The 53084-nt window shown below is 60.7% G+C and overlaps 3 protein-coding genes across 4 annotated transcripts; 2 read left to right on the top strand and 1 right to left on the bottom strand.

Annotated features, from left to right (window-relative positions):
* Positions 1-749: 749 nt before the first annotated feature.
* Positions 750-4036, bottom strand: NEUROD2 (neuronal differentiation 2). The gene is made up of 2 exons (XM_036407798.2): positions 3704-4036; positions 750-2655 (listed from the first exon to the last, which is right to left on the bottom strand). Exon 2 carries the CDS (start codon positions 2648-2650, stop codon positions 1502-1504), a length of 1149 nt encoding a protein of 382 aa, XP_036263691.1. The 5' UTR covers positions 2651-2655; positions 3704-4036; the 3' UTR covers positions 750-1501.
* PPP1R1B (protein phosphatase 1 regulatory inhibitor subunit 1B) lies at positions 3032-32471 on the top strand. Of its 2 annotated transcripts, XM_045570808.1 has the most exons (8): positions 3032-3067; positions 23782-23875; positions 25753-25813; positions 26115-26137; positions 26554-26629; positions 29904-30104; positions 31449-31568; positions 31656-32471. In XM_045570808.1, exons 2-8 carry the CDS (start codon positions 23795-23797, stop codon positions 31703-31705), a joined length of 612 nt encoding a protein of 203 aa, XP_045426764.1. In that variant the 5' UTR covers positions 3032-3067; positions 23782-23794; the 3' UTR covers positions 31706-32471. The 2 variants fall into 2 exon arrangements, with proteins under 2 accessions (XP_045426764.1, XP_036263769.1); XM_036407876.2 differs by lacking the exon at positions 3032-3067 and having other exon boundaries at positions 23657-23875.
* Positions 32472-33233: 762 nt separating this feature from the next.
* On the top strand, positions 33234-51919 carry STARD3 (StAR related lipid transfer domain containing 3). The gene is made up of 15 exons (XM_036407864.1): positions 33234-33363; positions 42637-42907; positions 45808-45885; positions 46272-46349; positions 46467-46520; positions 47118-47235; positions 47430-47528; positions 47747-47802; positions 48203-48295; positions 48926-48988; positions 49147-49242; positions 49531-49610; positions 49711-49815; positions 50734-50827; positions 51240-51919. The coding sequence occupies exons 2-15, from the start codon at positions 42686-42688 to the stop codon at positions 51342-51344; spliced, it is 1341 nt and encodes a 446-aa protein (XP_036263757.1). The 5' UTR covers positions 33234-33363; positions 42637-42685; the 3' UTR covers positions 51345-51919.
* Positions 51920-53084: the final 1165 nt, after the last annotated feature.

Genomic DNA, 53084 nt, shown 5'->3' with positions numbered 1-53084 from the left:
GTGTTGGGATGCCTGATCTCCTGCCTCCGGTGGGGAGAGGGTCTTCTTTTGCCCCTTTTTTTTGGGGGGGGAAGAGCTTCCAGAAGGAGCCCTCAGCCCTCTCCCTGCCCACCTGCCAGCCTGAGCCCAGAGGACAGACAACTCGGACAGAAACCCCTTCTCCGGCCACCGGAATCAATCGCTGGGCGCTGGCGCCTCCGGGGGCACAGTCGGGCGGGGCGGGGCTGCCCCCAGATCCTGGCCTCCAGTCTCCCCACCACAGGAAGGGGTGCAGGTGCCCGAGGGGAGGGGAGCCACGGGGCTCTCCTCCCCCTGCCCCCGGACGCCAGCGCCCGGCCCGAGTGTGCGTGAGGTGTGGTGTGCGTGTGTAGTCTCTCATGCAAACCCTCCCTCCCCAAACCGACCCCCCAACAGTTTGCCATTCCATTCAAATTTGGAAACAGGTTTTGTTTAAAAAAAACAACCAAAAAAAAAAAACAAAAACAACCCAGCATGACGCACAACGGGTTCGGGGCGGGGGGAGGGCAGTGGCACTGGGGCCCCAAATCTCCGAGTCTCTGATTGTAAGAACCTGGGGAGGGAGCTGGCGCCGCCGGCCCCACCTCACCAAAGTGCACAGATCCGCGCTGGGGGCGCCACCCGCGGCCGGGAGGGGCCTCCCAGGGCCGGGCCGGGCCGCTAGGCTCCGTCAGAGCCTCCTTGCATAGATATTTGTGTCTTTTTATTATTATTGGTAGTAGTATTTTTTAGCCTTTTATTGCTTCTAGAAGTTCTTACTGCGTTTTCTCTCCGATCCGGACTTGGCATTCGGCCTCCGTCGCCTCTTAGCCTTTTTTTTTTTTTTTTTTTTTTTTTTTGTAGGTTTGTTTGTTTTTGTTTAAAAAAGGGGAAAGGGGGACATGGATTCTAGATACAAATTGTCTTGGCTTCTCTCTTTCCTCTCGATCCACATTCCCTCCCGCCAAAATGAACATCACGAAACGCTGAGACTAAGGATTGGGGTGAAGGCGACCCAGGTCCAGGCTGGGGCCGCCTGGCTTCTGGCCTCGTTAGGAAAAGAGGGGGCGCCCGGCTCCGCTCTGCCTCGGCAGCTCCGTGCCCGTTTGAAAAGTAACAACAACGATGAGAGGGGGGAACTATCCCACAGCTCAGCTGCCCCCCTTCTAACCCCGGGGATCTGCAGGGAAAGGGGAGAGGGTAACCTAAGGATAAGGGGGGTGTCTCCAGGTCAGTGCCCTAAGGGAACCCCTGGGGAGGAACTCCCTGGGCGAGAGGAGGAGGGGGGAGCCCCTTGGGGAGAGAGAAGGCGAGTCCCCTGGGGAAAGCGAGGCCCCGGGAGGGCCCCCCGCTGCCCAGAGGACAGTGCCGCCCCAGAACCGGGGGACCCGCGGCCCGCACCCCGCGCCGCCTGGCGCCCTGGGGGCGCCCCCGCGCTCAAGGGGCTGGGGACGGGGCGCGGGCCAAGGCCAAAGAAAAAAAAGGAAGGGGCGGCCCCGAGGTCTCAGTTATGGAAAAACGCGTTGAGCTCCTCGTACATGGGGCCCCGGTCGTGGTGCAGGTGCATATCGTAGGACAGGAGATTCTCCGAGTGGACGCCCCCGCGCACGGCGGACGCACCGAAGACCAGCCCGTGGCCCGCGGGCCGCGAGCCGGGCAGCGCGGAGTAGTGCATAGAGTAGTGGTAGCTCTTCTCGTGGTCGGGCGACGAGTCCTGCTTGAGCGAGAAGTTGCCGTTGAGGCAGAGCGGCGGGCTGAGCGGGCCCTCGTATTCGGAGCTGGTGTAGTCCGGGCTGGCGCCGCCGCCGCCGCCCGCCGCCGCGTACAGCGTCTCGTAGGCGGCGGCGCAGTAGCCGTGGGTCCGCAGGGCGTGCGCCGCGCCGCCGCCCAGGCCGCCCGCCGCCTGGCACTGCGCGCCCGCCAGGCGCGAGCAGGGGTACGGGTAGGGGTGCATGGCGAACGGGCCCCCGGAGCCGTGGAAGCGGCCCGCGCCGTCCGCGCCCTGCTCCGTGAGGAAGTTGCGCGAGTTGAGCTGCAGGCAGCCGGCCACCAGGTTGGTGGTGGGCTGCGACAGGCCCTTGCACAGCGTCTGCACGTAGGACACCAGGTCGGGGCGCTTGCCCGAGCGCAGGATCTCCGAGAGCGCCCAGATGTAGTTCTTGGCCAGGCGCAGCGTCTCGATCTTGGACAGCTTCTGCGTCTTGGAGTAGCAGGGCACCACCTTGCGCAGGTTGTCCAGCGCCGCGTTCAGGTCGTGCATGCGGTTCCGCTCGCGCGCGTTCGCCTTCTGCCGCCGCAGCTTGGAGCGCTCCAGGCGCGCCTTGGTCATCTTGCGCTTCTTGGGCCCGCGCTTCTTGGGCCGCTCGCCCTCGGCCTCCTCCAGCCCTTCCTCCTCCTCCTCGTCCTCCTCCTCCTCGCCCGCCAGCTCGCCTTCCTCCTTCACCTCGGCCAGCGCGGCGTCCGGCGCCTCCTCGGCCCGCAGAGGCCCCGGCTTGGCGGCCCGCGCGGGCCCCGGAGCGCCCGGCCCCGGCGGCGGCGGCGGCGGCGCGTCGCCCTTGTCGCTCCTCGGCTCGTCGTCGTCGCCGTCGCCCCAGCTGGCGAACTTGGGCACGTCCGAGAGCAGGCCGGGCTCGCTGAACAGGCGGGTCAGCATGGTGCCTGGGGGCGCCCGCGGGCGGAGGGAGACAGAGCGCAGAGTGAGGGGCGCGCCCGGGTCAGAGCCCTCCCCGCCCCACTGCCCCCCAGTCCCGGGCGGGCTCCCCGCCAGGGCCCCGGACGCCCCCTCCTCCGCCCGCCCCGCCCGGAGCCGCCCAGCCCGGCCCGCCGGCCGCCCGATCCCGGCCCAGGCCCGGCTGCCCGCGCTGGGCCCCGGCTGCCCCCCGCGCCCCGGTCTTCTCGGGGGCCGGGCGGGGGCCGGGCCGGGGCTCCGGGGAAGGGCGATCTCGCCGGGGAGGCGGCGCTCCGGCCCCAGAGCCTCCCGGCTGCCGGCGGGGAGGAGGGCTGGGCGGCCGCCGGCGGGGACCGCTGCCCGCTCAGGCCCCGGCGCCCCGGCCCCGCCGGCCCCCCCCACCCCTCGGCCCCCCAATTCCATTTGCAACTTGGCCGCGCGCCGCCCCCAGCCGGGCCCCCACCCCCGCAGCCCGGCTCCCGGGGCGGAGCGCCGGCTCCTCAGGCCGCGCGGCCCGGGCTCCGGCGGCTCCCGCGGCTCTGGGCGGCTCGGACCCGGCACCGGGCGCGGGGAGGGGACCCGGAGGCCCGCCCGCCATCTCCCCTGCGGCCGGGGACCCCCTGCCCCCCGCCAGACGGCCTCCCTCCCACATCGCTCTCCTGATCTCGTTGTGTTTTCGGGGTTGATGGGGGAAAATCCAAATCTATCCCTCTCTCTCTCTCTCTCTCTCTCTCTCTCTCTCTCTCTCTCTCTCTCTCTAACGGGGAAGGTCGCAGGTTCCTCCGGGAGGACCGACCCCGGGTGGTCCCGTCTCAGCCTCCGCGGCCGCCGGGCGATCTGCGCCCTCCCCGGCCCCTCGCCGGGCCGCCCCCTCCCAAGCCCCCAGCGGCAGCCCTGGGGGCGCGGGACCCCGGGCGCCTCCGCCGCCCACCCCGCGAGAGGCCGTCCCCAGGAGGGGGGGTCGGGGGACCCTCCGGTGGCCGGAGCCGCCCCCCCTCCGCCGGCGGGTCGGACCCGGCTCTCTCTCGGACAACTTACCTCGGAGAGGAGTCCGGGGGAGAGGGGAGGGGAGGGGAGGGGGCCAGAGAGAGAGGGGGAGCCGGGATCCTCTCGCCTATTTCATTGTTCCCCCATCTTCAGGGAGCGGGGCAGCGGCTCCTCCAGGCGGCGGGCACCGGCGTCTTCAGAGCGCCATGCGAACCGCGGAGCGAGTGTGGCATCTCTACCAGGCGGGGTACCAGCCTCTATGCCAGGCCATATGGGCTTGGCACGTCACGGGCAGCAGCTATCACATGAGAGACGGTGATTGGCATGCGTCTGCATTGGGGGAGAGCCGGCTCCCCCGGGACCCGCCGCCATCTGTCACTCTCTACTCCAAAAAAAAAAAAAAAAAAAAAATTAAATAAATAAAGGAAATAAATAAATATCTCTGCTGCCCTCCCCTCTCCGCCCAAAGCAGGGGAAGCAGGGATTGAGAGGGAGGGGGAGGAATTGCCCCCCCATAGAGCCCCCACATGGGAACAATGGGGTGGCAGGACTGGAAATGGGAGGGGGGGTGGCCCCGAATTCCATGCTTCCTCTGGGGTCCTGCTCTGCCCATCTTTCCCCTCGCAGGCCCCCAAAGGTGGGTCAGGGACCAGACCCTCAAGTCCTGAGAAGGGACTTCTGTGCTTGCCACCCCCAGGAGAGTCCCCTTGGCTACGAGGGGACAGCTGGGGCCCCTCCCAGGGTGGCTGTGGGGGGCGTCCCTGGCCCAAGCCCCATAGGTAGGTGTTGGCACCATGCCATCCCTCATCCCTGTCTGCCCCTCCCCCACCCACCCTCACGCGCACACAACATATGTGGCTGAACGAAATTCAAACCCAGGGAAAGACAGAGAAAAGGGAAGACTCGCCTGGATGTCTGAGCCGCTGCATGGGCGTGTGTGTGTCTGTGGGGACGTGTGTGTGTATCTGTGGAGTCAGCTGATGGGAGAGGCTTCCTCGCGTGTCTGGGGCATGTTATGTTGGGGTGGAGTAGCAAGGAATCCAGGGATGAGCCTCTGCACCCGCCATCTGGGGGTGGGGGAGAGGGTCTCAGTCTGGATTCCTAACCCAGAAACCCCTCACTCCTCCCCGACACCATCCCCTCCCCCTGCTAGACAGGCGGCCATCCCACCAGCATCTTCCTCTCCTGGCCTCTGACCCCCGTATGGGGGGGGCGGGGGCTGGCCTGGGAATGGCCTAAAGTTCTCGGAGGAGACTCAAGCCTTCTCTCCCTGCAAAAAGTAAAAATAAATACAAAATACTGAAAGCACGGAAGCCAAGTGCAGCAGTTCCGAGTGACCAAGGGCAGGTGGGTCAGACAGGTGTCTTGATAAGAAAGGGAGGACATTGCTGTGTTATATTACAGCTCACCTTTCACCCTACCCTCTCACTGGCTCTCACCGGGCCAGACACAGATGCAAATGGCATGGGTTGAGGGAGGTAACTTCACACACACACACACACACACACACACTCACACACACACCTGTTCCTCACTCTGGTGGGGAAAATGTGTACACACCCTACTCAGGTAGATACCTGTGTGTGAGCGGGCCATCAGAGCCAGGCGTAGCGAGCCCCCTGCCCACACTCTGATTCAGGCATCTGTGTGTCAGCCCCACATTTCCCGTCCTTCTCCCCGCCCTCCAGATTACACATGCCCAGACGATTTGATTTCAATTCTACCTTAACCACACACACACACACACACACACACACGCACGCACACACACGCACACACACACGCACACGCACACACACACACTTTGATGGTGACCGTGTGCCAGGCTCTGTGTGGGGCAAAGGGGGGACTTCACCCTCAGTCCGGACAGACTTTGTTTCCTCCCTCTAGGAGCCTTGGAGGGCTCTTGGGCTGTAAGGACCCCGAGCCGGTGCTTGGTAGAGGAGCTTGGCTCTAAAAGGAGGCACATCCATTGGGGAAGGAGGCCTTGGAGAAGGAAAAGGAGAAGGAGGAGGAGGAGGAGGGGCTGGTGCCATCGGAGGAGGCTCTCCTAGGCTCTGGATGGGAACCATAAGGAGCCTCAGAAAAACAGGGCTGGCGTGGCTTGGTGGTTGAGCATCGACCTATGAACCAGGAGGTCACAATACAGTTCAATTCCCATCAGGGCACATGTCCGGGTTGTGGGCTTAATCCCCACTGTGCCGGCATATAGGAGGCAGCCAATCGATGATCATCTCCCATCATTGATGTTCCTTTTTTTTTAATGTATTTTTTAAAATTTATGTCAGAGAGGAAGGGAGAGGAAGAGAGATAGAAACATGTTCCTGCACGCCCCCAACTGGGAACCAAGCCCACAGCGGCAGGTGCCCTTGACCAGAATGGAAAGTGGGACCCTTCAGTCTGCAGGCCAACACTCTCTCCACTGAGCCAAACCAGCTAGGGCCTATCACTGATGTTTCCATATTTCTCTCCCTCTCCCTTCCTTTCTGAAATCAATACAAAATAAATATTTTTTAAATCCCAATTGAATAATAATAATAATAATAATAATAATAATAATAATAATAAACAAGTCCCAACTCCTTTCAGCGGCCCATGGAGGGGAGCTGACCTGCCTAGGAACACCCAGGCGGAGAGCAGAAGCGGGGGCTGGACTCCCAGCCCTACTCCTTCTACATCCCACAGTCCTCAGCGGTCTCCCCGGGAGAAGCTGATGGTGAGCTTGCTCCGCCCATGGGTGTGGGTCTGGGACGTAGAACCCTGCCTATAGCAGCCGGGCTGGGGCATTCTGGCCACTGCGGAGAGGGAAGGAGGATGGGCCTGAGGAGGGGCGGAGCTTTACTGCCCCAAGGGGCGGAGTCTCCAATCCGGACACGGGGCCCTACTCCAGCCCCCACAGTTGTATGGCATTCTGGTGGCCTGACATGCTTTGGGCTCTGGTTCCTGGCCAAGCCCTCTTTCCCCAGCTTTCCAGAAGGCTGAGTGCCTGGAGCAAGTCCCGTCACATCTCGCAGCCTCCATTTCCCCGTCTATAAAATGGGTAATTGTGCTGCACCTCCTAGGGCGGTGGTGGGCATTAAACGGGATGATGTATGTAATGAGGTCAGCACAGGGCCAGCGACAGTGAGGCTTCAGAAATGCCAGCGCTCCTTTTTATTGAAGCGCCTTGTAAACGGTAAACGCTTTACAATATTAGTTTCGTGCACACACACACACACACACACACACACCCCACACACATGTGGGATGCTTTATAGGGTGCTTTTAGAATGGCTCTGTAGGAACTGGGTTTCTGTTGGGTTCATGGGTGAATGAACAGGTGAGTAAGTGAATCTCCATAGAACTTGCAGGTGGCAAGTATCATTCTTGGGGTAGAAAGATACCCAGTGACCCCTTCTTTGGACATTGAGGTCGGGTCTAGTCTCCCACGCCCCACCCCGCTCCAGGCAGGGGCAAAGGGCAGGACGTTGCTTGGGGTAGGGGAGCCCCAGCAGCTGCTCCTGTCCGCTGTCACCTGCGGACGGGCTGGGCCCCGGAGAAGAGGGGGGAATGTAGGGAGGGGGGCGCAGGAGCACAGACCTTCCTCCCTCCCGCCTGCTGCCTGCCCTGTCTTTTCTTCCTTCAGAAAAATGGAACAAGTTTTTCTCACTCAACACATTTCAACTTTATTTAGAAGAGACAATAAAAACCCGGGAAAGTGGAGCAGAGGGACGTGTGGGATGCGCAGACAGGCTGGAGGCACAACACACGGCACGTGCCCGGCGCCCGGTGCCGGCCCTCTGCGCCCTCCGCCCGGACGGGCCGGGGACACAGGGACTGGGACACGGGCCGGCGGTGGAGGAGGAGGAGGAGGAGGAGGAGCGGGCACAGGATGCCATCTGCTCCTCCCTGGCACCGGGAGGGAGTGGAGAGGCCTGGGCCTCCCGGCCTCTGAGGGGAAAGGCCTGGGGCCACAGCCAGGCCTGGAGACCCACCTCCGCTGCCCACCCTCCTCCCCGGGGGGGGGGGCGCTGGGAGCCAGGTCTGAGGTCCCCATGGGGTCACAGCCCATCCCAGGGTAGGCCACAGTCTGGGCACCTAAAATGGCGCCTGAGGGGGGGCGGCGGCCATTTTGTGCAGCCGGGGCCTGGGGGCGGGGCATGAGGAGGGGCGGGACCAGGGGCGGGGCCTGTTGATGGGGCAGGGGCGGGGCCTGTTGATGGGGCAGGGGCGGGACCAGGGGCGGGGCCTGTTGATGGGGCAGGGGCAGGGGCAGGGGCGGGACCAGGGGATCTGGGCTGGGGCGGAGCCTGGGGGCAGGACCGGGGGCGGGGCCTGGGCGGGGTTGAGGGGCGGGGCAGAGCCTGGGGGAGGGGGGGTCAGGGGGTAGGGGTCAGGGGGTTGGGGCAGTCTCGGGCTTGGCGGGCTGGAAGGGGGTGGTTGCAGGGGGGTAGGGCGGGAGGGGCCGGTGGGGGCAGGAGGGCTCTGTGCGGGGGCGGGCCGGGCGGGCGGAGGCGGGCATTCCTCCGCAGTCCGGGGGAATCTCGCTCGGGCCCGGGCTGCTGTTCTGTGAACCGCTCATTGCCCTCCGGCTCCACCAAAATAAACAGCCGCCACCTCTGCAAGGCTCCGCCGCCTCCCTGAGAGGACGGGCGGGGCGGCGCGGGAGGAGCCCCCCCCAGCGGGGCAGGTGGAGGAGAAGCCGGCCCTCGCCGGGCCGAGTCCACAGCCTCTCCGGGGCCTCCCGCGGGGCGGGCCAGGGGCTGGGGGGGGCGGCCTGCTCTCCCACCCCCCCGCCGGTGTGGGGGGCAGGCGGGGTCTGGAGACCCTCGGCTGCGCTCCTGGCAATGGCTGTGCTGGGGGGAGGGGGCCGGCTGGCACTGCCCAGACGGTGCCGGTGCCTGCTCCATCGTTGGGGATGCTGGAAGCCTCCACCTGAAGGGCAGGAGCGCCTGCCCCCTCCCCATCCCCGGCCCCACCTCGAGTCCTCATGGACGTCGGGGGAGGGGGACCTGCCGCTCCTCCCGGCTCCGGTGGGCACTGCCCCGCTGCCCCCTCCCCCGCCGCCGCAGTGCCGGAGCGGCGGGCATGCCAGATGGCGGGGCTGCGAACGCGGCGACGTTGCCGGGAGGTGAGGGCTGGCACGAGCGATGTGCGGCTGCGTGCCTGGTGGTGCCACCGGGGAGGGGGAGGGGAGGGCCAGCGAGGTGCAGCCCCCTCCTCCCGCCGACCTCCGGGCCTTACCTCCGGGCCTGACCCCCAGCAGGACCTCCTGGACTTCCCGGCCCTTCCTTTGCTTCTCTCCCTGGTCTAGGCCCCACCCAAAGGTGGGCCAGGTGTGGTGTGGAGATTCCTGGTCAAACTCCTGCTGCACCTTTTTTTTTTTTTTTTTTTAATATATATTTTATTGATTTTTCACAGAGAGGAAGGTAGAGGAATAGGGAGTTAGAAACATCCATCAGCTGCCTCTTGCACACCCCCTACTGGGGATGTGCCGGCAACCAAGGTACAAGCCCTTGACCGGAATCGAACCTGGGACCTTTCAGTCCGCAGGCCAATGCTCTATCCACTGAGCCAAACGGTTTCGGCTCCTGCTGCACCCTTGACGTTCTTCCCCCCCAACCCAGGACAAAGGGAGCGGGAGTAAACCTCCTGGTCCTTCAGCAGAGCTAGCCCCCTTGGGAGTATTCCCTTGCTCCCAAAGTGGAGTGGCCTTTGCCTCATAACCTCTGACTCTGGCTTCTGAGACCCGTTTTTCTGATAGAGGTTCCTTTCCTGGTGGGTGCTGGTCCCTGAGTCTCCCTTTTGTCAATCGGTTCCTGGATGGACACCACCTCCTGGGAGCCTTCCCGGACTGCCCCGGGCAGGGCAGCCCCAGCACTGCCACCCTTGTGAAGGATCACTTACCCATCTGCCTCCCTGACTTCCCCAGGGTGTGGATATCTCTCAATAGTCCAGTGTTGCACAGGCCGGATGAGTTGGTGCTTGTGTTATTGCCTGGCTGGTTGAGGGTTTGGGGTACTCTGGAGAACCTCCTTCAGCAGTTCAGCCCAGAGCCCCCTCGCCTCCTGCCTTTTGCACAAATTTCAGTTTGGGGAGGTGGACTTGGATGGGGGTGGGGGTCACAGATTCCTCCCAGTGGCCATCAGAGGAAGGGCTTGGGGCATGAAGGCTGAGGTCACACAGGCACCATGGTGTCTCCTCACAGGTGCTTCCTGCCCAGCTGGAGACCCGGGGGCGAGACAGGGGCCGCCTCTGCTGACCCCTGTTTGGGTCCATGCCTCTCAGCAGACAGGCGCCCCTCTCCTTCCTGCCCCGCCCCCCTTCCCCCTGCATGGGGCGAAAGAACCCCCTGAGGGGTAGGGCGGTGAGGTCCAGGTCCAAGACTGAGTCTCACTCCAGCTGCTGTTCTTTGCTGATGCTACTCCCCAAAGCTACCTCCGTATCCCAGAACCCCTCTGTCGATGGGCCTGGCGCCCCTCCTCTGGAAGGCACCTTTAAGGCTCCCAGAACCCCTAGAATCAAGCCGTGCGCCGTAGGGACACCCCTGACCTGGCTGCTGTCCGACTCTCCCTGGACAGTTACCCCAGTCTTTTTTTCTCTACTTTTCTTTTTAAATATATTTTATTGATTTTTTTACAGAGAGGAAGGGAGAGGGACAGAGAGCTAGAAACATTGACTAGCTGCCCCCTGTACACCCCCTCCAGGGATGTGCCCGCAACCGATGTACATGCCCCTGACCGGAATCGAACCTGGGACCCTTCAGTCCGCAGACTGATGCTCTGTCCACTGAGCCAAACTGGTTTCGGCAGTTACCCCAGTCTTGACCTCTGCCCCTCAGCTGCTCTACCTGCATCCACGTCCACAGCCTCATGCCTGTGAGCCTTTATCAGGTTGTCCCCTCCGCCTGAGCCATGCCCTCCCCACCCTTTCCCACCTTGTAAGCTGAAACGTCACCTCCTCTAGGAAGTCTCTCTGGATTAGATGCCCCTCCCTTGCACACCTCATAGGTCATGACCTTTGCACACCTCATAGGTCATGACCTTTGCACACCTCATAGGTCATGACCTTTGCACACCTCATAGGTCATGACCTTTGCACACCTCATAGGTCATGACCTTTGCACACCTCATAGGTCATGACCTTTGCACACCTCATAGGTCATGACATCTGACCCACCCTGACAGCCTCTTCCTGGAAGGCAGGAACGAGGCCCAGAGCCCGGCACATAGAGTGTCTTCAACAAGCGGCCGTGGTACCGAGGCCTCTGCCACTGTCTGAGGAGGTGCCAGTTCTCCCCAGAAAGGGAAGGCTGCAGCCAGGGCAGGACACCCACCTGCCCACAGGAGCCCCTCCTCCGCCATCAGCCTCCCGGCAATCCCAGCGCTGACTGACGTGGAAGTCGGGCTTCCGGTCTGTAAAATGGGCCACTGTGTTAAAGGAGCCAACAGGTGTGAAGATGCTGCCTCAGCCCAGGCCCCATCCAGACATGGCTGATCCCGCCCAATGTTCCCGATTGACTTTATGTCTTAACATTTGTGCCTGGGGTTCTGTTCATTGCCACCTCTTTGTTCTGCCTTTCTTGTCCGTTTTGCAAGTGAGCAGTCGGGGTGTGCTGCCCCTGTCCCCACCCGGAGTCCACACCAGAAGGCAGTCACACCAAGGGGTAGTGCAAGGTGTCCCAACAGTTCTGGGCTTAGCAGGGGGCCACCGTGGTCTAACCGAGTGGCCCTATGCTTCCTCACCTGTGAAATGGGAGCAGTGACCGCTGCCCGCCTGCTCCTCTCCCCCAGCACTGACAGGGGGACCGGAAGGACAGCCAGGCCCAGCCGGCGTGGGTCAGGGGTTGAGCATCAACCTAGGAACCAGAAGATCACAGGTGGATTCCCAGTCAGGACACCTGCCGGTTGTGGGCTCCACCCCCAGTGGGGGTCACGCAGGAAGTGATCCATCAGGACAGGGGGTCACAGTTTAAGCAGAGACCTCCCGGCTCAGCCCCTGGGAGAACGGAGCCCAGGACAGTGTGAATGAGACTCAGCCACTGCCTCCCTGCTTCCCCACCCTGAGGGGCCGAGGTGGGTATGGGAGGGGAGGGAACAGTCTAGGGGTGGGAGCATCAGGGACCAGCACCCCATTTTAGAGAAACCGGAGCTCAGAGGGGAGCGGCCTGCCTGGGGTCCCCCAATAACTGAGCTGGGACTGGAAATTAGGACCCCGAGTCCTACTCCGGGGTCTTGCTGGCCCGGGGCTGCAGAGCCCTCTGTCACAGTGTGGTCTGTGACCCATAGTGACTGGTGAGCACCATCTGTGCCGGCCCTGGCTTCACAGACACCCCCACTCCAGTCTCATCACAGCCTTGACGGTGGGGTTGCTATTTCCTCCACCTAAACACAAGGCATTGAGGCTCCGAGGGGCTGAGGTTATGGCTAAGGCCAACATCACACAGCTAGTACGTGGCAGAGCCTGCTCTGAACCAAGCTCTGGCTCTGAATCTACATGCTCTTATTCATTATGACAAACTGTGCTCCTTTCTCCAAAACCCCATGATCTCCGCCCTGTGGGACCAGCACACTCGGAAAAAGAGAGGGAAGGAGTGCCCCTGGAAGGACTGATGCATAAGGCCTGGCCTCTGTCTGTGGAAGCCCCCAAGGCACAGGAGCCAGCGCCCCTTGGTCTCTGCAGTTGGGTTGATGGCTGGGTGGGGGATCCCTGCCTACAGGGAGGGGCAGTCACAGTAAACATGAGGTTCCTCTGCTCTGCATCTCCCTTCCCTCAGCGTCTCCAGGGGTCTGCCTCTGCACTGCAGGCCCAGCGAGGCGCTTCCTCCACCAGGAAGTCCTCCCGGGTGTCTGCTAAGAAAATGCCACTTTCTCCTCGGGCCCTTGGCACCACGTGGAGCACCTGGGGCTGGATAGGCCAGCTGGAACCCCTGCTCCACCACGTGATCACTGGCCTGTTCTGTTCTGTCTGTAGAATGGGTACAAGGAGCCCCGACTCACAGAACCTGTGCGAGGATTCCAAGCGAGCAGTTGTCCTACGAGGGTGCACCTGGCACCAAGCGGGACCTGCCCCTCTCTCCTTCTCCTCCAGCTTTCTCCCTGTTTTCTCCTCCCCCTCCACCCACCCCCTCCACCACCCCCCTCCCCCGCCGCGTGCCTGGCACTGAGCCCAGCGCAGCCTGACTTCCCGCCGCCGGGCTCCCTCCGCCCGCGCCCCGCGCCCCGCGCCCCGGGGCCGCGCCGCCTCCCGGCCGCCGCCTCGCGCCCGGAGCCCGGAGCCCGGCGTGGGCCCAAGGTCGCCTCTGGGAAACGGGTGCAGCAGGCGGCTCCGAGGTGGGGCCGGGGCCGCGGCGGCGGCGGCGGGAAGAGAACGCTGCCCCTTTAAGGTGCCACCGCCGCGTGGCAGGGAGACAGCTTGTGCCAGCCCCATCCCGCGCGCCGCTCGCAACAAGAAACACAATGCATAGCAATCAGGCCCGCCTGGAGCCGTGCCACGCGCGGGGCGGGCGGGCGGGCGGGGCGGGGGCCCGGGGGGCGCCGGGGTCGCGACCCCCGACCGGCACCTCGGGGCGGCGGTCCGGCTGGGCCGGGCGCTCCCCGCGGGCGGCCCCGCGCCCGGGCCCGGCGCCCCCCGCGCCCCCGCCCGCCCCGCCCCGCCCCGCGCTCCCTACAAAGTTCATTCCCACTAACTCTTTTCCAGGCCACTTCCCCCTCGCATCTGACAATCCGGGGCCCCTCATCCTCCCAGTAATCACTCCACTGCACTAATTGCACATGCAAATATGCAAATGCGTATTAATTAATTACTATACTAATTAGTTCTGTGGTATTTGCGAGTAATAAATCATTGGATGGGAGCGAGGAAGCTGGAGACCTGGCCCATTTTCATTCTGCATAAAATTTTAATGGTCTCTCTGGCTGATCCGGGACGGCGGCGCGCAGAGCGGCTCTTAAAGGGCCAGCGGCGGCGGGCAGGGGCGGGGGCGGGAGCGCGGGGAGACTCCGGGGTCGGCGCCCTGGGCGGGTTTGGGATGCTGCCCCAGACCTGGCAGGGGTCTGCTTTTATCCCGCCCCTGTGTCCTTCTGAGGCTTCCAAGGAGAGAATCCGGTGGGGAGGAGGAGGCTGAGCTCGGCTTCTTTAAGAAAGGAAAGAGGGCAAGGAGCCGTGAGAGGCCAAAGCCAAGGCCTTGGGGCAGGGGGGAGGGGGAGGGAAACAGAAGTGAGGTCTCCACCTGCTGGATGGCAGAGGCTACCGAGGCACCGGACAGGCCCAGCTCCGCTCTCACCCCTGTCTGTCCGGAGGGGAAGGAAGTTACTAGGCTGTCCTGGATGCCCCAGTCCTTTCTTGTCTCTGGTGGTGGCCTCCCAGGCTCGGGGTGCCTCCAGCTTTCCCTTTCCACATGATCAGACTGCCGCCCCGCCCCCATGGGCACCAGCTGGCACCCTGGCAGAGCAGTCCTGGGCTTGAGTGGGCCCCCGGGACCCGCGTTATTTCCAGGAGGTAGTCAGGACCTGGGCAGAGGGAGGAGGCTGGCTGCTGTGCAGGGCCATTGACTCACAGAGGCAGGGGCGTGCCTCCTGATGGTGCCCAAAGCAGAGCTAAGGGGATGCCAAAGGAGGGCGCACTGAGCAAGTGGAGGCTGCAGACCTGCCCTGAGCCCAGATCCCCAACCCCAGGGTCTCCAGTCTGGGTCTGCTCACCCCTGCCACCCTCTGCCATCAACAAGCCCCTGGGTGGAGCAGAGCCCAGGAGCAGCAGTGCTGGGGGGGGGGGGGGGGCGGGGAGGGGGCAGATGATAGTAACAGCAACTAACAATGCTATGGATTCAGGCAAACACCTACTTAGCTGGGGAACTCTTCCAGAGCGCTAGGTGTCTCCCCATTGTGGGTTCTGGTATAGTCCCCATTTTAGGGACGAAGACATGGGAGCACAAAAAGGTAAGAGCCAAGGTCACTCAGCTGGGAGTCGTGGAGTGGGCTTTGACCCCAGACAGTCCAGCTCTGGCACTTTTCCACCACCCTCTGCCACCTGCCTTTCCGCCACCGTGTCCTCAGCACCTGCTGAGAGCCGGGCCTGATGCTAAGGACTTCACAGTTCATGGGCAGTGTCAAGTTCAACCCGTACGACACCCAGGAGGTAGCTTCTGGGATTCTCCCCATTATAAAGCTGGGGAGCCCAAGGCCCAGAACTGCTCTGGGCACAGGGAGGGTACGGCCGGCAGGCTCTCTGATGCCTCCCCATCACCATGGGGGTGGGGCAGGAAAGGTTAGCCCCTACGGACTAGAGAACAAGAGAAGAAATGGAAGGATTTCATTAGACAGACTGTGGGAGGAACTTACTGATTATTTTTTTTTAATGTGTTTATTGATTTTTGAGAGAGAGGAAAGGAGAGGGATAGAGAGATAGAAAAATGGAAAAGAGAGAAACATCATTGACTGTCTGCCTCCTAACCGCCCTCCACAGGGGATCAAGCCCACAACCCTGAGCATGTGCCTTGACCAGGAATCGAACCGGCGGCCTCTTGGGATGATGCTCAACCGCTGAGCTATACCGACTGGGCAGAACTTAATTCTTAAGAGGCAGGGGCTCCTGGAGTTGGAGTGTGTGTAAGCTTTCCCTTCTTTCCCCAGAAGCAGGCTGGGGGAGGGCGTGGCTACCAGAGGAGGGAGGGGTGGGGTGAAGGGATGGGGGAGGTGGTGGAAGAGAGGCCCAGAATGAGAAAACCCAGTCAGAACCATACAACGCAGGAATCCTAGTTGGTTTTCTTCTTAATTTTGTCCCCAATACTACTACCTACCCCCTGAAAATCTCCTGCACACCCCCACCCCACGATTTACTACCTGGGGGACCCAGGAGATCCAGCAGGGGGCAGGAAGATAATATTGTCACTTTGTAAGCACTTCCTGTGTGCCAGGCACTGTATATGCACACACTTGTTTAATTCTCATAATTCTGTAATTATCCCTATTTTATCAACGGAGACAATCGAAGGAAAGAGAGGTTAAGTTACTTGCCCAAAGTCATGAAGCTAGTAAGTGGGAGGCCGGGATTTGAACGCCTGACCTGGTGTGCTTTACCATCCTACTTCCCCTTTTCTATGGATCTCCTTGTGCCTACAGGGGCATGGCAAAGTTGACCCCTTGCCCTGAGGAGTCAGGGATCACAATACCAGCAGGACTTTTCCACCTGAGTGCCTTTGGAATTTGCAGATGGAAAGAGAAGGAACATGGCTGTGGCCCTGGCAGGTGTGGCTCAGTGGGTTGGGCGGCGTCCTGTGCACTGAAGAGTTGTCAGTTCGATTTGTGGTCAAGGCACAGGCTCAGGGGGCATAAAGGAGGTAGCAGATCGATGTTTCTCTCTCTCTCTCTAGCCCTTCTTCTCTAAAAAATCAATAAAATAATAAATAAATAAAAAGAACATGCCTGTCCCGCCAGGTGGGTCTTTGTGGTGCCTTCTGTACGAGGGAGGTGGGCACAGTGACTGTTCTGGAGGCCTGCATCCCTCCTCTCATTATCCTGGGGATGGGTGTGTGGGCATCTCCCCAGCCCACCCTTGGGAGAACAGCAGAGTCGGGGGGTTGTTAGCATGTGTCAGGGGGACCACCCTGACATGGGGATTGAGATTCCAGCACTCTGTGGGATGAGCCCCGAGTCCCCTTACCTCCTCTAGGGATTCTAGACACCCTCATCTCCCCAGAACTAAAGCGACCTTAGACACCTACCTCTGGGCCTGGGAGACTAGGTATGTGTGTGTGTGTGGGGGGGGGAAGACGGGGGGGTGGGGGTGGGATGGGGGGGACTGTAGGGCCTGGGTAGGGACGGCCTTTAGGCTGCAGCCCACTAGGTAAGAAAACCCATCCTCACCTCTCCACTCCACCGAAACCCAAAGAAGCTGGGTTCCTCAGGGTTTCCCCCAAGCCCACCCACTTCCCTGGAAAATGGGGGCAAGCTGGGGACTTGGGGGGAGGAGGCAGGAGGGGAGGCTGGCGGCTCCGAGCTTCTCCATGCAGCCCTCAGGGCCGGTGCCTGGGCAGGAGGAGGGGGCAGAGCAGCTGCTGGCGATTTATTAAGCAGTCACGGAAAAATTGGTTTATAAATTAACAGCTGTTTTAACTTTAGGGCCCCTTCTTCAGGGAATGGAAGCAGCCGACTGGACCGGGATTGGAGTGTGTGTGAGGCTGGTGGAGGGGGTGGGAGGCGGCGGGCTCTGGCAGCTGGCATTCTTCAGGGGCAGCCTCAGCTGGCACCTCTGGGGGCACCAGGCAGTGGCCAGAGCAGGGAGTCTCCAGGTGCCCGTGGCTGAGGCTGCCCGGGCTGTGGGCTGCTGGCTTGTTCGTTCTTCTCAGCAACACCCCACCTGGGGGCGCCAGAAAGCAGAGAAACCGCTGTCCTCGTATCTGCCACCAGAGGGCAGCCTAGGCACATTGATTTCTGCTTCCCACCACCCCGCTTCCGCCGTCCCCAGATGAGTCCAAAGGAGGCTGGGCAAGAGAGAAACCCCCTCCAACGCTGAGCAAGGGAGAAGGTGGGGCGGTACATGCAGGCAATCTTCCACTTCCCCACCCTGAATGTATTAAAGGCAGCAGTGAAGAGGGAGAGCTCTGGGTCAGACTGTCTGTGTTTGAACCCAGGCTGTGGGTCTAGGCAAAAGATTCTGAGCCTCACCCTAACCGGTTTGGCTCAGTGGATAGGGCGTCAGCCTGCAGACTCAAGGGTCCCAGGGTCGGTTCCAGTCAAGGGCATGTACCTTGGTTGCGGGCACATCCCCAGCAGGAGGTGAGCAGGAGGCAGCTGATGGATGTTTCTCTCTCACTGATGTTTCTAACTCTATCCCTCTCCCTTCCTCTCTGTAAAAAATCAATAAAATATATTTTTAAAAGAAGATTCTTGGCCTCATTTGCCTCATCTGTAAAATGGAATGATACTAATAAAGTAATCTTATCTAATAAAGAGGGAATATGCAAATTGACCATTACCCTGTAACAAGATGGCTGCACCCACAGTGGAGGCAGGGATTCCATAACACAACATGGCTGTGCCCACAGCAGAGCGGGGATCCCGTAACACAGAGGACTGTGCCCACGGTGGAGGCCAAGTTCCCGTAATGAGCCTTAGCGAGCAATCAACAGGGACCTGAGGCTGAGCTCCCAACCTGGTGGGGCTTGACAGGGTTGGGGCTGGTCTGTTCTGGATCTAGCCCAATGGGGATGGGGCCACTGGGTCTGGGTCTCGCTTGATTTTGAGGTGCATATGGGTGGGCAGGAACTTGACTCTGGTTCCCATGGTGTGCCCCGGACCTGGACAGAAGGAAGATTTTCATATACATTTTACTAATTTTCTTTCATCTCAGACACTTCTATTATAGAGAAAAGCCAAATAGCAATATTAAAATATTTCCTCTAGCCGAAACCGGTTTGGCTCAATGGATGGAGTGTCAGCCTGTAGACTGAAAGGTCCCAGGTTCGATTCCAGTCAAGAGCATGTACCTTGGTTGCGGGCACATCCCCAGAAGGGAGTGTGCAAGAGGCAGCTGATGGATGATTCTTTCTCATTGATGTTTCTAACTCTCTATCCCTCTCTCTTCCTCTCTGTAAAAAATCAATAAAATATATTTTAAAAATAAATAAATAAAACATTTCCTCTAATTAATTCCCCTTTAATGCCCACAAATTTCATGCACCGGGCCACCACCAGTGTGTATATAAAGGGCCTAGCCCAGTGCCCAGCAGAGAGTAAGTGCCTCTGTATATGCATTGTAGTCAATGTCTTTTACTTACGTATTCATCCATTCATTCATTTCCCAATCCATCCCCTCCACAGCATGCAGTGCCTACTGTATTCTGGGCACTATGGCAGGCAGATGATGGTGCAAAGACAGATGGTGGGAAGGATATGTCTCAAAATAGTGTGCTAAGACTAATGCTACACCCGGTGAGGGGAGGGGCGGTTGATTTGCATGGGGCAAAAGAGAATGTTTTTGGGTGATGAAAATGCTCTATATCTGAATTGTGATCGTGGTTATATGCTATAAATTTTCCAAAAACTCATAGAAATGTATATTTAAGATTGGTACATTTTATTGTATATAAATTCTAACTCAATAAAGTTGTGTGTGTGTGTGTCTGTGTGTGTGTGTGTGTTTAAAGCACCCAATGGGAATTTATTGAATGAGCAAAAGGATGAATGAATGAGTGTGTGAGTGGAAGTCTCGGATGACTGCCTGCCTGTCCTGGAGCCACCACTGTCCCTGCTGAAAGGGTACCCTGTCCACTCCTCCCCACCATCCCCCCATTGCCCACCACCACCACCAGGGTCAGGGAAAGACGCCCCAGTGCGCCCAGCTAGTGCTCCCCAGCTTCTCTAAGTTTGCTTCCAGGGCTTCCTGGGGCATCCCTTCCAGCTGCCTCATGCCAACCCAGCCAGCTGTGTTCAACTCAGTCGTGCCAAGGTCATGGGTGTGATGCCTAACTACGGTCTCAAAGTGCCAGCAGGTCAGCCCAAACTCTAGCCGGCTCTGCCACCTGCTGGCTATTCTCAGACTGCATCCTTAGAGCTGGAACTTTCTTGATGACCTACCTGGAGCCCTGTACTGGGCTGGGGCGAGTGTGTGTGTGTGTGTGTGTGTTCATGCAATTGATTCAGCTCTGATTCCTAGTGACCCTATGAATGAATGATGTTCACAATGTCCTGTTCTTTTTTTTTTTCTTTTTTAAATATATTTTATTGACTTTTTACAGAGAGCTAGAATCGTTGATGAGAGAGAATCATCCACCAGCTGCCTCCTGTACAACCTCTACTGGGGATGTGCCCGCAACCAAGGTACATGCCCTTGACTGGAATCGAACTTGGGACCCTTCAGTCCGCAGGCCAACGCTCTATCCACTGAGCCAAACCGGTTTCGGCTGTCCTGTTCTTTTTTAAAAATATATTTTATTGATTTTTTTTTTACAGAGAGGAAGGGAGAGGGATAGAGAATTAGAAACATTGATGAGAGAGAAACATCAATCATCTGCCCCCTGCATACCCACTACTGGGGATGTGCCTGCAACCAAGGTACATGCCCTTGACCAGAATCAAACCTGGGACCCTTCAGTCTGCAGGCCGATGCTCTATCCACTGAGCCAAACCGGTTAGGGCCAGCTCCCCAGTTTATATTCAGTCCATGAGACTGTGTCTTGCTTGGGGGAAGGAATAGAATGTTCCTGATTGTCCATTCTCCCCATAGAGAAACAGGGCAAAGGGCTCCTGCCACCCTCCCTCATTCACCTTCCAGAGACAGTTAATGCAGCCCCTCTCCTGTGCCAGGCACTGGTGGCCAGCACCAGGCAGTGATGTGAAGAGAAACTGTGCGCTCATCATAGTGTGCTCAGGCCCTGGCCGAAGGGGCTGGGTTGTTTGGGCGTCGTCCTGTGCACCAAAAGGTTGCTGGTTCGATTCCCAGTAGGTTCCGGATAGGGGGTTGTGGTTCCATGTTTCTCTCTTTTCGTCTCCCTTCCTCTCTCTCTAAAACATCAATTTAAAAATCTTTTTTAAAATAGTGTGCTTTGCCCTAACCGGTTTGGCTCAGTGGATAGAGCATCAGCCTGTGGACTGAAGGGTCCCAGGTTAGATTCTGATCAAGGGTATGTACCTTGGTTGCAGGCACATCCCAGGAGGGGGCGTACAGGAAGCAGCTGATTGATGTTTCTCTCTCATCGATGTTTCTAACTATCTCCCTTTCTCTCTGTAAAAAAAAAAATCAATAAAACATATTTTAAAAAAATAGTGAGCATACACCTATTGTACATCAATAGTCAGCCTGTGATAAGACTCTTTTGTCAGTTCGAGTAGGAAGATCCAAAGTTCAACTAGTTAAGTCAAACAAGGCCTTGAATTTGTTCCTTGGGCCTAATCGACTGTGCTTCTAACTCAAGAATAATACCCAAAGAGTGCATATTCTTTTTACATCTCATTTGCATATGATTAATTCTAAGTCAAAGAGAATGCAGGTCACCCTGGCCCCTTGGTTCTCAGCCCCTCGGATGCGCCTGACACAGGCTCCCCTCCCTTCCCCTCCCCGCCCCTCCCCACTCTCCCTGCCGCTCCCCAAGCCTCCCCCAGCTCCCAGAAGTCCTGTTCCCTTCCTCTGTCGCCCACGCAGCCCCCACCACCTGACCGCCCACCTGAAAAACTTTCCCCAAGTTCTCGAGAAGTCGCGTAGGATCCAGGAGAGAGAAAAAAATCAAAGTAATAAAACCTCATTTAATTCCTGGCGGAGGGCAGAGCTGTGAGCTGCAATTATCTTAATGCTGAGCTATTTTTGTTCTCTCTCCATCTCTGTCTCCTGCCTCTCTGTCGTGATGCTTTCTCTTCCTCCCTTTGTCTCTCCATCTCTCACATGGGTTTTCTCTCTCTTTTCACCTTTTTTCTACTTCCCCCTTCCTCTCTCTCTCTCTCTCTCTCTCTCTCTCTCTCTCTCTCTCTCTCTCTCTCCCTCTCCCTCTCTCCCCTCCTATCTCTGTCATCCTTCCTTCCCTTCCTCCTCCTCCCTGTCTGTCTGTCCCTGTGCTTGTACCTGTCAGCTAGGCCTGCCGACCCCTCTTAACCCCAGGGTTTAGCAGCCAGAGCCGTGGGTGCCAGAAAGGCTGGGGAAGAGGGTGCAGACCCTCCCCTCCATCCCAAACGCTCCATCTCCCAGGCCGGGCTGCGAGGGAAGTCTCCCTTCCCAGCTGCCCAGCCTGGGTCAGGGGTCCGGGGCCTTTCCTGCTGCTGGCCTCCCAGGCTCTGAGGCCATTGGCAGAGCCTCCACAAACAAGTCCTCCCGGCTCACATGAGCCGCAGCCGTGTGGTCCCCAATCTCAGCTCTCATGGGCTCCAAGGTGCAACTAGTGGTGACCCCCCCTTGTCCCTGACCTCTCATCGCCTGCCCAGCTGCCCTCTGACCCCTTTATCCCACCTCAGGCTCCTCCCACCCGCCAGCACTGGAGGCCACCAGCCCCTCACCCTCCCCGGCCGGCCCAGCGGCCACTCGGATTACTGCCTGGCCTGACCGGTCATGTTCCTCTGACTTTCAGAACCTCCTTATTTACCCTCGCAAGGTGCTGCCAAACTGGCCTTTGCCACTCCCCGCCACACCCCATCTGGAAGGGGGTTTGGGCCAGGCCAGGGGCTGCCAGAGATGCCCACACCCCTGGGCCAGCAGCCTGGCATCCGGCTGTTTCCCAACAAGCATATAAGTCAACAAACACAGCCGGACCCGAGCCAGGCCCGGGGTTGAGGGGTGTGGAGCTGAGCAGCCAGAGCTTTCGGGTCAGAGAGCAAAAGCTCTGTCCTCCTGCCACTCTCACCCCCAGAGCGAACACTGACTCTGGGGCACAACATGCCCCTGACCCCAATGCCAGGCCTCCTCAGGCCTCCTGTCCCCGGCTCAGCCTCTGCCGGGACCGGCAGCCAGGGCTACAGTGGAAAAGTTGCTGGAGGTGCGGGGAGGGCTGCTGACTGATGCGGACCTGCATGCGGCCAGGGAGAACGTGGCCAACACAAACAGAACCCAGGCAGATGCGCACCAGGTACGCTTCTACACACGCACCCGGTGGGCCCAGAGAGAGGCATTCGGACCCTCACCCACAGGCCTGCAGAGCGAAACATGGCTCCTGCAGACGCCCAGGGCCTGGACAGATCCACAGGGACAGTGCACCTGCAGGGCCAGGGGCCTCCTCTTTGCCCCTCTAACACACACAGAGAGAGAGAGAGAGAGAGAGAGAGAGAGAGAGAGAGAGAGAGAGAGAGAGAGAGAGAGGGAGAGAGCGCGAGGGAAGGGCTCACACCTCAGAAATGAGCACACCCCTCTCCCCTCCGCTGTGTTCTGGAACGCACAGAACTCACACGTGATAGCACGTGTGTACAGCCCAGGCAGCCCCCCAACACCCCCAGCTCTGTGCCCCTGGGCTGGTTCTGCCTCCCTCCCATTCGGTCTGGGGAGAAAAGGCAGGAGACACGTGAAGACACCGCCTCGTACAGGATCACACCCCATCCCTCCCCTGCCCCGGCTGGAGCTGCGGATCCAGCGCCCCCCTGTGAGCTGGCACACCCATGCTCATCACCTTGACAGCCTCTGACAGCCTCCCCCTCACCCACACCCTCCCTCACACACTCACAGCCCACCCACTCCCTGCCACTCACACTGCATCCGTGACACTCTGACACACTTACAGACTAGCATGCACCCCCCACCACACACACACACACACACACACACACACACACTCCCCGGCTATAGGCACTCACACTCTCACTCCCTGCAGGATGACTGACACGTGTCCTCCCACGCACCCCCCCACACACACTCCCTCTCTTTCCAGGACACCCCCATTCCCAGCGTGACATGCTGGGGGCACTCTCCCCGCAAAACTCCAAGTGCCCAGGCCACGTAGGGGTTAAAGCCAGAGTCCCCGCTGAACCTCTGCCCCCCCCCCCCCCCCCCAGTTCCCCCCTCAGCCTCCCACTTCATCCTCCCCGCTGGACTCCATCAATAATGCAGCTTCAAGTTCTGGGGAGACGGCAGGGGGCCCCCAGCCTGCTCCCCGGCCTGGTCACACCCCTCTACCCCCCCCACCACCCACCCCCCACCCCTCCCCGGCCCGGGGAGAACTCGCTTCTGGGCGCTCATTGGCCGCGGCCCCCTGAGCCCGCCCCCAGCCCCGGCGCCAGTGCCAGGTGAGCGCCGGGCGGACCGCGGGGCGGGGGGCGGGGAGGGGAGGGGAGAGGCGGGGAGGGAGGCCGGGGCGGGGAGACTCCGGAGGGAGAGGGAGGTAGAGGCAGCGCGGGGCGGCAGAGGCTCACCGGCGGCTCCGGGAGCGAGGGGAGGAGGAGCGCGGGGCGCGGGGAGCGGCACCGGGGCCGGGGCGCGCGGATCCCGGGCCGGAGAGCGGGCGGGCGGCGGCGACCCTCCTCCCGGTGCCCTCGCCGGGGTTTGGCCAGAGCGCACACTCCTCCTCCTCCTCCTCCTCCTCCTCCTCCTCCTCCTCCTCCTCCTCCTCCTCCTCCTCCTCCTCCTCCTCCTCCTCCTCCTCTTCCTTCTCCTCCTCTCCCCCTCGCACCCCCCGCACCGCCCGGAGCAGCGGCCGCCGAGCGGGAGCGCCGCCGGGACCGGAGTCCGCACCCCTGCCGCCGCCCCCCTGCCGCCATGGACCCCAAGGACCGCAAGAAGATCCAGTTCTCCGTGCCCGCGCCGCCCGGCCAGCTGGACCCCCGCCAGGTGGAGATGGTAAGGGGCGCCCCCACCCGGCAGCACCCCCCCACATACACCCGCACCCGCACCCGGCTCCCCTGCGCCCCGCGCCGCGGGGTCCGCTGGGCTGGGGCCGGGGGTGCGGAGAGCCCCGCGCCGTCTCCGCCCGGCGGGGCTGAAGTTCACTGAGACACGTGCAACTTTCCGGGGGCCCCATCCCCACCCCGCGCCCCAGAACTCCGGGAGAGGCGGCCCGGGCCGCCCCGGGAGGGGACTGTCCCCCGGACCCTGCACAGGGTCCTCCCAACCAGCCACCGCCCGCCCCCCGGGCCCGGCCGGTCAGAGTGACCAACCTGGCCTCCTGTCCCCGGACCTAGAGCGGAGCCCCCGGCCCCGCTGTCCCATCCTGTCTGCTTTGGGGGGGGGGTCCCCCGAGCCTCCTGCTGTCAGGCCCCGGACGGAGCCACCACATGGGCGGGGTGACCCCTCATCCCAGGAGCCTGACCTGTCCACAGGGACTGCTGGGGCTGGGAGGGCCTCCCTGGAGGCTGGAGGCCTCGGAAGGTGGGGAGGGGGCAGGAGGGAGAGGACGCCCCCCCCCCCCCCCCCCCCCGCAGCCTGGCCCATTCACTTGTTGCTCAGTCGCACTGGGCCCTAACGGGGCAGGGAGCCGGGCCACGCCGTTTTGGGGGAGACAGGGGCCATGGCTCCCGCGGGGCCCAGGCCCGCAGCTCTGGGTGTGCAGGGCAGAGCGGGAGCTTGGCAGGGGAGGTGGCAGCCACAGCTTCATTCACCTGGTTCTCTGTGGCTCTCCCTGGAGCTCGGAGGGACCTAATTAACTGACAGTTGGTCTGATTGCCACGCTTGGCGGGGGCAGTGCCCGGGCGGGCTCTGTGCCCCCTCCACCCCACGCCCTCACTATTTATTCTGCGTGGCTCAGGTACTGAGGAGGCGACTCTTCATTTTGTTTTCTGTTTTGTTTGTGTGTGTGGTTTTTGTTGCTGTTGTTTATGATGTCGACAATCTCACTGGATTTCTTCTTTTCTTTTTAACTTTTGAAAAAAAGTATATTTGATTTCAGAGAGGAGGAGAGAGAGAAACGTCAATGATGGGAGAGAACCCTGGGGATCGAGCCCACAGCCCCGGCCATGTGCTCTAGCCAGAATGGGACCCGAGACCCTTCAGTCTGCAGGCCGACGCTCTATCCACTGAGCCAGACAGGCTAGGGCTGTGGTTGTTTATGACGGACCAAGAGTTCCACAGCCTGAGAGAGATTGCCAGAGGGGCCCAGACAGAGGCCCCCAGAAATACCCACCCGCAGGCCCCTGTGGTCTGCAGCTCAGGCCCGCACTGAGCCTCGGTGCCCGCAGTGCCCGGCTCAGCCTCCCTCTGCAGCTGGATCCAGTTTCTCGGGAGCCCTTGAGCTGACCTTAGGTGGGCAGGGCCACGTGGTGCCATGGCCCATGGCGCACCACCGCCAGCTTCGGTTCCCCAGGCCCGAAGTCTTAAAAAAAAAAAAAGGGGGAGAGGAAGGGCCTTATAGGGCAGGTAGAAAGGGAGATGCCCACTGTGGAGTAGCCATGGAGTGGGATGGGCAAGGCAGAGAGTCAGGGACAGGTTTTTCTCTCATTCTTCCTCTGCCTCGATGTGTGCTGTGTGGCCTTGGGCACGCTGCTAAACCTCTCTGAGCCTTGGGTTTTCACCTGAGTGGAATGTGAGGGTTGGGTGAGCTATGGAGCTCCTGTCAGCTCTGACAGGCTTTGATGCAAAGGTTCCCGGGGGACTCCGAAGCACAGTTTGTTCCCGGCTGACTGAGGGGGGTGGGGGGGAGAAGGACGGGGAGTGCAGGGGGAGGCCTGCAGGTGTCGGCCCCGTCCTCCCTCCTCCCCCCACCTCTTTCTTCACCTCCTCAGATCCGGCGCCGGAGACCCACCCCTGCCATGCTGTTCCGGCTCTCTGAGCACTCCTCACCAGGTGGGCCCCCTCCCGCCCTCCCCGGCCGGCCCCACCCCAACTCTGGTGCCGTCTCGGGGCCCTTGCCAAAGGCCAGGAGGAGGCGATGGAGCGGGAGGGTGGGGAGCGGGTAAAGTCTGGGAGCCCAGCTCTCCCCGGTTCATTTGTTGACAGGCACCTCCCAACACCGGGAAGGAAAGGGCACACTTTCCCGCTCCTGGGCCTGGCCCTCTGGGGAGAGTAATTCCGATTCCTTTTCTCTCTTCCCCCTCCTTCCTCCTCCCTGTTCCTCCTCCCTGCGCTCCCGGATGGCCTTCCTCAGAGGAGGAGGCCTCCCCGCACCAGGTGAGTCTCCGGGGCCGCTGGGAGGAGGGATGGGTGGGCTGGCGGGGATGACTTCCCTGCTGAGGCCGGGTACCACCCAAGAGGACACATTAGCATATCAATCAGCATTTCAGTCAGCACCTCGGGCGGGAATGCCCGGAGCCCGGTGTGTAGTGTAGCAGATCCTCCTCGGCCCTGGTGTTTGCTCAGCCTGGGGTGAGGCCTCCAGGACCTAGGCTCCCCGCCCTGAGCCAGGCCACAGCTCTAAGGAGGCCCCTCCAAAGCCGTGGGGTGCCCTCAGCCCGGGGCAGGACCTGAGGGGCACCCAGACCCATCAGCAGAGGCTAGACCAGCTGCCCCGGTTGCTATGGGGGGGATGGGTGCAGGGAGGGGGCAGGGAAGGGTGAGCCTCTTTAACCTGGCACTTTCCTGGGCAGAGAGCCTCCGGAGAGGGGCACCACCTCAAATCGAAGAGATCCAACCCCTGTGCCTACACGCCCCCGTCGCTGAAAGGTACTGTCCCCCACCCATCCATCAGTCCGGCCGCCCTGTGGCCCCCGGCACTGGCTGACCCGGGGAGGGAGGTGAAGTGTTGAGCTTCTGTCAGTGGGTGTGGGGGGTGTTTGTCTTGTGTTCCCCCAAGCCCTACTTAGAGACCAATTCGGTCCTAATTTGTCTTGTGCAAAAGAAGGTGCCCAGCCTAGCCGGTTTGGCATCGGCCTGGGGACTGAAGGGTGCCAGGTTCCATTCTGGTCAAGGGCACGTACTTGGGCTGAAGGATTCTCCCCGGCCTGGGCCCTCGTCAGGGCACATGCAGGAGGCAACCAATTGATATGTTTCTCTCACATCGATATTTCTCTCTGTCTTTCCCTTTCTCTTCCACTTTCTCTAAAAATCAATTAAAAATGATCAACGGTTGAAGATTTAAAAATGAAGGCGTCCAGAGGCTGGGAAGGGTGCCTGTGGGGGCGGGGGGAGAAGAGGTGACCTAAGATAACAAGTGGGCACCTATGGGAGGTACTGAGCTGCAAACTCCCCTTTGCAGGTGCCGCCGTCCCCCCTTTACCCCCCCCCCCCCAAAGGGCACCTCCTCCTCTGGCTGCACCCTCACTCCCCTCTCCCGTTCACTACCATCCGCCCAGGTCTGCACCCAGGGCCTCTCCCCGCTTCTCCTTTCTGTGTTAGAAGGCAGGCCCCTCTCTAGCCCAGCACCGAGTGAGATTTGGCTCCTCCCCTCAAAGGGTCAGGGAGTTACAGAGCAGAGGATGTCTCCCTCTGCATTTGAAGGATGAATAGGAATTCACCTGGCTGGTCAGGCCCGGGCCAGCATTCCAGGAAGAGGGCGTGTGGAGGGGAGGAGGTGTGAAATCGCCTGCCACCTGGCCGGAAGTGGACAGCTGTGGGAGATACACCTGGAGGGGCGGAGTGGAGTGCGGGCAGGTCCTTGCTCAGCCTTAGGAGGCCTTCCCACGCCCCCCTCCACTCCGGCCTGGGCCCTTCCTGCCTGGCGGCCCCCTCCTCCCACGGACAGAGGAGGAGGACCGAGGAGGAGGACCGGAAGGGTGTGGGAAGGGTGCAGAGCTCCCTCCTGGCGGGTTTAATGAATTCCCAGCTCTAGCCTAGGGCCACCGCACACCTGTCCGCCGCTTGCCGGGGTTGGGAGCAGGAGGAGAGGCCGGGAGGAGAGGAGAGACGGGCAGGGGCCCCTCCTCTTCCGTCAGGACAGGAAGATGAGGGGACAGCCAGCTGCAGTGTGGTCCAGCCCCGGGAAGGACTGCCCGCCTGCAGGGACGTGGGGAAGCTGCCCCCGGAAGCAGCAGTGGGGTGTGGGTGGCATCTTCTGAGGAGAGAATAGAAGCCGGCTCTCCGCCCTGCCCTGGGCTGTGGGGGCGGCGGGTGGAGACGAGGCAGAGCCATCCCGTGTGCTCCTGCCTGTGAGCACGAGGCAGAGGCTGGGGAAGAGGGTGGGCCACGGCTCGCTGGCATTCTGCACTGGCCAGAGACTGCCCCCAACCCCCCGGCCCCCCGGCCCCCCGGCCCTCTGGACCGCGCCTTGGGAGAGCCAGAGTGGGGAGAAGCAGGGTAGTGGGATGGGCCAGGACAGGGGCGGGCAGGCCAGGGTCTGTGCTGGGGACCGTTGAGTTTAACAGGGAGACCTGTGGGGGGTGGGTTTCAGAGCCCTGGTGATGGAGACAGAAAGGAGACCAGTGGGAGGGGGAGACCCGAGAGCCCTGAGAGGCTCAGGCCCGGGCGCCGAGCACGCGGAGGCCCACGGTGCCAGACTGGCTCTGCGCACCCCGATTGTTGTCTCTCTGGCTCACGAACTGAGCTCACCTCCTCCAGCTCGGGGAGAGGGAGGCTGCTGGAGCTGCCGCCTCCTCTCCTCCCTCCTCCCCTCCCTCCAGCCCTCAGAGGACCCTCTGTACCTGAAGGGCACTGTTTTGGAGGCTTCCACCCCTTTCTGGGCAAGAGAATGCCCCTAACAGGGTCGGGTTTGCAGGGGAGACGCCCAGGCCCCTGGGAGAGGGCGGCCAGCACTGAGTCTTGGCGTGAGGGGGTCTCTCCCAGGCCCGGCCCTCACACTTGGCTCAGGCCAGAGCTTTGCCTCGCGTCCCCAAGGCCAGGGCAGGGCGATTTATTGTGCTTTTATTGCCCGGGGAGCTCGCCCAGAGCCAGCGGGAGGCCCCGGGCTGGGCGGGGCAGCACACACACAATGCACCCTCTGTGCCTGTCCCCGAGTTGGCAGGACTGCGGTGCCCTGCTCACTGCACCGGAGGTTTCCAGCCTGGATCTGCCCCTCTGGGCTTTCTGAGGGAGGGGCTGCCTGCAGACCAAGAGGGAACTGTGGTAACCCCAGCCCTCAGCTCACCAGCCTCTTGTCTGTGGGCTGGGAGTTCAGTGACCCCAATGCCCTGAAACCCCACCAGCTCCTGGCCTCCGGTGGCCTCTGCCCCAGCTGCGGCTCACCGTGTCCCCTCATCCTCTGCCATCCTCCCAGAACCCCCCAGCCCTCGCCCCTTTCTCCGAACCACCTGGCCCTTTCCATCTTCTGGAAATGTGTCTCCAACTGCCCACACAGCTCCCTTCCTAGGCCCAATCCCAGCAGGCCTTGGTGGTGCTGGGGGGGTGGGTGGTGTTTGCCGCTTTCTAGGTCACCACAGAGGGAGCTGGAAGCTTGGGGATGTGGGTCAAGATTGTGGGGGCCGCGTTGAGCACGCCACATCCCCAGGCACAGACTCACGGGCTGCAGACTGTCATGTCCGCGGTCTCAGGACTGTTCCTACCTCTGAGAGGCTGGGCAGAGGTACATGGAGTGGCACCTGCGATGGGGCAGTGCCAGGGGGTGTTGACCGAGCCCAACAATAGGGCGACAGGGGTGAGCAGGGAGCCCTAAGCCGGCTGGGCACGTCCCCAGGAACTGAAAGGGACAAATCCCCTGGGATTGTAGCTGCCGGACACTGTGTCCAGGTCCTTGGAAAAGCAAGCTCCCAGCCAGGGAATGTTAAGCTGCTGTTGTGCCCGCCTGGTCTTGTCCGGCTTGGTACCCTCTGGTCGGGGGCCAGCCTCTGGGGGGCCAGCACCTTTGAGCAGCTTAAGAGCCAAATCTGATCAAGCATCTACCCCCTGCTGCTTCAGCCCTGCTCCCAACAGCAGACTGACCTGTAGCCTTCAGCCTTTGACCTAGACCCCTGGGGGGAGGGGGAGCTCTGATGCAGCCCCATGAAAGGAGGCAGGGGCTGGCTCTTGGGCCCTGCTGACCCTGCCCTTCTGGATGTCCCCGTGGCAGCCGTGCAGCAGCGCATTGCCGAGTCTCACCTGCAATCCATCAGCAACCTGGGCGAGAACCAGGCCTCGGAGGAGGAGGATGAGCTTGGGGAGCTGCGGGAGCTGGGCTACCCAAGAGAGGAGGAAGAGGAGGAGGACGATGAAGAAGAGGAGGAGGAGGAGGACAGCCAGGCTGAAGTCCTGAAGGGCAGCAGGGGGCCTGGTAAGCTGAAGGGGCTGTGAGGCTGGGCCCCACCACCGTGGGCCAGGTGCAGTCCTCCTGAGTGCCCTAGGGCGCCCCCTCCCAGGCCACAGTTCCTCCCACGTGTAAAGTGCAATCACTACAGGGCCTCCCCATCCTCTCACCCCACAGGATACCTCACACTCAGCCTTTCCTGACACCTGGGGAGCTCACATCGACCCAGCCCCTCTCCCAATCAGCTTTTTCCCAATTTTCCTCTCTTCCCTGAGAATTAAGGCATGGCCACATGAATTTTGCACCTGGACCAAGGAAGGACTTCCCTTCCGTGGTGGTGAGGGGTAAGGAGATGCAGACATAGAGGACTAAGAGTGTCCAATGTCCCCATCACTTGCATTTCTGAACACGGGATGAGGTCTCTGTTGGGAGGCTGGTTAAATCCTCTTCTGGACTCTGTGACTGGTTCTCCTCTTTTATTTCCTAAGCTGGATGAGAGGGTGCCCTCTAGTGTCTAGATGGTGAATCTAGGATTCAAGAACCATCTGGTCAACCCCACCTCCAACCCCAGCTACCTGGGAAGAGAGGAGAGAGAGAGAGGCCTAAGACCCAGAAAGGGCCTCAGGGCCCCAACAATTTCCACAGAAGGCCCCAAGGCCCAGAGAATTTCTAGGCAGGACGACTCCAGACCTTCATGGCTGTTTGTCCTGTGCCCAGACATGGAAGGCTGCACCACATACATCTATTCCTCCAAGTGCACATGTATTTATGGGGATGAAGACGATTGATCACCCCTGCTTGATGTACCCAGGCTTTACACCCAAACACAATGTCTTGGGCCTTCTCTCTGCATCTCTGGCCATCAGGACGTCAGCCATGGGAGCGAAAGCGCTAGTTAAGTCAACTCCCACCGAAACCTCCAGAACAGGTGGAAAGAATAGAGGAGATTGTTCCCTCCAGAAATGCAACGGGGCAGTGGATTGAATGACAAGACTACTGAGGAGCTATATCAATTGCCACAGCTCCCAGAGTGGCTCCCCGGTGCCAGTGCTGGGTTAGGCAGGTATTACTTACCTTCTTATTTAAGATCATCTACACAATTTTGCTTTTGCCATCCCCTTCAGAGAGGTAATAAACTGAACTATCTAAGTCAGCGGTCACCAACCTTTCCTCACGGACCACTAGTTGGCGACCGCTGATCCAAGTCACATGGCTAGTCATTGGCAGAGCTGTCCTAGTCCACGGTTCTCTCCGCTACACCATGATGGCCTCAGAAAGCTTAGCCTCAGCCATCAGAGACTCGACTCCTGACCCAGGACAGTCAGGTGGACACTCAGAGTCTGGTTTCATCTTTTTCCCCCTCGTCCCCAGTTGGGCAGAAGACACCTTGCGGCCAGGGTCTGGAGGGGCCCTGGGAGCGTCCGCCCCCTCTGGATGAGCCCCAGAGAGATGGAAGCTCTGAGGACCAAGTGAGAGACCCCGCACCAAGTGGTGAGGCTTGGGAGTGGGGCTCCGGGAGGCGGAGCTGGGATCTTGGTAGGCGTGTTCAGGCCTTGAGTTCTTCTGCTTGTCTTGCAGAGCCTGGGGAAGACCCACAGCGCCCTGCCCACCCTGAGCCTGGCACATAGGCACTCAGCTCTGCATCTCCCAGAAGGAAGTGGAGGGGGCATCACTGTTCCGCAGAAACCCTCTATCCCTACCCTGTTTTCTACCCTTCCCCTCACTCGCTAGGGCTGCGGCTTCTGACTTCTAGAAGACTAAAGCTGGTCTGTGTTTGCTTGTTTGCCCACTTTTGGCTGATGCCCAGAGTCCTGGGCACTTGCTGCCTGATGCCTACGCCTGCCAGTTATCCCCCTATTCACCCAGTGGGATGTAGGATGCGAGAGAAATTGCTTGGAAAATCTAGTAATCGAGGGACAAAGGTCCATCCTTCACAATTCTACTTCCAGACCCTCTCCCTTGGGCACAGGAAAACCACAGGGCAGGACCCTAAGGTCTGAGGAAAGGGGGGTACAGAGAACCTGTAGGTGCCCTAGATCCTTCTCCGTCCCCTCCCCACCTATGGGGGACTCCCAGGCACCACCCGTCTTACTGGCTTCTTCCAGGGCTGAGGATTCAGGCACCCTTCTCCACCGTGTCTTCATTTTGGAAATCTTCCCCTATCACCCCTACTCCTTAGCCTGGGTGCCTGGAAGACGGACTGGCAGAGCCTGCTTTGTTGCGTTTTGTGTGTGCTTTGATGCCAGGAATGCCGCCTAGTATACATCCTGGGGGGAGGGGGCATATGTTGAGGGGAGCCAGGTTCTTCTGTCCTGTAGCTGCTCTGCCCCCTTCCCCTCTTCCCTGATTCCAGACCTGAACCGCTCCTTGCTGTAATAAATCTTTGTAAATAACTGTGCTGAGACTCCTTTTTTCAGGGAAAAGCAAAGGGAGGAGGTCCCCTCTTCATATGGAAGACCTGGTTGGTGTTCATCCAAGAGTCAGGGCCTTGCCCTAGACAGTTTAGCTCAATGGATAGAGTATTGGCCCTTGGACTGAAGGGTTCAATTCAGGTCAAGGGCACGTACCTCTGTTGCAGGCTGGATCCCTGGTCCCAGGTAAGATGTGTATGCAACCAACTGATGTGTGTCTCTCACATCGATGTTTCTTTCTCTTCTCTCTCTCCTCTCTTCCATTCTCTGTAAAAATCAATGGAAAAATATCCTTGGTTGAGGATTAAAAATAAATAAATTAAAATGTAAAAAAAAAAAAGAGCCAGGGCATTGACCCTACTGTCCAGTCCTCTAGTCTAGGAGTCCTTCCTCCAGAAAACAAGCTGGGGGTACCCTTAGGAATGATCACAGAAATTCTAGGTGCTGCTAGGGATGGCTGAAAGAGGCTGGGGAGGAAAGGAAACCTAAGTGTTTCAAGAGTAAATTGTGGACTTTTCCAAATCCTGTTCTCTGGGCATCACAGGCCTCTTTTCAGGAAGTTCCCCATTTCCCACTGTGCCAGGCCCATGTGGCCCAATGAAGTCCACACCCGGAGCTCCCTTCCCATTCCCCACGCCTAGGAAGACCCTCTGCACGTCTAACTTAAGCAGCAGCACCCGCTTCCGGCCCCTGGGCTGGGCTGGAGGGCTGGGGGCGGGGCTTCAGCTGTGCACGCCCCCGTGCGCTCTGCGGGGCGGACTCGGCGGCGGAAGTGGTGCCGTTGCGAGATCCCCTTCCGCTCTGAGGCGCCGCCGGGGCCGCGGTGCTGACTCGGCCGGGGCCGAAGAGCCGGGCCGGTGGCTGACATGCAGCAGGTGGGTCCAGCAGCGGTCTCTGGGGCTGGGTAGTGCCGCCGGGCTGTGTCTTGCTAGAGGATCCCGCCTTCCTGCCCGGCGTCCGTTCTTGGTTCCGTCCGACCCTGCCCACACCCCCCCGCGTCCCAGGTTCCGCCCCCTTCCTCTGCTCGGCCTCCCTCCGTCCCGAGCGGGTCGGAGGTCTCTGGCCCTCCTCGGCCCGCCCCCTCGAGAGGGCCTGGGGCAGGGGGTCGGGGCTCCCTCCAGAGCCCCCCTGTAGACTGTGAGGGAAGAGGCGAGGGGGACGGTATCTGGGTATGAAGGGCAGGAGCTGGATATGGGGAGGGGTCGGAGTTTCCTAAGGAGGGGGCAAAGATCTCCGCGTCCCGGTAGATCTGCGTCCGCCTGACATCCGGCCTCCACTTCCTTTGCAGTGACTTTCTGATTGACAAAGGAAGGGCCCTCTAAAGTATCTTGCTTGAGTTCTTACAGGTGCATAACAACAAGAACACTCACTCCTGACTGCATAGTTAACACGTGCCCTCCTCCCATTTGGGGGTTCCTCCCGGTCAGCAGCTCCTTGTTTTCTTCCTGCTGCTCTGGAAGTGCTGGTTTGCTCCAGCCCCTCACCCTGTCACTGAGTTTGGATGGTCTCATCTACTCCCAGGACTTGAGCGTCACACCACTCACATACCCGGAAGGCGCCCAGACTTACAACTTCCGGGCAGCCCTCCCTGCAGCCCCCAGATGTGGCCACCCAGCTGCCTGCCAGCATGGCAGCTCCACTTCAGCTGGAGCACACTGCGCTTGAACTTGAAGGGCCTTTTCCCCTGCAGACTCATTCTCCCTCGGCCACACCCCATCCTAGCGGGAAAAACTTGGGCAATATCTTAGTTTCTCTTCTCCCTCAATTCCCACGTCTAAGGAGACCTAGCCCAGTGAACTTTCTTCTTTTCTGTTGCCACCTTTGTTGGAGTGTTTCTCATCGGATGATCGCAGTGGCTTCCCAGCAACTTCCAGTCCTGGCTGCCTGCACCCACTCTCCAAACTGTAACTCTTGTGATCTTTTTATTTATTTAATTAAAAAATATATATATTTTATTGCATTTTTTTTACAGAGAGGAAGGGAGAGGGATAGAGGGTTACAAACATTGATGAGGGAGAAACCGATCAGCTGCCTCCTGCACACCCTCCCCAACTGGGGATGTGCCCGCAACCAAGGTACATGCCCTTGACCGGAATCAACCTGGGACCCTTCAGTCCGCAGGCCGACAGCCAAATCGGTTTCGGCTTGTCATCCTTTTAAAACACAAGTCTCCTAGTGTCACCACCTTGCTTAACACCCTTTGATGGCTTCCCGTTACCTGTGGGAAAGGCTGAGTTCCTAGCGCAGTTTGCAGTGCCCTCTATGATCTGAGTCTCCTATGTGCACCCTGAGGTGCAGTAATATGGCGCCGCAGGCTGCACTTGCTCACACCTTGCTATTTCCTGTCTCTGTTTTTTGCATTCACCAGCCCCTCTACCTAGGAAGCCTCTTATCTGCCAGGCTACCTTCTACTTATCCGTCAGAGTGCTCTGCTCAGGGAGCACCACTCCTGGATCACCCTTCCCCCAGCCCCCAAGACTAAATACTCCTCCTCTATGTCCCTGCAGCACCCGGTCCATAAGGGCATAGTGATTGAGAATGCAAACTCCTGAATCAGGCTTCTTGGGCCCTGATACTGTTTTGTGATCTTGAAGTGTGTGCCTCCGTTTTCTCATCTGTAAAATGGGAGTTAGTAATGTGCCTCCTCACAGAACCACTGGGAGGATTAAATGAAATAACGTGTGTAGAGGGCTTAACACAGCAAGCCTACGAGTGCTCAATAACTGTTATCTGTTATTGTTTATGTAAAAACCACACAGAGCAGTGGTTATGGCTTTTCATTTCATAAGCTGCCGGAGGGCAGTTGGTGTGGCTCACTTTCTCTGTCGCAGAGCCGGAAAGCTTGGCTTTTTTGTCGGGAAGTTAGATACTGTGGTGGAGGGAATTGGGGGCCGGAGCTGGATTTATCGAGTGAGGATTTCAGAGTGAAAAAGACCCAGACCCCATGTCTGTCTGCTCAGTCAGTGAACTTGGAAATGGATGTTACATGGCAAGCGTGAGTTGTAGAGAAGTGTGCACAGAGCTCGGGAACCCAAGGCAGAGAAAGGCCAAGGATGATTTTGACAATTAATGGGGCGGGGAGGGCGGTGGTGGGAACTCTGTTGTGCTCAGAATGGAGAGCGGGGTCCTCTAAACAGTTCTTGTGGGGGAGAGGATGCTGGGCTGGGCAGAGGGCTGAGATTGGGGATTCTTTTTCCGGATTGGCCATGAGGAAGGACCCCTTGGGTTAGGAGCCTGCTAGAGACCTGGTACCAGGAATTTGGGGGCAAGCCCCCGGGGGAGGCTCCGGCTGTGGGCAGGGCCTGTGCTGGAGACCAGAGGCGGGGCCTTTGCTCAGGGTGTTTTGCTGGCCCGGAATGCTCATCCTCCTTGCCTCCAGGAATAGATGCCCGGATTCTTCAAGGCCGAGGTCAGATGGCTGCTCCTCCCTGTGGCTTTCCCAACCTCATGCCCTCGAGCCTGGGTCAGATGCTCCTTTTTCTGTTCCTCTTCTCTAAAAGTGCTGATCACAGCGTAGCACTGTTTATTATTTATCCGTCAGCCTCCCTCACCAGACCAGGCGCTGCCGAGTGTCCCCTGGGACCAGCCGAGTCTGGCACATGGTAGGCGCTAGCGTGTGTGCGCTGCATTAATTCGGGCTCTCACACACTTGGACTTGTGCAGGTTAGACAAAAATCCTGTGTATCTGACCGCTCCTGCTTGTTCTAGAGAGTGGCAGAGATTGTTGGCTCCATTTTACAGATGAAGAAGTTGAGACTTGGCAGCTAAGGTTAAGGTCACTCATTATGGACTTAAGAGCTACCTCCTGACTCCAGGTCCATGGTTGTGTTCTCAGAGTTCTGGCCCCCAGAACAGTAGCCACATTATCGGGACAAGGGTCAGGGAGGCCATCACATCTGATCGATTGTGTATCCGCATTGTGAGCTTTTTCCGGCTGGGAAGTGACTGGTCCTGGCTTTTGTGTCATCAGGGCTGGTGCTGGGAGGAGTCTGAGGGGCCCCACCCCCGCCCCTGCAGGGGACCTTCCCCTGAGTGGGCTGATGGGGACTGTGATCTTTCCCGGAAGATGACTGGCCTTTTCCAGACTGACCTTGTTCTCTTTAGCCCCCGGTTTTATCCAACAACACTAAGGCGTGGGATAGGCCTGACTCATCAGCCCCCCCGAATCGGCCAGGGTCCTAGAATCTCGGAGCTGGGGGCATCCTGACATTCACAGGGCCTGGCGTGCGGAGGGGGCATGGGGCTGAGTGGGTCTCCGTTTGTTAGGGTTTTCCAGTGAACGTTCCGTCAGAACCTCCCGGCCGGGGAGGGGAGGGGACAGTGATGAATATAGTTTCTGTTTTGGTTCGACTTCCCCGTCCACTTCCCCTGAAGGAAGGGAAGGGAGAAACGGGACTCTGGCCTCGGCTTTGCTGTCTCACTTGTCACTGCTGCCGTGTCCTCTCTTTGAACTCCTCCTTGTCCAGGAAACTTCCCAAACCCCGGAGGGTGGGGCAGAGCTGGGCTGTCAGCGGGCGGAACCGAGGCGGAGGGCAGGGCCTCAGGAGAGCCTCGGCTGTGCCATCCCGGGCCAGCTCCCTGCCACCAGAGCCGTCCTCCGGCCCAGCAGCGCCGACGGGGCCCTCCGTTTGGGCACAAGTGCCGTGTGCTGGGCCTGCCTGCGCGTGCCTGGCCAGGGCCCCGCCTCTAACCCCGCACCCACGGCCCCAGTGGTAGTAATAGCTGCTGTTAATTAGGCACAGGCACTTTGCGTGTGTGACTTCTCATCCTTTTTAAGAGCTCTGTGATGTGGGCACTCTATTGCCCTGTCCCCGTTACTCAGATGGGAGGCCGAGCTTCAGAGGGTGAGGTGGCTAAGGGCCAGCCCCATAAAAGGCGGCCCTGGGTTTTTGTCTCGTGCCCTTCCCCCTGTGACGGGGTGGGCATTGCGGATCCGCAGGGTAGTGGACTGACGGGACATGTACCGTGGCCAGAGGGAGTGGCCTGGGCCTCAAGGTTCCAGAGACATGGCTGTGTGTAAGGGGAATGCTGAGCCGGAGTCCCGAGACCGGAGTGGGGAGGCCTGGGGAGAGGGCAGCTCTGCCTAGGAGGTGACATTTGGATGTTCTCATCAGTCAGAATGTCCCCCAGGGGGAGGATGTCCCCCAGAGCGAGAGGACAGGGGAGCAGAGGCACAGAGGAAGACCAGCCGCCATACGGTGTCCTGGGAGCAGTTAGTGATCAGGAGATTTTTGGGGTAGTGCTGTTATCTCCCCTGCTCCCCCCCCCCCCCCCCACCTAAGCAAGAGAAGGGGTTATGCTAGGGTCTTGCTCAGTCCTTCCTCCTTGACCTTTGCTCCCCAAGGAATTTAACTCACCTCTCCTTACCAGTCCAGGCTCAGGGAGCGGCCGCCCTGCCTGCGGGGGATCCAGGAAACCAGTTCTTGCCGGCTCGTGGGGCGGCGTGTAGGCCCCGGACCAGGCGGGACACCAGCAGCCGGGTTCTGGGGAGGTGGTCTGGGCTTGGCAGGGTGTGCCTGTGCCCCTGGAGGGAAGCGTGTCATAGCCCTTCAACACGTTCCCCCAGGGCCTGCTGTGAGCCCGGTGCCCGCTGGTCCTGGGCGGGCAGCAGTGGGCAGAGCCTGGGGGACCCTGCTGTCCTGACGTTTGCATTCCAGGGGGAGAAGACAGGCCCACACACAGACCGCTGAGCATGTAGGTCTGGGGCGGCAAGTGCTGCGGAGAGCTAGGTTTTAACAAAGGCCTTTTGGGGTGATTTTATTACACCTCGATATAGTGTAATAAGCCTCCCCGCCCACACACACACACACACACACACCTGAAGGGCTTTGCAAAGCTCCTGCCTTCTAGATGTCAGCCCTAGGAGGTAGCAATCGTTGCCTTTTTTATTTTATTTTATTTTATTTTTATTTTTAAAAAAATATATTTTATTGATATTGTACAGAGAGGAAGGGAGAGAGATAGAGAGTTAGAAACATCCATGAGAGAGAGCCATTGATCAGCCGCCTCTTGCACACCACCTACTGGGGATATGTCCGCAACCAAGGTACATGCCCCTGACCGGAATCGAACCCGGGACCCTTCAGTTCCCAAGCCGACGCTCTATCCATTGAGCCAAACCGGTCTCGGCTCATTGCCTTTTTTATTGTGGTGAAGTCCGCACTAACCACTTGAGCCGTTCCTAAGTGTGTGGTTCTGTGGCGTTAGGCACAGCGGGTCCTCAGAGGTTCATCCTGTCTTTAGAAGCACAGTGTTGCCGTAGGAACTTACCTCCTGTTCCTATCCATGGCCCGGGGTAAGATCAGTCCCGTTACCTGCAGTTTCCCTTAAAGTCACAGAGCCTTCCGAGGATAGGTGAGGCCTTGCCGTATTGTATTGTTGCCTTTATGTAATGCAGCTGAAGAAACCGAATCTCAGCAGTGATATTTGGCCCAGATCACACAGCTAGCTCAGGGCGGACTGAGATTTGAACCTAGATCTCAGAGTCCAGGTCTCTTTCCGGGTGTCAGCTGCCTGCTGTTATCTGCTGGGAGCCCCGGGCCCCACCCAAGGCTCCCGAGGCGCTGGCAGGACGAGCGGTTCCTGGGGGGTCGGGGTGAGGTGGAGTGAGGGCTTAGCTTTCCACCTTGCCCAGAGACCTGATTTGCCCCTTTCCCCCACCCCTCTTTCCCTTCCAAGCTAGGATGATAAAACCCCCAATTTCCTCCCTCCCTCCGTCCCGCCTCTCCCTAAGCCTTAGCAGCTCAGCTTCTGCAAACACAGGGTGAATATCAAGCCGGCAGCCAACGCCGGCGACTCCTTCACGCCACGCGTGCTGTTCCGCTGCGGCAGCGCCTCGGAGGGCGATTGGGGGCTGGGGACAGCAGGCGGTGGGCTTGGGAGGGAGGTGCCGCTCGCAGGGGCCTGGGTGGCAGCCCTGCTGGCTCCAGCCTCACAGCACTCCTGCCCGCCTCCCCCATCAGGGGCTGGGCCTGTGGCGCGGAGGCCACGCCTGGCTGTCCTGCCACCTCCGCCCTCAGGGCCCAGGCCGGAGAACAGTGCTCTGGGGACCCTGGCGGGCAGGTCAGGGCCAAGGCAGTCTCCACCTCTCAGACTGACGGGTCTGCGGGGGCGCGAAGGCCCGTGGGCAGCTCCTGAGTGAGCGTGCCAAGGGGTGACCCCAGAGTTTGTAGAAGTCTGCGGGTGAGGCTCTCTGTGGCCACTCTTTTTCTATTTCCTATAGGGCGGTTCCAAGTAGGGATTTTCTTATTTATTTTCGTTTCTCTTTATTTATTTATTTATTTATTTTCGTTTCTCTTGCTTAAAAAAGGGAGGTTTTAAAAAAACAAACCACAGGGCTTTTTTCTTGGTGAGAAGGACTTGCCCAGAGTTACCCGGGATTGGTGGCTGGCCCTAGTAAGCCTCCGCTGCTGGTTCCGTTACAAGCTCTCACTTGTTTGGACTCGGAGCTGCGTTCGTGGGGGAGGGAGATCATAGGAGGAGACTCTGGGCGGCCTCCCCGCCCTCACTTCAGACCCCCCCAGGCTTGGCTTCCTCGCACCCTTGTGTCTGCAGCTCCAGGCTCCCCAACACCTCTGCTCTCAGCCCTCGTCTGTGTCTCTCGCTTCGTCGGGATGTCTGGATGTGTCAGTGCCATTGCCACTCGGAGCGCTTCTCACACCCAAGCTGCTGCCACCCGAGTCCTGTCCCCAGGGAGGGGAGGAGGGAGGAAGCCGAGGGGAAAGATAGACAGACAGGCAGGCAGACAGACAGACACAGGAGCAGCCTGGGAGTAGGGAAGCCACAGTGCCCTGCAGTGAGGCAGGGAAGAGGGAGAGAGACACAGTGCAGGCAGACAGAGAAGACAAGCAGAGAGGCTCAGGAGAAAAGGAGAGAAGGGAGGAGAAAAGACTCGGATGGGAGAGAGATGGGGAGGAGGACCCAGAGGGGCGGCAGCATATGGGCAGGGAGAGGGGGTACAGGACACTTACAAAGCGAAGACAGACAGGAAAGGGGCGAGATGGAGACAGGTCTGACAGGAGACGGAGGGCCATTAGAGACGCGGAAATGTCACTGCCCTGGAGCCGCGGCCCTGCCACGGTGAGGGATGCGCTGCGGTGCCGGCTGGCACCGGGCCCCGCTGATGGATGCTGCGGGTGCCATTGCCAGCGCCTGTCACATCCGTCCTCGGTCCCCTCCCAGAGCCGTGCCCGGCTTTCCCGCAGTACCTGCAGAGGAGCCTGCTATGGGGTCCCCGAGAGTGTGGTACTGGGGGGTGGCCTGGGGCTGGAGCCTCAGCTGGGAGCCGTCCCTGGGGCTTGCTCAGAACCTCCTGCCGGCCACAAACGGGGCTTGTTCTGGACCTCGGAGATTGAGAGGGCTGTGGCAGGCAGGAGATCCAGCTAACGTTTAGGCCGGGAAACAGCGAATCGGGAGGAAGACTGCTGAGCTCTTGTCTTCCCGGGTCAGGGACAGACATCCAGGGCTCTCCTCCCACTGGCCCCCAGTCTGTCCCCCGGTGCTGCCGGTGAGCAGACTCAGGGAGACTGAGCAAGTCCGACAAGCTCAGGCCCCGCTGCGCTGAGTCAGCTCCTCTCCGGCTCTAGACGGAACCTTTTCTCCCCCCCAGGAGCAGCCTCTGAGCTCCTGGCAGCACATTGGTGGAGCAGCGGTCTTAGGCCTGAGGGCTGCCATGGGGATGCCCCAGGGAGGGGGTGCCCCGGCCCTTTTTATCTCTGGGGTTCATAAGAACGCCAGCCGCATGGTGCACAGGCAGTGAAGGGATGGCTATGTCCACCACCTCTGAGAGGCGCCGTCTCCTCTGCAGATGGGGAAGAGCCAGCCTGCCTCTGGGGGCCACGGCCACGGCCACGGCCACGGCCGCCGTTGTGCAGGCTGCGGGGCTCCTGGGCAGGGCTGGTTCTTCTCGTTGGGGTTTGCCCCGGTCCTCTCTGCCGCGGAGCACGTTGCTGAGGGCCAGGAGCCCCTGTGGGTCGCCCACTTAGGCACCCATCGGTCACTGAGCACCACCTAGGTGCCAGGCCTCGTGCGGGGCTCCAGGAGGCACAGTGACCACGTCAGGGCGAGGCCCTGCCCCCGTGGAGTTTGCAGAACAAGAAAGAAGGCGTTTCAGACAGCGAGGAGCCCACTGAGGAGGGGCCCACTGACACTGACCGGGGCAGGGGCGGGAGGCTCCGAGGAGAGGGCTCGACGTGCCCCGTGGAGGGGCTGGGAGGACAGCCCACTCAGCAGCGGAGAGCGAGGCCCGAGGCCCGGGTGGGCCCGGGTGGGCCCGGGTGGGCGGTGAGGCGAGGACCCCGGAGAGGAGCCTGGCAGGACCCCCCGCGGGGCCTGGGCTGCAGGGCCGTGAGGAGGGCGCCACTCTCCCTCGGACCGGGGGCGCCCCGCGGTGGAGGGTTGCAGGCTGGCCATGGCGGGTGGGCGGGATGTGGGAAGGCTTTCTCTGGCTGCTGTGGGGAAGGGGCGGTTGCCAGGTGAGAGGCAGCCTGGGACACCCGTTAGGAGCCAGGGGCAGTGTCCATTGAGAGACGTGGTGGTTGGGCCTCAGAAGGGGATGGAGGGGGGAGCAGAAGGGACGGAGATGACCTCCCTCCACACCCCAGAGCCCCGGGAGCCTCTGCTCCAGGAAGGCCCTCCCAGTTGCCAGGACGAGGGGGTGGGAGGGTAGGCCCGGCTCCTGGGAGGGCATGTGGCTTTGTGCTTGGAAAACAAAGAACAGAGCTTGGGCCCTCTTCTTCCGGGGCGGGGGGAGTGCCGGCCAGAGGGGCCGCTGTTGACACCAGAGGCTGAACCTCGAGGCTGGGCTGGGCTGGGCTGGGCAGGAGCTGGCTACGGCCCCACACACCAGGGAGGACCCCAGAGCCCTCCGAGGGTGAACCCGGGCCGCTGGGCTTGGCAGGGGCGGGAGGGAGGAAGAGGCAGTGAGAGGGGTGATCACACCTCTGAGCCTGGAAGCCCGGCTGCTGGGAGGGGTTTGGGCAGAGAGGGCCCTGGCGGGGGGGCTGGGAGGGGGTGTGTGTGTCAGAGGTTTGGGGGAGTGGGTGGGCGCCTGGGGCTGTGTGTGAAGGTGAAGGAAGGTAAGGGATCTCCAGGACCCGGGGATGCTTGGCCTGACCCAGTCCCCCCCTCCCCTCCGCCTCCCCCTGCAGCTGTGCGGCTGAGGCCCACCCTCCCCGCCTTGAGGCGGGGCCCACCAGGATGAACAAGCTGCCCAGGGATCCGTCCTGCGACCTGGAGCGCAGCCTGCCCGCCGTGGCCTCCCTCAGCTCCTCCCTGTCCCACAAGCAGAGCCTCTCCTCGCACTTCTTCCTGCCGCCGCCCGAGAAGCGCCAGGCCATCTCCGACGTGCGCCGCACCTTCTGCCTCTTCGTCACCTTCGACCTGCTCTTCATCTCCCTGCTCTGGATCATCGAGCTGAACGTGAGTGGCCGGAGGTGGGGGCACGAGCCGTGCTGGGGGGCCCTGGGGTTTGAACCTCCCGCTTTCTACGAAGGAGAGACCCCACCATCGAAACCTGTCTTCTTTCTGCCCTACGTTGCTTTCTGGCTCCGTTCATTCACTCAGCAAACATTCCTTGAGCCATCGCTGTGTTCCAGGCACTGTGTTAACGCAGAGGGTACGGGGGGGCCACACCGGTGTAAGCTCCCAGTTCTCGGTGACTCCCCACTCTCCCTCCCTGTTTGGACCCTCCAGGACCCTCCGGTTGGGCCTCTCAGGGTTCGGTGAGATGCCACCAGCGGCCGGAGACAAAGTGCCTCTCTGTAGGGCCCGCCCCGCCCGTTGGCAGCTGGCGTGGGGCCTGGTCTCTGGGCGCTGACAGGGCAGAGCGGGGCCTGACGCAGAGGCAGGGGCAGCAGGAGCAGGGCCTCCCGGACTCGGGCTGGTCCCAGCGCCTCCGTGTTTACTGTGACCTCTCTGCGCCTCCCCTCGTGTCCGCGAAGTGAGGGTGCTGGACGGCAGACGCCCGTCCTGTGGGTCTCCAGCTCAGGTGACAGGAGAAGGAGGACTTTGTTGACAGAAGCGGGGAGTTTGGAGAAGGGGCTGGTTGAAGGGTGAGGAGCATGTGGAGCCGGAGGGCAGCCAGGGCTCGGAGGCGGCTGTCCTTTGCCCTCGGAGATGAGCTGGCCCCTTCCTCACGGACCCGGGGCACCATCTTCCTGATGAGGAGCCGAGGCCCAGCGAGGCCCCGGGTGGTTCAGAGAGCTTCCAAGGCCTTAGCGCTCTTCCTTGTGAAGGTCCATCCGGCGTCAGAGCAAGCACTGCGCTTCCCCCACATCCTTCCTCAGGGTTAAGTGCCTGCCAGGCAGGAGTTGGAGGTGTGCTGGTGGTGGTACTTCGGAGATGACCTGGCTGAATCGGCCGTGATCCGCGGCCATCGTTAGGTGGATGAGGGAGTTCTTGCTCCATTGAGTCCGAATGTGATGAACATGTTTAGGAGGCTGGGTTTAGCTGTAAGCAGAGCTAACACAATGCTTCCCTTGGGAGACACTTGAAGTTTTATTAATTTTCAGTTTTGTAGTTTTATTTCCTATTTTGGCGCACGCATCTTTTCAGTTTTCTAACAGACTGTGTGGCCCAGTGGCTACAAGGCCCCGGCAGGGTCATGGGGTCTTGCTGCCAGAGACTGGCACTCGGCTCTCCTGAGTCCGGGTGCAGTTGGTGCAGGCAGGTGCCCGGGCAGAGGGAGAGTTCTCTGTAAAGAGAACAAGTGGATGCCCAGCTGGTGTGGCTCAGTGTGTCGACCTATGAACCAGGAAGTCATGGCTTGATTCCCAGTTGGACACAGGCCTATGTTGTGGGCTCAGTCCCCAATGTGGGGAGTGCAGGAGGCAACCGATCAATGATTCTCTCTCATCGTTGATGTTTCGATTCTCTCTCCCTCTCCCTTCCTCTCTGAAATCAATAAGAATATATTTTAAATAAAAAGAGAGAGCGCTGAGTGAAATAAGCCAGTCAATGAAAGAAAAACACCACATGATCTCACTCATTTATGGATAATAAAGAACATTATAAACTGATGAACAAAAAGATAGATACAGAGACATTAAAGCAACAAACAGACTGTCAAATTACAGCGGGGAGGGGAGGGAGATCTGGGGGAGATTAGAGATCAACCGAAGGACTTGTATGCATGCATATGAACATAACCAATGGACGCAAAACTCTGGGGAGGGAGGGCATGTATGGGAGTGGGGGGGGGGGCAATGGTAAGATATGTGTACATATAATACCTTAATAAAAAAGAGAGAGAGAGAGAGAGAGAGGAAGAGAGAGAGAGAGAAGGTGGAGGACAGAGCTTGAGGGATAGCAACTGTTAGGGGTGAGGGGCTGTGGAGCCCAAGAGGGAGCAGATGAGGAGGAAGAAGAGGGCAGGGCCTGGGTAGGGTGGGGTGAGGTGTCACGCCAGGCATGGGGGTGTTGAACTCCACAGAGATCTGGTTGGGGGGGTTTCTAACATCAGTGGGGGGCAGGGGGCTGTCCAACCTGCTGGCTCCCTGTCTCAGCACCAGAATCACCAGGAAGCTTTATAAAGATTCCAGATGTTCCGCTTACCCTAAGATTCAGACTCCGTGGTCTGAACATCTGTATCTCTAACCAGCTTCCCGCCCCCGAACCTGCCAGACATTAGAAGCCCTGGCCCTGCTCTCGGCGGTGGCGGCCTCCCCCTCAGGCAGCAGCCTGGCTCCGACATCTGTCCGGACCCCTCTCGCACTTGCCGAGGTCTCGGGGTCCCATTGAAAGTGTGTGGGGGCTACGGCAGGGACAGGGTGAGGACAAGTCTGCTCACTCCGCGCCATCCTCTCCAGCAGCGTGATGGATTTTGCCCATTAAGCACAAACCTAATCAATTGATTTGCCACCTGGGGCTCCGTCTGACACCACTGCCCACCCCCCGCCCCCATCACCCAGATGGATGGTTGGCTGGGAAGATGGAGCACCGGAGTGGTGGGAGGGAGATGAAATTACGTGCGGCCGGCTCTAAGCAGCCCTACCTGCCGGCCAGCCCACCCACAGCACAGGGCCCAGGGCCCAGGCCTCCACCGGTACCCCTGCCGGGCGGTGTGCCCACATCACCAGGGCCTGACCCCTGCCTGCCTGGGCTGCCTGGTCCTTAGGGAGAGGGCACTAGTGCTGGGGTGCCAGGCCTTTGGCTGAGCCCCCTTGGTGCCTCAGGGACCCCCCCCCCCCCGGGGCGGTGGCTTAGCATCCACAGCCTCTCCTCCAGGTTCTTCCTCTCCCCTCCCCATCCTAGGTGGGGAGGGGCAGCCGGGTCTGAGTGCTGCCTGTAGAGCTGTTCGTATCTTCCTCTTCCCCTTCCAGACCAACACAGGGATCCGGAAGAACCTGGAGCAGGAGATCATCCACTACAGATTTAAAACCTCCTTCTTCGACATCTTTGTGAGTGAGCCGAGGCTCCCAGGAGCAGAGAGGGAGCGGGGACACCACTCTGGCTAGACTCTTCTTACCGCGGCACGTTCTGACCTGAGCAGGGAGACTTGGCTCCCACCCTCAGGGGGTCCTCCGTCTTTAAAGGGGCTCCTGAGTGAGTCCCCACCTTCAGAGGCCCCCAGTGGGGGAGACGGGGGGTGGGGGGGGGCGGTGCTAAGACTTGGGTCCAAGGTCATATCCAAGTTGTCCCCAGAGAAGCACTGGCTCAGCTGTTCTCTCCCAAGGCGTGCGCACCCATGCGGGGGAGCCTGGGTGCCGGGCTGGCGGGGAGGGGAGCCTGCAGCAGGGGAAGGGGCACTGGCTTGCCTGAGATGGCTCCCCACCCCCGCCCCCAGGTCCTGGCCTTCTTCCGCTTCTCCGGGCTGCTCCTGGGCTACGCGGTGCTGCGGCTCCGGCACTGGTGGGTGATTGCGGTAAGACCCTCTGTCCCGGCAGCTCTGGGCCCGGGGGGCTGGTGCAGGGGCCCAGGTGGAGGGGCTCACTCCCCAGCCTCTGTGTTCCCTCTCTCCTTCCTCCCTCCCCCTGGACAGGTCACCACGCTGGTGTCCAGTGCCTTCCTCATTGTCAAGGTCATCCTCTCGGAGGTCAGTGGCTCGGGGTCTGGCTGGTCTGGTGGGCATCTGGCCTGAGGGATGGGCTTCTCCTAAGAAGGGGCCATTGCTCTGACTTTGGGGATCGGAGTGGGGGTGAGGGGTAACCTCTCCTTTGATACTCCAAGAAATAGTTTATTTTAAATATATATACTTTTACTGATTTTAGAGAGAGAAGAAGGGAGAGGAATAGAGAGATAGAACAATTGATGAGTGAGAAACATCAATCAGCTGCCTCCCGCACACCCCCTACATGGGATCAAGCCCACAGCCTGGACATGTGCCCTGACCAGGAATCAAACCAGTGACCTTTGGTTCATGGGTCGATGCTCAATCACTGAGCCACACTGGCCAGGCCCCAAGGAATCACCTTCACCGGCTTTCCCCCTTGCCCCCTACAGCCCCAAGAACAGAAAGTTCTTCCTCCAGCCTAACCTCAGTCTATCCTGCTGTAGAATTCCTTCCTTCATCTCAGAGCATGAGCCACAGAGGGTCCCCAAGCAGGGGGTGTGCCAGAGGGGGCAGTCCCAGGAGGGGGCCTGCTCGGGGAGGGGTGCCCCCGCCGTGGAGCTCAGCGCCCTCTCTCCACAGCTGCTCAGCAAAGGGGCCTTCGGCTACCTGCTCCCCATCGTGTCCTTTGTCCTCGCCTGGCTGGAGACCTGGTTCCTTGACTTCAAGGTCCTCCCCCAGGAGGCTGAGGAGGAGCGATGTGAGTGACGGGGGTGAGGGGGGCAGCGGGGTCACGCCAGCCCCGGGGAGGAGAAGTTCGGGCCTCAGAGCCAGTCCTGAGCTCTCTTGCCACCTGAGTAGCTCCCAGGAGCCTAAGCGTAGCCCGGGGCAGGGGGGCCGGGCTGCTGGCCTGTGGCTGCTGTGGGACAAGGGCTGCCGTGTCTGCTCTCCCAGGGTACCTTGCTGCCCAGGCCGCTGTCGCCCGAGGACCCCTACTCTTCTCCGGAGCTCTTTCCGAGGGCCAGTTCTATTCACCCCCAGAATCCTTTGCAGGTGAGGGCCGGTGGGTGGGGACCTGCCTACAGGAAGGGGCGTTGTGGAGGCGGGTAAGCTGGGGCTGCTCGTTCTATTCCTTCTATGGCCTCCCTGGGAAAGCCAGCTCCCTCTCCCACACAGCGCCCCCCTCCCCCCAATCCTGCATTTGCACCTGAGCCCGCCCCCTCCCGCACTCTGCCCCCACCTCCCATTGTCATCTGTGCTGTTCTCTGCAGGGTCTGACAGCGAATCAGACGAGGAGGCTGCCGGGAAGAAGAGCTTCTCTGCCCAGGTGCTTGGCTGCCCACCCACCTCCCTTTGGATGGCACCACAGAGAAGGGCCAGTCCGGGCTCAGCCAGGGTGGGCAGGGCTTCCCAGCAGAGCGTGGGCCTCAGCAGCTTGAATGCTAGTCCGCGCCCATTTGAGTGTCAGCCCCATTGCTGTCAGGCCCACTGGTCTGCCTCGTGTGTGTGTGTGTGGGGGGGGGGGGGGGGCGTGAGGAACAGCGTACTCCCAGCTCCTGCCCCAGGACCCCTCAGGGCCTGGGAGAGCAGCGCACACCCCCGTGTCCAGCTGGTCAGGCTCCCGGGAGAGGGGTGTGAGTGTCCAGGGAAAGAACCAGCCACCAGCAAAGTGGGTCCAGGCCCCTGGCTGACCCCTCCACCGCCCCGCCCCGCCCCGCCCCGCCCAGGAGAGGGAGTACATCCACCAGGGGCGGGAGGCCATGGCCGTGGTGGACCAGATCTTGGCCCAGGAGGAGAACTGGAAGTTCGAGAAGAATAATGTAAGAAGCCGCTCCCCCCCCCCCCCCCCCCCCCCCGTGCGGGGAGTTTCCCTCCCTTTTCTGAGCCTGAGAGGAAGCCCGGGGATTACCTGGTGGAGCCCTGTCCCTGCCCAGGAGCGGGAGAGGGGGCTGGGCTGGGGGCGGCCTCTTGGCAGGCGGTCCGGCTGGATTGGATGTTTCCATGGCCGCTGCGTGTGCGCCCCCCTAATACCCCCCACTAACCTCCTCACCCCGTCCTCCTCTCCCTGCTGCCCTGCTCTCTGGGCTCAGCTTTGAAGGGGAAGCCAGGCTTGTGTTTAACGATCAGACACCGTTACCTGAAAAGATGGCGGAGAGCTCGGAATCAGGGGAAACGTGCCCGTCCCTGTCTCTGGCCGGTGCCTCTGGCAGCCCTTTGGGGCCTGGAGACTCGGTTCTTCGTGGTCACGGCCACAGCTGTGCTCCTGCCTTTTAACTTGATATCCACAGCTTTTCCCTCCCTGTTGCCAGACACTTGTCAGAACCACTGTTTTTTACTCCTGGACTTTTCTGCCCTGAGCTGTTAGAAACCTCAAACACCCGTCTCCCCTTCCTGAGCCACCAGCCCATCCCGGCCCCCCGCCTCCCGGCCCCCTTCTGTCCCTCCCACAGGAATACGGGGACACCGTGTACACCATCGAGGTTCCCTTTCACGGCAAGACGTTCATCCTGAAGGTGAGGGAGGGAATCGGGTGTCCTGGCGGGTCCCGGAGCCGCTGGGACTCCAGGTTGGGGCGGAGGGGCCCGCTGGCAGGTGTCTCGCCACCAAGAGGGAAGGGCTGCGGTGCCCGAGCCCAGCTGGCACCACCCTGCCCTCTGCCCGCCCTGCCCAGACCTTCCTGCCCTGCCCGGCGGAGCTGGTGTACCAGGAGGTGATCCTGCAGCCGGAGCGGATGGTGCTCTGGAACAAGACGGTGACCGCCTGCCAGGTGAGCGGCCGGGGCCGAGGACACGGGGGTCAGGGCGATGCCCTGGCGTGGCCAGCTGCCCCAGGCGCCCCAGGCCATGCCATGGGACTGCTCTGTGCCTCAGGTTCCCCAGCTGTGACGTGGGGGTGAGGGCAGCAGTGTTAACGGGAGAGGGTTGGGAAAGTGGGCGCCTGGTCCAGGCCCCAGGAATGGCAGTGGCTGTTGGTAAAGGGACCTGAGCATGGAGGGGTGGAGGCGGGGCTGGGTCTCCTGGGATGGGCTGCACCTCACGTCCCCCTCACACCGCAGATCCTGCATCGAGTAGAAGACAACACCCTCGTTTCCTACGACGTGTCTGCGGGGGCCGCAGGCGGAGTGGTCTCCCCTCGGTGAGTGGCCACCACACCCCCTCCTCTCAGGCACTCCCTGCTGGTGCCCTTCATCTGGATCCTTGGCACCCCCTGACCTGACCCTCCCCCCCCCCCCCAGGGACTTTGTGAACGTCCGACGCATAGAGCGGCGCAGAGACAGATACCTGTCTTCCGGCATCGCTACCACCCACTGCGCCAAGCCCCCCACCCACAAATACGTCAGGTGAGCCGGCCTGGCCCCGGGGCCTCCCGGGCAGCCCCTCCCGGGCGGCGGTGAGGACAGGCGGGGACAGTGAGGACAGCGGGGACTCCTGCGGGGATCGCCTTCCTGTCCCCGTCCCTCTGGGCTCTGTCCTTCCCAGCCCTGATCCTGCTCATCCGCTGCTCGTGTGCCGGGGTCTGGGGGCGTCTCGTCTGCACCCACGCCACCCGCTCTGGGCAGACGGGGATCGGGCCACCCCGGGCGCCCCGAGCAGGAGATCCGAGTCCCCTCCCCCGTCCTCTGCGTCCCGATCCCTGGCGATCCCTGCCTGGCCTTCCTCCCGAGCTGAGGTCTGTTCCAGGCTCCCCAGGGCTCCCCGTCTGTCTAATCCTGGACTCCAGAGCCACGGGCGGCCTCGCCCAGTTACCGCTCCCCTCCTTCCTGAGCTCGCAGAGAGCACTCTCGATTGGGTATCAGGCTGGGCTCTGGGCTCAGCCGACCCGGACTTGTGGGTGACAGGCAGGCTGGTTTCCTCTCGGGGTGCCAGCCTCCTTATCCGTGGAGTGCGCTTAGGGCGCTCCGTGGAGCAGTGGGCAGGTTAAACGGGTGTGTGTGTATGTGTGTGTGATGTGAATACAGCCCCTGAGAGGGCGCCCCCTCCTGGAAGCCACCAGCACCCCTCTGTTCTCTGAACTGGGCAGGGGTGAGACGTGCAGGCCCGCCACCCTCACAGCTATTGCTGACCTAGGATGACGGGACGTGGTGGGGGCTGGGCGGGTGGGGGGTGCAGGCCTGGCAGCTGCCGTGGGAGTGTTTGAGCATCACAGGACCCGCAGATCCCTTCCCTCTTCCACCCACGTCCAAGGTGGGCCAGGAATGGAGGGGGCGAGTCAGGGGCCTCGCCTGGCTCCAGAGTCCCAGTGGTGCCTCTCTCCTCAGGGGCGAGAATGGTCCTGGGGGCTTCGTCGTGCTCAAGTCGGCTAGCAACCCCCGCGTCTGCACCTTCATCTGGATCCTCAACACAGATCTCAAGGTGCGGGGCCGGGGCTGCAGGCAGGCCCTGATGTGTGACCTCGGGGCTCCCTGCCCCCCCAGGCCTCCCCTCTTCTCCACCTCCGTCCTTACTCTTTGATTTGGCCCAGAGCCCCAAATCTCACTGCCCTGCGTAGCCGGAGGGCCTGTGCCTCTCGCTTCTTACCTCTGGCTCCTGAAGCCCTGAGGAGGAGTGGCTGGCTGCCAGCCTGGCCCCTCCCAGGTCTGTTTGGCTGGCTGGTGCCAGGACCTGGGCACAGGATGTTCTTCCTGCCAAGGGTGAGGGGGCGAGGGTGGCCTCGGTGCATTCCAGAGCTGCACCTGCATTCTGGCCCAGAGCACTCGCTGCTGGTGCCCTAGATGAGGGAGGAGCCCTGCCGAGAGCTAATCCCCATCTTCCCTCCCCTCCCCAGGGCCGCCTGCCCCGGTACCTCATCCACCAGAGCCTCGCAGCCACCATGTTTGAATTTGCCTTCCACCTGCGGCAGCGCGTCGGCGAGCTGGGGGCCCGGGCATAGCTGTGCCCCCCTGTCACCCTGCGGGCCAGGGTTCGGTCGCCACAGCCTCCAGAGCCAGAGGGGGCCGGCTGGGCTGCCCACAGAGGACCTGGCCTCAGGAGGACCAAGCAGAGCCCTCCCGTGGCATCCCCTGACCCCGAGCGGCCACGCTCCGCCGTGCCTGAGCCACGGCCGTGAGCAGGCTGTGGGTCAGCATCCAGACTCCGGGCTCTGCCACGGGGCAGGTGGAGTCTGTCCTGCTGATGTTTACATGGCGCCCTGCTCAGCCCGGGGCAGGGTCTGGAGCGGGAGCCTCAGACTTGGTGGGTGAGGGCCAGGACCCTGGGCAGGATGGAGCCGGTGCGGCCTCACCTGGTTCAGGTGCAGGAGCCCCTTCACCTGCCTGCTCCCAACACGCTTTGGGAATCGTTTAAAGGGTCTGGGACCTTTTTCCACATGTATTTGTGGGGGAGCGGGTGGCAGGTGGGGATGGTGGGTGCTGTCAGTGAACCCCTGCCTCTCCCAGGGTCTCTCCCTCTGCCCAGGGCCTCCTCGGGGACCTTTGTATTTTGAGCCAATTAAAAATATGAACTCACCAGGCCGGTTGAGTGTCAACCTATGAACCAGGAGGTCACGGTTGATTCCTGCCAGTGCACAGGCCCGGGTTGGGAGCTCGATCCCCAGTGTGGGGCGTGCTTGAGGCATCCAATCAGTGATTCCCTCTCATCCCTGATGTTTCAATCTCTCATTCTCCCTTCCTCTCAGAAATCAATAAAAATATATATATTTACAACAAAAACTAAAACTATGAACTCAAAAGGAAAAAAAGCAAGCCCTCCGGCTGGCTACTCACAGGGAAGGAGCGAGCCACCACGGTGGCCAGATCCAGGGCACATTGCTCACCCCCAGGAGCCAGTGGGATCCAGTTTCTGGACTCCTCCGCCCCAGCACACACACACACTTTCCTGAATGGCTCAACTGGGCAGATGACAGGGCAGAGAAAAATGCCCCACCCACCCCTGCCAGGCTTCCTGCGAGGAAGGTCAGGTTAAGGTCTCAGGTCCAGGATTTGGGAGGAGGTGGGAGAGGCCCAGCAGGCCCTTGCTGTTTCTGGTCCTGGAGGAGGGGTGTCTGGGCTTCCTGGTCACCAAGGCGCTGCTGGGATCTCTGCTCCATTCGTACGTACCCCCTGTGCCCGGCCACACAAGAGTCAGCCCAGGCGAGAGCCAGGGTGCTGCCCTCCCTGCTCCCTTCCTGCAGGCTCCCTAAGGAGCCACCTTGCATAGAGCCCGGGGCCCATCTCGGACCTGGCTGTGTCTGATCCGGGCCAGATCTGCATCAGAGCCTCCGTTTCCTGCTTTGTAAACACAAGCCTCACTATCATTACGTCATAGGGCTATTATGAGATTAAAGATGCCATGCTCAGGTATAGTGCCGCCTCAGTCATCAGGAGTATGCCATCCTGCCCCAGGTGGGTGCCAGCTGTCCCCACAGGCCCTCAGCTCCTGTCACTGCCTCTCCCTGTTCCTCCTCCCCCTTCCCTGCCCACCACCTGTGTGCCCGCTTACAGCCCAGCAGCCATCCTGTCCCCGTGACCAGGCGCAGGCCCTGCCCAGGTGGCACATTGGAGCTGGCAGGCCCCAGAGCTCTGGCCAGGCTGTTGTGACCAGGAGGGGAGGGGGATGTAGCTCAGAAAGGGGCAGGGACTGCCCCAGTGTCACATCTGTGATTGGCTTGATTGGCGCTAGAGCCAGGTCTGCT

The sequence above is a fragment of the Pipistrellus kuhlii genome, unplaced genomic scaffold, assembly GCF_014108245.1.
Source record: "Pipistrellus kuhlii isolate mPipKuh1 unplaced genomic scaffold, mPipKuh1.p scaffold_m20_p_37, whole genome shotgun sequence".
NCBI lineage: Eukaryota > Metazoa > Chordata > Mammalia > Chiroptera > Vespertilionidae > Pipistrellus > Pipistrellus kuhlii.
Note: the sequence above shows the minus strand (reverse complement) of the source record. Positions and strands in the feature narration are given on the sequence as shown.

Bases quoted from the DNA above. Each gene is read 5' to 3' on its own strand.
- NEUROD2 (XM_036407798.2), bottom strand. From the start codon at position 2,650: ATGCTGACCCGCCTGTTCAGCGAGCCCGGCCTGCTCTCGGACGTGCCC.
- PPP1R1B (XM_045570808.1), top strand. From the start codon at position 23,795: ATGGACCCCAAGGACCGCAAGAAGATCCAGTTCTCCGTGCCCGCGCCG. The intron at 26,138-26,553 runs GTGAGTCTCCGG...TTTCCTGGGCAG, and splicing joins AGGAGGCCTCCCCGCACCAG to AGAGCCTCCGGAGAGGGGCA. The intron at 31,569-31,655 runs GTGAGGCTTGGG...CTTGTCTTGCAG, and splicing joins GAGAGACCCCGCACCAAGTG to AGCCTGGGGAAGACCCACAG.
- STARD3 (XM_036407864.1), top strand. From the start codon at position 42,686: ATGAACAAGCTGCCCAGGGATCCGTCCTGCGACCTGGAGCGCAGCCTG. The intron at 45,886-46,271 runs GTGAGTGAGCCG...CCCCGCCCCCAG, and splicing joins CCTCCTTCTTCGACATCTTT to GTCCTGGCCTTCTTCCGCTT. The intron at 48,989-49,146 runs GTGAGGGAGGGA...CGCCCTGCCCAG, and splicing joins GCAAGACGTTCATCCTGAAG to ACCTTCCTGCCCTGCCCGGC.